At 40.1% G+C, this 70,286-nt stretch overlaps 1 protein-coding gene across 1 annotated transcript; it reads right to left on the reverse strand.

Moving 5' to 3' along the window:
• Window positions 1–25,356: 25,356 nt before the first annotated feature.
• CLEC19A (C-type lectin domain containing 19A) lies at window positions 25,357–60,748 on the reverse strand. The gene is made up of 5 exons (XM_063428853.1): window positions 60,496–60,748; window positions 52,232–52,397; window positions 47,654–47,747; window positions 42,133–42,265; window positions 25,357–26,230 (listed from the first exon to the last, which is right to left on the reverse strand). Exons 1-5 carry the CDS (start codon window positions 60,602–60,604, stop codon window positions 26,151–26,153), a joined length of 582 nt encoding a protein of 193 aa, XP_063284923.1. The 5' UTR covers window positions 60,605–60,748; the 3' UTR covers window positions 25,357–26,150.
• Window positions 60,749–70,286: the final 9,538 nt, after the last annotated feature.

Below are 70,286 nucleotides of genomic sequence, written 5' to 3' on the forward strand. Positions count from 1 at the left end.
AAGGGGGGTGAAAGAGACATACAGAGGTTCTGGGGCAGAAGAAACATACAAGAGGCGCTCTGGAAGGGGAAATAAAGAAACACAGGGGGCTCGGCACAGAGGGGCTCGGCAGGGAAGAGACACACAAAAGTGGCTTGGGGGAGAAAGACACGCAAAATGGGCTGGGGAAAAGAAACATACAGAGGGGCGGGAGAAGGGTAAAAAGAGACATACAAAGGGACTTGGAGGAAGTAAAATATACACAAAGGGGGGCTGTAAGAAACACACAAGGGGAAATGGGGATAAGATACACTAAAGTGAGTAAGACAATAAAAAATGAGGATAGGAAACACAAAGGGGCAAGACATTCAAAATGGAGGTTAAGAGAAACACAGGTAAAAAGGCTTTATATGTGGGGGTGTATCTCCTGCTCTCCCTGTAACTAATTTCTTCAGCACAGGAGCCTATGCCGAAGAGTTGACGGACATTTCATTAACATATAACATGTATGTAATGGGCATGTATTGGCCTAGTCTTGTTGCTAGGTGCACACTCCAGCACAAGAACATATTCAAAGCGAAGAGCACATAGGACTTCGAATAAACAAGATAACTTACACTCAACATTTCAGTCCCATTACCAAATTTTCCTTAATATGTCAAGGTTGGAGTGAAACATTGATTATATGCAAATGCACGTCTGCTAAAAAGAAATCTGGTCCATTGTTGATTTCTTTCACGTTGGAGTAATGATACCGGAGAAACTGACGGAAGCCAAGCACAGAGAGATGGACACAGGTTTCTTCAGGAAGGAAGAGATTCTTTATTCGGTTCACCGATCGGGACTCAAAGGGACTAATGTCACCAAAATACAGCAAGTTCTGAGCCCCGGACAATAGTGCAGGCTCCTTATATAGGCACATAACTCCTCCCATATTAAGCTACACCCGCACATTCTCTTAACCAATCAAAACAAATAAGAATTAACTTCCTGCTTGACCGCATGGCCTGTCCAGCACAATGGAGGAGGGGAATACTACATCCTGTATTCTCGCACATGCTCCGTACACTACTGATCGTATCTTGCCACGTGCAACCACCCGACCGATACGTCAGTATATGCACGTACGCATGCCACGTGGTAATCTCGGCCTACTAAATTTATTTCTACCGAGATTCCACCACATTCCCCCCTTTGATGCCTCTGATATTTCACAATTACTTGAGGCATCACTTAACCTTGGTTTGCATACACCTCAGGTTACCATGAACCAGACCAGACTTTTCTTATGATGTGAATCTCTCAACACTCCTCTTCCTGCATTGGTTCTCCCTGATCTAGAGCCTCATATTTATATATGGCCATTATCTGTGCTGCAGCCTTCCTTTCTGCTATATTTTCTATCAGGCTCTGCACAGACCTAACTACTAAGGGAATAAGACAAGGCAGGAGCAGACACAACATTAAAATCAGTATGACTCCGCCTACCAATGCCTTAAGCCCTCCAAACTGCTCATACCAGTTACCAAACCAACTACTTGGATTGTACCCTTTCCATACCTGAGTAGGCACATGCGCTAGTTTAACCATATGGCTAGTAAGCTCAGCTATTGCTTGCCCTTCGTCATCTATTTGAAGACAGCAATTGCTCAGGTTAAACTTCCCACATACACCTCCCTCTACTGCCAATAGGTAATCCAAGGCTAATCTATTTTGGTACACTGCTGTCCTCATCCTGGTATTATGCTTCGCTAGAAGATTGAGCGCTTGTGAGGTCTCATTAGTAATTATCTCAACCACCACCTGTAACCTTATAATGCGGTTGAGCATATAAATTGGGGTTCTATATCCGAAAGTACCATCCTCTGCCCACGTGGCTGGCCCATAATAATCTATAATACGCTGGGGAGGCCATTCATCATCTTCCCAGGCGCCTATCTCTATGGGTCCCCTTTTCTTCCTATGATTCACATCATACACTTTAACACCCAAAGTCTCACCTGTTTCAATAGGTAACAAGAAGAAATATGGTTTGAGCATACCCAACACACATGCCCCTTCCCAGTCCTGTGGCAACTCCGAATAGGCCTTCTTACCACAGATCCAGTACAAATTTGCTGGGGCTTTCCAACTAGATGTGATAGATAAATCAAACCATACGTCCTTTAAATTGGCATATCTTGCAAACGGGTTAGATGGTTCTGAGACATTTGAAGCCGACCACCAAGTTGTATTCTTTGTATCATCATCATAAGCTTTTTGCCCTAGACAAGTTAACTCTCCTACAGAAGTATTAAACATCATTCCTTTCCTTGCTATGCAAACATAACCTATGATGGAGGTCTTTAATCTCCACTCAGATTTACCTCTAACACTCATCTGATAATCGGCTTGTGAGGATATTAATTGTTCAACTGCCTCAGAACCGGACATTACCTCCTTTGCTTCCCAAGGCCATTGGTCTCCCATGTTAGTACCTCCACACACATAGCAGTTGGTTACATTAAGACTACCAGCAATACTCTCAGCTAAATCTATGAACAGGTTTTTAGCGTTATGGGGGATCTTATTATCTATACTCATCTCTTCATAAAACGAATGGAATACCTGATGAGTTTGGGAGGTTACCGTATCGGTCTCTATCCCTATAAACAATACTGTCCCAGGGTCTAAACCCGTCCCATATATTTGAAACCCAAATAAGTTACCATATCTATCTAAGAATTGGTCAGGATTATGTATAAGAATATGGACTGGATTGCATTCCATAGACTTACAGTATGGATTGGTAGGCAACTTAGTCACAATCATGTCCTTGTCTGCTGTCTGTCCCCAAGTTGCCCACCCCACACAAGACCAATATGGGCAAAAATTATAATCCTTATTTGGGCATCTAGGACTCACATACTTATTTTTACTACTGGGACAAATATATTTATCATTAGACCCATACGTTCTCTCCAATCTAAGATCCCCACATACATTCCACGGCTTTCTACCACTTGATATTGCTTTACATGCATCAAATAGCAGAACACCCGAAGAATGTACGGATTCTAACACTGTTTTATTTATTAGGGTCCCCTGAGGATCTCCATTCCTGAGAGTCAACCAAATTGTACGGGGTTGATACTCTGGATTGAAGCACTTAGGTTCTCCTATCCCTAAATGGCATACACTATACTCTACATTTAAGTATCTACACCTAGACACATCACCTTTACACTCATATTGCGAATGCCAAATTAGGGTCTGGGAAATATGGTTACCTGTTCTTGTAGTCTTAATGCATACCTCACAGCTAGGAGTGTCGGTACCTCTACCTTCCTGAATATAAAAACACATATAAATGAACATTATCACAAATACATCTTTCGTCGGCTGCATCCTCAATCTTCGTCCGTGCGATGGCACCTCAGCTTCCAGGATGTAAGGGCTGCAGGGAATGGAGTTATGCTCGTCTTCACAGGGGTCCCTTCGAGACTTTCCTGACTTTTAAATTACACGTTGGTGAGCGGACAGGCTTTATTATGGCCGTCTAAAAACACTCACTTACCAATCTCTGAAACAATAAAATTTGTAATCCACAAGGTTCCTCGTCACTCCGACTGAGTCGTGCGCTTTAACCGAATCTTGCAGGGATTCTCTGGATCTGTTGAAGCTTGCCAAGAATCTACCGCTGCTGGTTTAACCCTGGAGTGATGAATCCACGGAGTCACTTCGGCCACTTTTATCGCTGTAGGGGTAGACAAAAGAACAACATAAGGACCTCTCCACTTGGGCCCTAACGGTACATTATTCCACTCTTTAATCCACACTTGGTCTCCTGGGTGGTAACTATGAACAGGGGGATAAATATTCACAGGTAATCTATCCTGTACCCATTTCTGTACCTCCTCCATAGTCTTACCCAACTCTACAACCTGCTGCCAGGTAATTCCTTCTCCCAACTGACTCAAATCCCCCCTTAAATTACCAAGTACGGGAGGTGGACGCCCATATATGATTTCAAAAGGGGAGAGACCCATCCTTCTGGTAGGTGTACTGCGAATTCGCAACAGAGCTATGGGCAAAAGGACGTTCCACTTAAGCTGGGTTTCCTGACACATCTTTGCCAACTGATTCTTAATAGTTCTATTCATTCTCTCTACTTTACCAGAACTCTGAGGTCTATATGCCGTATGAAGTCTCCACTTTATACCAAGCATATGAGTCAGTTGTTGTAGGCACTGATGAACAAAAGCTGGACCATTGTCCGATCCTATAGAGCAGGGTAGTCCATATCGGGGTATTATTTCTCGTAGCAGGAATCGCACAACTTCTCCTGCTTTCTCTGTACGAGTAGGACATGCTTCTACCCAGCCTGAATAGGTGCACACAACTACTAGTAGGTAACGATGTCCACCAGATTTAGGCATTACTGTATAGTCAATTTGTAGATCGGACATAGGGAGTCCCCCCATATACTGAACTCCTGGTGGCTTTACTGGTCCTTGCCTTGCATTATTTCTAGCACACGTTACACATCTTCGTACAATGGCTTGAGTTAAGTTGGACAATCTTGGTATGTAGAAATGTTTTCTGAGAGATTCTTCTGTACTATCTCTTCCAGAATGCGTCCCGGTATGATAGTTTTGGACGATGTCTACCGCTAGTGATGCTGGAATAACTATTCTCCCATCTTCTAACTGATACCATTTGTTCTCCAGGTACTTTCCAGGTTCAGTCTTTAACCACTCCTCTTCTTGAGCTGTATAAACTGGAGTCCATTGAGACAGTGGAGTTGGAATAAGAGCAGCTATATGTTCCACATATTCCTGTCTTCCTGATTCAGCGGCACGCTTTGCTGCGCTATCTGCCATCCGATTTCCTTTGGTTACATCACCATCTCCTCTCAGATGCGCTCGACAATGTATAATACCGACTTCTTTCGGTTCCCATACTGCTTCCAATAGTTGTAGTATTTCAGCTGCGTACTTGATTTCTTTGCCCTCTGAATTCAATAGTCCTCTTTCTTTATACAAAGCTCCGTGGGCATGAGTGGTTAAAAACGCATACTTGGAGTCTGTGTAGATGTTTACTCTCAAACCTTCAGCCAATTGTAACGCTCGTGTCAGTGCTATCAATTCTGCTTTTTGTGCTGATGTTCCTTTTGACAGTGGGCGAGCTTCTATCACCTTATCTATCGTCGTTACTGCATATCCTGCATAGCGAATCCCTTCTTTCACATAACTACTGCCGTCTGTATAATATTGGACATCGGGGTTCTGGATGGGAAAATCACGAAGATCTGGTCTACTTGAAAATACTTCATCCATCACTTCCAAACAATCATGTTGACTTTCAGTAGGTTGCGGCAGAATGGTAGCTAGATTTAAGGTATTTACAGTCTCTAAATGCACTCTTGGGTTTTCACACAACATTGCTTGATACTTGGTCATACGGCTATTACTAAACCAATGATTTCCTTTGTAATCCAACAACGTCTGTACTGCATGTGGAACTCGTACATAAAGTTCTTGACCCAGAGTGAGTTTATCGGCTTCAGCTACCAGCAGGGCAGCTGCAGCTACGGCTCTTAGACAAGGTGGAAGACCGCTGGCCACTGCATCCAGTTGCTTAGACATATAGGCAACAGGTCTTTGCCATGATCCCAAGTACTGTGTCAATACTCCCACAGCCATTCTTCTTTGCTCGTGTACATACAGGTAGAATGGTCGTGTGTGATCAGGTAGACCTAATGCTGGGGCACTCATCAAAGCCCTCTTCACATCTTCAAATGCCGTTTGCTGTTCTTGAGTCCATAGGAAGGGGTCGTGTTCTGTACCCTTGATAGCTGCATACAGAGGTTTCGCCAATATCGCATAACTGGGAATCCATATCCTACAGAAGACTGCTGCCCCCAAGAACTCTCGCACTTGTCTTCTATTCTTGGGTGTTGGTATTTGGCACACAGCTTCTTTTCTCTCTGGCCCCATTATTCTTTGACCTTCAGAGATATGGAATCCCAGATATTTGACAGTTGGCAGACACAACTGAGCCTTCTTCCTAGACACCTTGTATCCTGCCTTCCAGAGAATGTGTAGTAGATCGTGTGTTGCTTGCTGACATATTTCTCTTGTGACTGCTGCTATCAACAAGTCGTCTACATATTGTAATAATACACATTCTCCTGGGATGGACTTGAAATCCAGTAGATCTTGACTCAGAGCTGAACCAAATAGGGTAGGTGAGTTTTTAAACCCTTGGGGCAGTCTTGTCCAAGTCATCTGGCGTTTCGAGCCCGTTACAGCATTTTCCCATTGGAAAGCGAAGATACATTGGCTTTCTGCAGCAATTCGGAGGCAAAAGAAGGCATCTTTGAGGTCTAAGACTGTAAAATAGGTAGCCCCGCCCGGAATTAAAGCAAGCAGGTTATACGGATTGGGCACAACTGGGTGTATACTAACGACCGCATCATTGACTGCTCTCAAGTCCTGCACAGGACGATACTCATCTGTACCGGGCTTTTGAACAGGCAGCAATGGGGTGTTCCAGGGGGAAGTACAGAATTTTAGGATACCATACCGTATGAACTTATCCAGATAAGATTGAATATTTTTCTTAGCCTTCTGCGGGATGTGATATTGCCGTAGGCTCACTGGATAAACCCCAAGCTTTAGTTCAATTCGAATGGGTGGAATATTGCAGGCCAGTCCTGGTGGGTTGTTCTCTGCCCAAACTCCTGGTATGTTGAATAAGGATTCATCACTCTTAGGGTTTTGGCTAGTCAACGCTGTATAAAGTCGCCACTCTTCTTCCTTTGGTACGGATAATGTCATAATACCTGAAGGTCCATTAAACTTTAAGGATGTTGTTCCGTTTGGTAGGAACGTAATCTGCGCTTGTAATTTGGATAGCATATCACGTCCCAACAATTGGACTGGACATTCAGGCATGTAAAGGAATTGATGTTTAACTACATGGCCTCCCAATGTACAGAGTCGACTTTTAAGAACCGGTTTTGCAGCACTTCTTCCAGTTGCTCCTATTACGGTAATAGTTCTTCCAGATGGAGGAGCAACTAGGTCAGTCACCACCGAATGTTCAGCACCAGTGTCAATTATGAATGCACTCCTTTTTCCCCCTATTGATACATCGACCATAGGCTCCGCTCGACCAAGGGGGATGGAGCCCGTTCGGTATCAATAGTTCTCCATGACCGTGTCAGCCAATCCTACAAAGTCCCTATCTTCTCTATCGCGGGACCTTTGCGCTGCGGGATAGTATCTGTCTTCTCTTACACTTCCTCTGTTATTACTATTACTCCCTCCGGGACCTCCTCTACCTCTCGCTCTGCCTCTAAAGTTTCCATAACCTGCCCTGGGTGGGTCTCTCTCGTATTGCTCTCTTTTTGGACACTCGCTTCTCCAATGCCCTTCTTCCCTACAATACGCGCACTGATTCCTACTCAGGGGTTCCCTTTTCCACCTACTATCGCCTCTATCTGGGCCCCGTCTATCTACGCCTGCGATCGCTACCGCTAGCATATCCGCCTTTTTACACATCTTGCGCTCTTCCTCTTTCTTACTTTCTGATTCCCTATTCATGTACACCTTATTTGCTACCTCCATTAGTTGGGTGATGGACATTCCTGCAAACCCTTCTAACTTCTGTAGCTTGCGCTTAATATCTCCGTAAGCTTGGCTGACAAAGGCAGAGTTTACCATTCGGGAATTCTCAGTGTCTTCCGGATTAAAGGGGGTATACAAGCGGTATGCCTCCAATAATCGGTCATAAAAGACACTAGGCGCTTCATCACTTTTCTGAATCACCTCAACTGTCTTCGACATATTTATGGCTTTTCTCCCTCCGGCTTTCATGCCAGCAATTATAGCGTCTCTATAGGCTTTTAGTTGAACCATATCTGCGCCATTAACATCCCATTCGGGATCAGCATTAGGATAATGAGTTGCGGCCCATGCTGCTGGATTTGCTTGGTTTAAAGTACAAGCTTCTTCCTCCAGCGCTTTAATAGCCGCTTGGTTTATCCTAGTCCTCTCCTCGTTGTTAAACAATGTCATTAATAATTGCTGGCAATCAGCCCAAGTTGGGTTATGTGTCTAGACTATCGAGGTGAACAGGTCGGTCATGGCTTGTGGCTTTTCAGTATACGAGGAATTGTGGGTCTTCCAATTCAAGAGATCGGTAGTCGTGAACGGGACATATACGAAGACTGGGTCAGCATACACCATTTGACCTAAATCATTAAGGTAAGCTGACCCGGGATTGAAACGAAGAGGCATCTGGTAATGTTTAGGTTTTTGGGTTCCAGTCAGTTGTCGGGTTAGTATAGGGCTTCGTGGAGGGGCGTCAGTTAGGGGTTCCGGTCGGGGGGTAATAAGACGTGCGGATAGAGAAGCTTTATCATGGGGAAGACCAGTGAATAAAATATTCCAAGCCGGGCTAGAGGAAGCCTGACCGGAAGCTTGAAGTGGCGCCACATCGGGATAGATGGACTTAACGGGGGCTGGTGTCGGAAGGGGAGGTTTAGTATGGCGTGGGGTGGATTCTGAGCTGGAGGAGGAAGTGGAAGTGGAAGTAGGTGGGGACAACGGGGGAGGGGGTGTGGAACTTCCTGTACTTGTATCACCTCCCCTTGCAGAGAAATAAGGGGGCGGCATAGGGATCTCGGACTCAGGGGGCGTGTCCAAAATGGGCTTAACCGTGGTCCTAGTGGACAAACAAGTCCTGGCCACCATGAGGCGTCACTGCTCCTCGTGGCATATTCGGATCCATCTTGGCGAGTCGTTTACGGCCTGCCTCCAACAATCAATGTATGGAAACTGTCCGTAAAGTTCAGGCCTACCTGATACAGCCACGTGTACACGCTGTACCAGATTTGGATCCAAACTGCCACGTGGCGGCCATGCCGCAACCAAAGTAGGCCATTCCCTAGTGCACAAAGTGATCAAACGTGCAGGAGACATTTTAACCCCAAAATCACAAACTGTAAATCCCTTCTTAAAATTCTTTACCATACATCCTAAGGGATCCAAAATCGTTGACTCCGACGCGCCCATACTTATCAATGGAGCGACGTTGACAACGAATGCTATACACACACTCTATTCAACAGTCACACCCGTTTCTTCGGCAACAGCACCACGTGGTACAGTTGCCAAGTGAAACGTACACAGTAACACAATAAAAACACTCAGGGAATTCCCGTACACACACAGCTGTTACACCAGTCACTAAGTAATCGATATTATGCCCTTTGGCGAAACTATACCGTCACCCACGCTATAATTCCCTATATATGAATTACCCGTCTATAACACACCCCAGTAACATCGTCTTTACAAACAGCAGTTACAGTATGGTTAGCATAGGTCAAAGTACAATTTAAGGTCACAATACAATTATTAGTGATTATGGTGTTAGACATGCAATAGACGACAATTATTAGTACTTATATACAGTGTCAGTAAATATACAGGGTTATGGTACCGTGCACTATAATACAGCAACACACTATTAACACTCTTGCTAGACGGCAGAGCTCACGCTATCTAACAAGATATACACGTTACTAAACAATCTTTATCATATATACAATCCCAACTAATCTATTGGCCAGTACCTTGATGGACTACCTAAAACTATCTACATCCGTTTTTGTTAGCCACACTGCCCAAGCACCACATATAGCGAACTAGAGGGCGGAATTTACAACAGAACCCTTTTAGTCTTTCTACTCTATCAATAGTCTAGTGGGTTCCAAATTTACACGCCTTCCCACTTAGCCAAGATAGGTTGAGAGCTAGCGGACCGAATTTACACAGACGCCGCTTAGTCTCCCGGTCCCTCCGACCTAGCGAACAAATTGTACACCCTAGAACGCTAGTCTAGACAAGACACCGGTGTCCGGCTAGGGCTATTTACACAGAACCCCGCCTGACTCCAAACCAAATCAAACGGTCTTACTAAAGAGCGTTCGATTGAGCGGTGCGCCTTCGCTCCTTCCCTCCGACAGAGGGGGCAGATTCCATACACAGATTAACCCCTTATGGGCCTACCGCACAATCGGTATACCCCGAGTGGGTCCGCCGTCTAAAACAGCGGTCGTCTTACCTCCTCGTTCCTGAACCTGAGTTCACACTCATCGACGGGGACACCCCAGCACTTACTACGTAGAGGCCGATGATCTCCTGGACAACAGACCAGTGGCGCCGAGACGAAGGGAGGTCCACGCAGAAGTTCAGGGGTGCAGCCGTAGAGAACGTGGGCAAAGATAGACCGTCTCACGCCTCTGCTTCTCAGCTACCGTTGAACGATGAGTTTCCCGGCCAATGCACCAAATGATACCGGAGAAACTGACGGAAGCCAAGCACAGAGAGATGGACACAGGTTTCTTCAGGAAGGAAGAGATTCTTTATTCGGTTCACCGATCGGGACTCAGAGGGACTAATGTCACCAAAATACAGCAAGTTCTGAGCCCCGGACAATAGTGCAGGCTCCTTATATAGGCACATAACTCCTCCCATATTAAGCTCCACCCGCACATTCTCTTAACCAATCAAAACAAATAAGAATTAACTTCCTGCTTGACCGCATGGCCTGTCCAGCACAATGGAGGAGGGGAATACTACATCCTGTATTCTCGCACATGCTCCGTTCACTACTGATCGTATCTTGCCACGTGCAACCACCCGACTGATACGTCAGTATATGCACGTACGCATGCCACGTGGTAATCTCGGCCTACTAAATTTATTTCTACCGAGATTCCACCACAGTAATACTTTTCAATTTTAAGTTTTCTTTTCCACCTCCATGTCTGTACAGTATGCTGGCACGACATATTATTGAGTTGGTATAGATTTTTTTTTACCCAAGGCTGCTCTTTGTTCCCAGTCTGGTTTTGGGTGAAGGGCATTGTGGCCTGAACTGATATCGTGTTCAGATCATTTTAATTAATTTAAAAAAAAAAATTAAATGAAGGTTGTGTGAGTCACAACAACAAGAGGTGTGTCTAGACCGGCATGAAAAAAAATAAAACTGATTTAACTCCTAAATGGCTTCATTATGCTAAAGTTGGTTTTGCGCTTAAAGTGGCCCTTTAAGTGCCCAAAAAAATATGGAGCTTGGCAAGTGCTATTGCTTGAGACTCCAGAGTGTCTAATTTTGATATGTATGGAAAAATGCAATCTATCGTGCTTTCTTCTGATTTACTCGAATTACTATAAGAGCATACAGTTCATAAAATTGCAGTGTTGAAAAGAATGCCTTGAAGTAAAAGTTATGTTTGAAGGGGGAGGCAGGGGTTATGGCTGAGGTGGATTCTTAGTTTTTAGGGATTAAGCTTTGGGAAATTTTAGGGTGACTTAAAGGGACACTCCAGGCAGCTTTAAATTATATCTAATAATCTTGTATACCTGTGGTTAGTTTATTTTCTTTCCATTCTGTGTAGTTTTCCTGCAGTGCTGTAATAAAATTTCTGTTTTCAGCAGTGTTACCCAACCTCCTTAGCCACCCCCTCTCAAATGTCATCATGTTCCTTTTTCTCAGTCTCTGAAAGATATATAATTTTGCAGCCAATGAAAATAGAGGCATGTCTTCTGTAGTGTAAGGAATATTTACAGCACAGACAGCACCACAGAGACAGGGCTAGAGCCTTTTCCTCCATCCCTGTAATGCAAGTAATACATTCTCCTCCAGCCCCTGCAGCCAACCTCACTAGTCACTGTTAACCCCTTCCATGCCAGTCATCCTCACTACCTACTGTTAACCGCTTCCCTGTCAGCCCATCTCACTACCCACTGTTAATCCCTCGTTGCCAGTCCCGGTCACCCAACCTCACTACCCACTGTTAACCCATTCCCTGTCAGCCAACCTCACTACCCCTGTTAACCACTTCACTGCCATCCAACCTCACTACCCACTGTAAACCCATTCTCTGCCCATCAACCCCACCTAACCCCCCACTTAACCCCTTCCCTGCCAGTCCCTGTTAATAAACCTTGGTAGATAGATAGATAGATAGATAGACAGAGCTATAAATAGATAAACAGATAGAGAGAGAGATAACACAAAGCTCTATAGGTATTTATGAGTTTGTCTGTCTCTTTATATTTATTTATAATACACATATGAAACAATATGATACCTAATGTGGTGAGGAAATGTGTGTGTGAGATGTGGCATGAATGCTGTATTTGTAATGTAACTTAAGTTGAGTAGGCATTGTGGGCGTGTCATTACGGATTCTATAGAGAATCAATGGAACATGGACATTGGTGCGTACTTAATATAGTTGCTCTAATGAGTATAATCATTGCCTTCAGGCATGTTTATGCAAACACTGCCTTTTTAGAGAAGGCAGTGTTTACATTGCCCCTAGGGACACCTCAAAGTGGCCACTCCTCAGATGACCACTGGAGGTGCTTCCTGGTGCAGTGCTGCACAGTAGGCAGCAGTGCCATTCAGCGTCTCCACGCTCTGCATGAGGACGCTGAATTTTGATTCAATGTATCTCTATGAGGAGGTGCTGATTGGCCAAAACAGTGTTTGGCCCCATCCCCTTGCCCATTTCAGCCAATTGGCTAAAAATCTGCAATTCTGATTATGTCACCAAGGGGGCGGAGGTAGCGCCGGCGGACCCGCGCGGTGCTGGAATTAAGGTGAGTTTTAATTACTTTTAAGGGGGCTGGGGGGGGGGGAGGCAAGCCACCTAAATGGTGGGCTAAGCACTATAGGGTCAGGAATACATGTTTGTGTTCCTGACCCTATAGTGTTCCTTTAAGGTAATGCTGACTTTGGTCTCGCTAACACTGTGGCATGTTCCCTTTCTTCTACACTCACTGCATACAGCTTTTCTCTGTCCCAGACTATATACCAGGAGCTTCTTCTTACTGCTAGTAAGAAGGTAAGGTGACAAGTGGACCAGCGAGTGCTAGGGGACAGTTCTTAGAAATCATTAAGCGAGCACATCATTAGACGCATTTATGCCAAGCTCAGGGTGCTGCCTGCATAGTATGTCCTTAGTTGGCCAGCTTGCATTCATGCCAGGCTGGCTTTCCAATTCTTTGGGCAGACATGCCCCCTTTTTGGGCATGTTCACCCCTTTCGTCAGGTTACGTGATTTGCATCAGTGGCACAAAGTTTTACCCTGTCCATAGACTTCCTGCATCACTGGACACTGCTGTTAGGGGTTATGGATTTACTTGAAAGATGAAAACATAAATTAGAGAGAGATTAGCCTAGGGTATGTGTTTTCTTATAACTGCTATTTTCTTTCCCTCCATCACCTTCTCAATCAGATACACGACGCTTGGGAGTGTTTTCGTGTTTTCTGTCCATAAGATTCTGTAATTAGGCCCATCATAATTGTCAGCACCAGGCCCACTGGGCTCTTAATCTGGCCCTGTAAAACAGGTACTACTAAAGCTCATTGTTACACTATTTAGTGAAAAAAAAGCATCTAGTGACGGTAAGTTTGCTGTTGGGGAAAAAAAAGGATATACATTTTTTTAATGATACAGTTTCTTTAAGGCTAGCGTAAGCGGGGACATAAGGTTTGTGGGTTTATTTTAAGGGGGCTCTCTGTGTGCCATTCCTTACCTTAATTCCCTTCTAATCCTACATAGTACTGTCACTGACATTATAAACTGCTTATAACACTGCAGGACTCTTATGTATGAAAGAACATTTGTGAGTCAAGATTTTTAAAGAGAATATGAGCATCTGTATGATACCATAAGATATATTCATCATATTGAAAAAAAATCTTTATAAAAACAAATCCAAAGCAAAAACGATAAAAGCCGAGGCAAAAATCTTCGTAATGAAGATATTTGCCAGCGAAAGGGCATTCCCAGAATATAGAAATAGAATAAATCACAGCTCTCTAGAGCATTCTGCTTTCTAAGAACCGCACCATAGAGACTACATAGTAGTAAACTACGTGTTTAGCTTGCTACACTACCCATCCATCTTTCTTGTCAAAGGTTATGAAGATGTGTCCATGACCCCATAAGGCATAATTAAAATATTTTTCCAGTATTATTTCTACAGTGTTTATTAATTTATTTCATATATATATATATATCATAAAACATATTTCCAATAGCTTACCATGACATACACACACACACACACACACATATATAGCAAGATAGTTCAAGCCGTGATTTGTCATAAGTGCGATGATTATGGCTTACAGCTCATGAAAACCCCAAATCCACAATCTCAGTAAATTAGAATATTGTGAATAGGTGCAATATTCTAGGCTCACGGTGTCCCACTCTAATCAGCTAAGTAAGCCATAACACCTGCAAAGGGTTTCTGAGCCTTTAAATGGTCTCTCAGTCTGGTTCAGTAGGAATCACAATCATGGGGAAGACTGCTGACCTGACAGTTGTGCAGAAAACCATCATTGACACCCTCCATAAGGAGGAAAATAAGGAGGAAAAACCTCAAAAGGTAATTGCGAAGGAAGTTGGATGTTCCCAAATTGCTGTATCAAAGCACAGGGATGACCACAGTCTGGAGAGGATTGTCAGAAAAAGGCCATTCAAAAGTGGCATTATAACCACTACAGCCAGGTGTAGTGGTTATGATGCTATAGATCTATAGGCACCGACGCATGTTTTCTGTTGTTACTATTGCAGTTTATTTTATTTTATTTTTTTAAACCCTTTTAGCCTTTTGCTGCCATCCATGTTGAATGGAATTGCTATGGACGATGTAGAGGTAGACATTTTGCATTACCAAGTAAACTTGAGAGCCAGTTTCTAGGTGCCATGGAGAGCCCCATGGGGACAGCATTCAAGGACTCCTAGCGGCATAATCATTACGATACAGTGCCCTTTTAACACAATATGCATGTATTGTACATGTAACTGATTCTAAAGTATCAAAGACAAATGGAAGGGCATGGAAGTAAATAACAGTGTTATCTAAATAACCAAAAAATAACTCAACTGGAAACATGGCCGATTAGCAGAAAACTATTTTGTTTTTCCACCTGAAAAAACATACAGGAAACAATACAATATTTATTCCACTTGATTTATGTTACAAATATAGATCTCTACAACCTGAACCTTATTATTTAAATGATGGTCACCGGGTGACCTGTTAGATATCTCGTTTGTGCTTGATTCAGGTGTGGGAACCCATTTGGACTTCCCAATGTTTTATCTTTATCATGGTATTAATGTTTAGCATACACTATTGGTCATTGCCTACACTATTGGTTGTTGCGCCTTTTTTTTTTCATTTTTCATAGATCGACAGATAAATAGATGCCGCTGTCACGCTTTCCTTGAACTGAAAACCTGAGTAAATATCTCTGTAGTTCTGAACGGAACACGTGCATAGTAAGGGAGGCGTCACAATTCAAGGTTGTTGGCAAAGAAACCGGCTTCTATTCAAATGTATCGAGATCAGCCCAAAACACTGCATTTAACATTTCTGTCCTGGTGATTGCATAATAGAAACATTAAACATTTAGAGTAACATTGAAATGTGGGGTTTAATTCTCCCATTGGTATTTCTGTTGTTTGGTTTTATTTTTTCCTAAACTGATGGAAATGTTCCGTTTATTACATAGCATAGAGGTGCACTTTCTGCATTCTGTATCCTTATTGTTTATCTGCAATGTGACTTGAAAGGCTTTGGAAGTGCCCACGCTTGCATTGCTCTGGATTCACGTCTTGTTTCCTTTATCTACTCCCTCTCAGCTCCACACACACACACACACACTATCTCATACACTATTGTGACACCCACGCTCTCTTATATACAATTGCTAAATGGTTCACCTCCAACACCCCTGCTACACAACTGCTTTAGGCGTAACATACAAGTGATGGAGAAAATAAACGAAATTCTACTTATATGACAGAAAAAATCCAGGTGAGTGCAGCTCTTTTGTATGTAAATATATTTGGCAGTCTAGACTAACTCCCCAATTTTGCACCCCTCCCTGTCACAGGTTCCTCATTCATGGGCCCTATTTAACCTTGTACTGCAGTCCCAGGCGAAAGGATTTCCCAAGTAAGTGGATTCAGCTCATAGGAGCAGGCATTAGGCTTCTAGAGTAGGACCTGCCAAGAATGGGGTACATTGACGTTGTGGTAGGCGTATGCAATGTATGACTATATACTGTAACTAAACCCCCATTATTTTTGTCAGTTGTTTTAAAAAAAAAATTAAAAAATGAAACTGTTAGATTTTGTGGGCTTTGAAGTTGGTATTTTGTGAGTGAGTGAATGCGCTGGACTTTGTATGTTATATAATTTGGTCCCGGCAGCACCCTTATAATATATGCATGTTCAGGTGAGTGCACTCCATCTGCATGTATATAGATACAGACAGGGACGGATTTACCCTCTTTGCTGTCCCAAGGCCAGTTTCTTCAGTGCACTCCCATATATATATGTGTGTATATATATATATATATGTATATATATATGTGTATATATATATGTATATATATGTATATGTATATATATATGTATATATATGTGTATATATATATATATATATATATTTATATATATAGTTAATACATTGGAGGCTTGGCGTTACTTGTAAAGTATATTCCAAGAGAGTTGTGGTGGGGAAAAAAGTGTGGATGAAAACCCCTTCCGCCTGAAGTAAGTGGATAGTTAATACATTGCTAAACATAAATACACACACCAGTCAAGCCATAACACTTGCTTTTCCCACAGAAATCTTACTTTAACAGTGCTCTCACTACTGCAAGGGATTCTGGGTAGGCGTATGCAAATGAGTTCAACAAAGAACCATGTTTTTGCATACGCCTACCCAGAATTCCTTGCAGTAGTGAGAGCACTGTTAAAGTGAGAGTTCTCTGGGAAAAGCAAGTCTTATGGCTTGACCGGTGTGTGTATTTGTGTTTAGCAATGTATTAACTATCCACTTACTTCAGGCAGAAGGGGTTTTCATCCACACTTTTTTCCCCACCTCAAAAATATATATATATAGACACATACCACTGATCAGCCAGATGCCCTGTAGGATTTGGCACCAAGACATTAGCAGCAGATCTTTTTAGTCCTGCAAGTTGTGAAGTAAGACCTCTATGGATCGGATTGTAAGGCCTCTATGGATCGGATTTGTTGTTCCAGCACATCCCATAGATGCTTAATCGGATTAAGAACTGGGGTATTTGGAGGCCAAGGCAACAGCTTGAACTCTTCGTCATGTTCCTCAAACCATTCCTAAACATTTTTTTGCATTGTGGCAAGGTGCATTACCCTGCTGAAAGAAGCCACTGCCACAAGGGTGTACATGGTCTGCAACAAGCTCTAGATTGGTGGTACATGTCAAAGTAACATCCACATGAATGCCAGGACCCAAAGTTCCCCAAAGCCTAACACTGCCTCAGTTGACCTGCCTTCTTCTCATAGGTCATCCTGCTATAATTTGTTCCCAGGTAAATGACGCACACGCACCCAACCATCCACCTGATCTAAAAGCAAACTTGATTCATCAGACCAGACAACCTGGTAATCCGCATCAATGCTATGATACAATAGAATCTCCTCTGTACTTGAGCTCTCCCCTGTCGGCAAGTGAGGGAGATCTTTGATCCTCATTCAGTGTTAAACTGCTCTAAAAAAGGAGGAACAGTGCCAGAGGACCCCAAGCACTATACTGGGAACTATGATGTAAAGAAATACTATATATCAAAATGTATTACCACAAATTACACTCAGAAAACACACACAACTGATGCATAATATATTTAAGCCACGTGATATTTATTAATATATGTTAAGTAAATATACAACTGTTGTCAGAAAATAATTTTGGGTATATATTTATATAAATAAACAATAAAAAAGTTTTTTTGGGGCTATTTTACTCAAATACGTTGCATAGCATTTAGTTATTTTTACATTTGTTTTGTTATTTAGTGAGACTGAACCAAGATCCTTAATTTGACAAGGCTCTTTAACAGCTTGGGACAGGCAATGTTAAATGAACACTTCAAGCACCATAACCACTACAGCTTGCTATATTGGCACATCCCACTGTTTTTGATCAGTTTGACCTATTACTGGGGGTCTGCTGGGTGCCCCTTCCCACCTCCTATTCTTACGACAGAGAGCCAGAAGCTCCTAAGCATGAGGTTCTGTTGGCTTTCCTGAGATAATCATTGGCTGAGAGTGCCAGTAGGAGCATGGGAGCTACACTCAGCAGACTGTAGGCAAGAAGTCAAACCATTCTAAAAAGGTTTAGATTCATAACAGGGAGGAGCCAGTTCACTTCTGGCACCATAACCACTACAGCAAGGCTTTGGTTCCATCAAACTTTATAGGTGGACGACCTTGCATACCTTTAATGATGTGCTTGCTCTGTACTTGCTGTGAGCAAGTCTTTGGTATTTCCAGATATGGAATAACTGAGAACCAGTCTGGAACATTGGGACATGAGCTTGACATTAGGATGGTCCCCCAGTGGCTGCCTGTGCCCCAGGATTTTTTGTGAATATCCAAGGAATACTTTCACTAGAGAGATCACCACCTCTCATACAGTGCCATAGTTACCGGTAGGCAGAATATACAGCCGAGTACTGGCAATTGTCTTTTGATTGCGCCTACCCTAACTTCAAATGTACATTTATTACTTTTCAAATCTATACGGATACATGATTGCCTTTTGTGTTTACTTATGTAGGCTGAGAATGAGTTATGTATTTTCTGAACCTTTTGTGAATTCTCTAAATCAGGGTTTTCCAAACTCTGGCCCTCCAGATATTGCTGAACTACAACTCCCATGATTATCTGCTATCTATTTCATTTAAAGAATCATTGAAATTGTCAGGACTGTTTTTAACATGGAGCAAATGGGGCAGCTGCCCTCGGCCCTTAATCCTTGGCACAAATCGACTGCCCCATTTCCCTTCTGCCCGTAATAATTTATTTTGGGACTGCACACTCAGGGGGCCCATCGGGTGATTCATACACTTAGGGACACTTAGGGACATTGTATCCTCAGAGGCCGGGTCAGCACTGTGGCCCTTTGATAGCATGACCGGGCCCCTCTGATGATGTCAGCACTGGGAGGAAGTGACAGCTGGTCACTTCCTCCCAGCTAACACAGAGCGCTGTGTGGGAAGAGAGGAGTGGAGTAAAGAATGAGAGCCTCTGACTCCCAACTGCATCAGCCAGCCACTGGACCCAAAGGAAGTCACCCACCTGCACCTAAAAGGTAGGAAACAGATTGTGACAAAAAAATTACTTTTTGCACGTATGTCTGTTTTTGTGTATGTGTATCTAACTGTGTGTCTGTGTATCTATCTATTTGTGTGCATGCATGTCTATATGTATTGAAAAGACCCACAAGTGGTGATGGTCCAAATATGTATGTCCTTTTTCTTAGGGACAGGATAATTTAATCTTTTAGCGTTCAGACATTTGACCCTATGTAATACTATTAAAGTCTGCAGCATTGTGGAGATATAGATTTTTGATAACTAGGATATTTGGAGGTGTAGCCATTAGGCTAGATTTTTATCACTCATGGGATTCTGACTATCTATGGGCATTTATGCTGTACTGCAATTTACTTCTTATTAACAATTACCATTACATAGATTTCACTTTAGATCATTCCAGAGCATACTCTAAGCTTCGGGACTTTCTATCCAGAGGCTGGAGTATTCTTTTATGTCTATATGTATGTATCTATGTATGTGTAGCCGTGTGTCTGTATGTGTATCTGTATGTAAATATGTGTGCATGTATGTGTATCTGTGTGTGTGTCTGTATGTGTATCTGTGTTTCTGCGTGAGAATATGTGTGTCTGTATATGTATCTGTATCTGTGTGTCTGTATGTGAATATGTGTGTCTGTATATGTTTTTATGTGAATATGTGTATATGTCTGTTTGTGTATCGGTGTATGCAAATGTGTGTCTGTATTTGTGTGCCTCTATGTGTATCTGTGTGTCTGTAAGTGAATATGTGTTTCTGCATGTGAATCTGTGTGTCTGTGTGTGTGTGTTTCTGTATGTTTAACACTGTGTCTGTATCTGTGTGTTTACATGTGAATGTGTGTCTGTATGTGTGTGTGTGTCTGTATGTGTATCAGTGTCTACATGTGAATATGTGTGTCTTTATGTGTATCTGTGTGTCTACATGTGAATGTGTCTGTAAGTGTATCTGTGTGTCTGTATGTGAATATGTGTGTCTGTTTGTTTATCTATGTGTCTGTATGTGTATCTGTGTTTCTATGTTTGAATATGTGTGTCTGTATGTAAATATCTGTCTGAATATGTAACTGTGTATCTGTATGTGAATATGTATGTCTGTATGTGTATCTTTGTGTCTGTAGGTAAATATGTGCCTGTATATGTATCTGTGTCTGTATGTGAATATGTGTGTCTGCATGTGTATCTGTGTGTATGTTTGTCTATTTGTGTGCCTGTATGTGTATATGTGTGTATGTGTGTGTATTTGTGTGCCTGCATGTGTATATGTGTCTATATGTGTATCTTTGTGTCTGTATGTGAATATGTGTATCAGTATGTGTATCTGTGTGTCTACATGTGAATATGTGTGCCTGTATGTGTATCTGTGTTAACAGACACACGGACACCCGTGAACAAATGTGAAAATATGTAAAATATATAAAAACACAAAAAACTTAACTTAACTTGTCACCATTAGGATTGAACAAATATCAAGTGTTCAATCAGTCATGCTATTAAATATGGTATTAGTTATGTCACTTTAATACAATATGGATTTGTAATTGAATATATAAATAAATATTCATGTCACTTTACACAAGATGATTTTGCAATTGACATGTTTTGTATGTCACTTTAATGGTTTGTTAAAATATGGTTATGAGTATGAGTATCTCTTAATCATCATTTATTATTATCATTATTATATTTTATTATGTTTTATTATTTCAGCAAAGTCACAAACACTCACTATGAATGACCAACTTAGATAGGAAGTTGTGTCTTTCATTTATTTATTATTTTGTTTCAATAATTGATTATTCGTTTTTTATTTATATAGAGGACACATCATTACCCTTTTTTATATACTTTGGATTAAAAGATGGTTTCTAACAGTCTTCTATCTTGCAGCTACGTATATATAAGTATCTGGTATAAGAAACACTCTCCCTTAGGCTGCTTTCTATGCTGTGGAACGCACAGCCATTTTTTTGGTCCGAGCATGGAACGCATGAGGATCACGTGATGACACACGTGACGCACGCGTCACAGATGACGAATGCGGAAGTAGCCGACAAGGGAAACGGACCCGGCTTTCTTCATCTCGGCAAAGTGAATACACCTGAAGGAGAATACCCTGACGAATTAGAACTGCAGGATTTGAAGACACCCACTATTCCACCAATGACTCCAAGGGACTAGCCCTATATAAGTTGTTTTATTGTTAGTATGTTTAGGATGCTGCTGTGATTTTATGTACCTGCTTGATTATTGATCATTGAAAGAGGTCCCTGAGGAAGTCCTTTTGTACAAGGACGAAACGCGTAGGACCAGCATTGTTATCTCAATTTGTTTTTATGATTTTTATCATACACCTTTCTACAAGTGAATAAATTGCCATTTAAGTACTCCGTTTGGTCTGCTGTCTGTGAATCTTCTAGCTGACCCGGATACCCCATTGGCTATCACTCGAGGAGGGAGCTTTTAAAGGAACACACCCCCCTTTTTCTCTTCCACCAAGGGGAGGCACCTATAACACGCTTTATTTATCCTGGAATATGTGAGTGCATTCTAATCATTGGAAGCTTCATTTTAATTTTAAAGCAATATTTGCACTATGTTTTGTCCTCTATTATAGGTACACTTACAGAATCCCAAAATATCCTATCTATCATACATACCATGTGTATCTGTGTGCCTGTATGCATATATTTGTGTTTGTATGTAAATAGGTGTGTCTGTATGTGCATCTGTGTGTCTGCATGTGAATCTGTGTGCCTGCATGTGTCTATATGTTTAACAGTGTGTCTGCATGTGAAACTGTGTGTCAGTGTATTTATCTGTGTGTTTGTGTATCTGCATATATGTCTGTACGTGTGCCTATATATCATGTTCAGGAGGCCCATCAGGTAGCCCATGCACTTAGGGCCACCAGATGGCATTGTGTCCTCAGCGGCCCAGTCAGCACTCTGGCCTAAAGTCAGGGGCCCAATCAGCACTCTGGGCCCCTCAAATAATGTCAGCACAGGGAGGAAGTTACAGCTGGTTACTTCCTCCTAGCCAACTAAAAGTGCCACGTGGGAGGAAGGAGGAGAGTGCAGAGTGAGAGACTTTGAATCCCAACAGCAGTCAGCAACTGGACCCCAGGGAAGTGACCCACCTGCATCTAATAGGTAAAAACAGGGGGGTGGCTACAAAAATATATCTTTGTGTCTGTATGTTTATCTGTGTGTCTGTATGCTTATCTGTGTGTCTGTATCTGAATATGTGTGTCTGTGTATGTATCTGTGTGTATGTGAATATGTGTGTCTGTGTATGCATTTGTGTGTATGTGAATATGTGTGTCTTTATGTGTCTGTGTATCTGCATGTGTCTGGTTATCTGCTTGTGCCTGTATATCTATCTGCATGTGTGTGTATCTGTTTGTATGTATATCTGTGTTTCTGTGTATCTCTTTGTTTGACTGTGTGTGTATATCTGTGTGTATATGTATCTATATATGTCTGCATGTGTGTCTGTGTTTCTGTGTGTGCCATTGTGTGCCCCTTTGTATCTGTGTGTCAGTGTATCTGTATGAATGGTATTCTGTGTATGAATGTGTTTAGTGGGTGGGAGCTTGGGGAAAGAGGGTGGGGTGGGTGGGGTGGTGTGGAGTGGTAGTGAGGAGGGTGTGCCTGGGAGTGTGGAGGTTGGAGGATTTTTTGGGGTGGTAGCAGGTGGGTATGTGAATTGTAAGTCTGACAAAAAATAATGAATTAATAAGAAGAATTGTTCGATTGTGGATTGTTTAAGTCTTTAAAATAAACGTAACCTATTAAGTTGTTTAGAAAGAAGTGCATTTAGTGCAAAAACTATTACCTGGATAATGTAAGGAATGTGCATGAGTCTGAATAAATCTGTACCTTGCCATTAAAAACATGGCTTAATAAAATATGTTCCAATAATGCTTTATTCATTCTCTCTTACACCACAGCAGGTTATTTTCTAAAATGTAAAAACAATTATCATATCTTAAAGCAAATACTCTGCTACATATTGTTTAAAAGATTTTGCTGAATGAATAGAACATTGCTACAGCATACTATTAGTAGTTGCATTTTTAGATTTCCTACAGTTTGTTGATCAGTCTAAGAAGGGAAATAGCAGGCAATTAATATATTAAAGTGATAAAGTAACCTTCATTTTTTTTTTTTAACCGTTCTTGATAAAAGACTCTCACAGGGCTATTCATTAAACCACTAACTGTTAGGAATTGACAAGGCCAAAACAAAGAATTATTCAGTCAAAAAATGAGCTGGAAAAGTTATTTTTCCAGCTCAGCTATTTGGCATATACCCAGCTGCAATTCCCTTATCAGCAATTCACCATTTAGTGAATAAAACCATCACAGTCCAAATAAATCTCAGTAACTTACTAGGAATTTTAGTAAGCTAATAAGTCAGATCTCACTTCAGAAACAGATAAAGATTGAAATGTGCTCATGAATATTGTGCAGGATTTTTCTTCTAAATGCAACAAACAAACAAATAATCCAAAATAAACATGCAAAAAACCTATGATGGGTATTTTAAAGGGCCAAAGGGTGAAATAATGAAAATCCCTGGCATATCATTAGTATGCATTTGTGTTTTCATTGGCACCTCTTTTATAATGATCATGTAACATTTACCCTGCTGCTGCAGGTCCACAGAGAACAATCACAGCTTCAGTCAAGTTTGTCTTTTAAAGGGACACTATTGTCACCAAAACTACTTTAGTTCAATGAAGCAGTTTTGCTGTGTAGATCATGCCCCTGAAGACTCACTGCTCAATTCTCAATGCAGCCCTGTCACACCTCCCTACATGTGACTGGCCCAGCCTTCGTAAACACTTCCTGAAAAAGGACCTAGATATTTTAGGTTCATTTATTGCACAGTTTGTTTAATCTAGAATTTCTTATCTCCTGCTTTTTTTTTTTTATATATATTTCCTATTATTTAAGTTAAATTTACAGAGCAGGAGATAATAACATCTAAAGCAAATGTGCATTTGATTGAAAATAAAACAATTTTTTAAGGCAGGCTGTATGAGGGACAGCCAGGGGAGGTGTGGCAAGGGGTGGTTAAACAGAAACAAAAGTGATTTAACTCCTATATGGCAGATGATTGAGCAGTGAGATAGCAGGGGAATGATATATACACTAAAACTGATTCATTAAGCTAAAGTTGTTTTGATGCCTATAGTGTCTCTTTACGTGGTTTGGGCTTCACATTATTGCCCATGACGTGCAATAAACAGCTGATACAGTTATAATTTTTTTCTGCTGCATTACTGCTAGGTGAAGCAACCCCTAACAAAATAAAGTTTACTGTGAAGAAAGGTAACATTTAATTGAAATTAGCAATCAGAAGACATACCAGAGACAAATTAGGAACAAATTAGGACCTGTTCTTGAAAACATGGGACAATAATAGGTGGACCTTTGTCACTCCACCCTGCCATTTCCCATAACCCATTGCTGTGTGAATGAATAATAGTGACGCAGCTCCTGGCAGATAAAACTGCCGAGAGCTACAGAACCTGGAAAAAGGAATCTGATAATAGCAGCAAGGAATGAGAGATACAGATATGTATATATCTCTCCCTTCCTCAAATGTCACCTTGTAGATAGACATGACGCTCTATCGGGGATCGGCACCTTCAACGTTCCAGATGTTGTGGACTATTATGGGAGATGTACCCCTGGGTCTTTAGGTCTTTTGAGGAAAATGTAAAGACCACAATATTCAAAGTGCTTTCTTAACAAATAGTAAAAGAAGCAAAGCAGTGGTTCTTGCACCTCTACCCTACATATAGACGGGGGAAGTGGAGGAAGTTAAAAGCAAACATGGGTCCAAGACCACTTTGCTCGCCTGTTTTATTCATTCAACTTACACTTAGAGTTGGTCATTTGTGGTAACTTTGATCCAGTCTTGTCTGGATTCAAGGATGTACTTGGGCCCAAGTCACTATTTTTGTAATTTTTTAATTCATATTTATTTTATTTGGGATTTTATATTCCAGGCATTGCTGATGTCATCACCATAACAATTAACTGCTTTGTAGTTTCCTATGATTAAACACAGATATATTTGTTTTAAGTTTACAGTGTTAGTGTTTAGATTACTGGAGAATAATCCATTTCAATTTTTATTTTATTTATAAATGCCAATAAAATCAATTCCACACAGTGCAGTTTGTCCCCTTCCCGTGAATTCATCAATAATAATGAACTATGTTCAATTCAATGTTTCTCGTAGAGAGGCACTGAGGACAGAGGGCACATGCGTGGTAATCTCTGCGCTCTGCCAATAAGATGTTTCTCATAGAGAAGCACTGAATCCAATGTTTAGCTAGAAGAAGCATTAAGAGAGTTCACTATCATCGTGCTGGACGTGATGAATCTGAATATAAAGACCTTGTATTTTGCAGGAACCTCATAAAGGGAAATTTGTTGTCTGTGTGACAGCCATTAGAGGCTTAATATCATATAATTGTAAACATTGCTGTTTCACTAAAACGGCAATGTTTTCCGTTCTCTAAAAGAAAAGGCAGCATTTGTGTATCGCAATCACGTCATAAAGATTAAGTTCTTTTGGTGCCTAAAATGTCCCTTTAAAAATAGTAGTAGTTCAGGATTTCGATGAATGCTTATTGTGCTGCTGAAATCACCATTGCCACAGTAACTCCATCAATCAGTTGTGCAGACCTGTACATTTTATCTTGGAGTTTCACATGGTGTCCTATGTGTTTTCAGTTCTGGGCAGGGCAATATATATATATATATATATATATACATAAATGCATAGGCTAGCAACACTCATAAGCTAAACATTTAACTAGCCAACAACATTTTTCATGGTATGTAGACAAAGTAGATTTTGAATTATATAATTCTGTAAGGTTTACATGTTATGATCTATACACGAACAATCGCATTATCACATGTTTGTGGGAAAGGATATCTTGCAGACAAAAGGGAATTCACGACTGCAACTGTTGTCATTCCAAGAACGCAAGGCTGGGGAGGAAAAAATAAAAAAAAAATATTTTAGATAATATACATTACAATATTGTATAAACTGTTGAGAACATTTTGCACAATTACAATCTCAGACTTTATTCTATAAACCACAATCTGACATGAAAGAATTTAGGACAGAATGCTAAACTTGTTAATTTCACAACTTGACAACTTCCTGTCTAATGTAAAATTACCATAAAAATGTTTGAAAGACAATAAACAAAAAAATAAAAAGAGGTGTCAGTGTACATGATTCAACAATATGAGAAAGACTGGGGAAAAATTGCAAGGTGAAAACCATTCCTAAGAGAAATTCATGCTCATCTTTTGTAAAACAGAACATGACTCCCAAGATTGCCTACGAGTAGAGAAGATTTGACATTATTGAAAGAATGCGGAATTATTCTCTCTATCAAAAATTCTAAAGTAGAATATCTTGCTTGTGGAGCACGACAAAGAGTAAGCTCTACACAAAACAACTGAAAACAAACATGTTTTTGGAATGGCCAAGTCAATGTCCTGTCTTGATCCCCGTTGAGATACTGTGGTATGTCTGTAAACAAGCAGTGCATGCTCGGAAATCCTCTAATGTCAATGAATTACAGCAATTTGTGCAAAGAAGAGTTGGCCATAATGCATCCACAGCGATGTTAAAAACTGCCCTCCAATGATCGGAAATACTAGTTGGTGTTAGATATCTTTTGTCTTTTGTACAGACCTAAAACCACACAGTGTGACAAATATGTAAAAAGAAAGGAATTCAGAAGGGGGCATGTACAATTCCACATTAATAATGAAGTATGGTACATAGTTCTTACCTTCACATAACCCGATAACATGTCTACATCTACAAAAAGTGATTTCAAGTAAAGGATCAAATAATATCGCACTGTAGTTTTAAAATTTACTTGGTGACTCATTTGCAACACAAAATACAAATTGCTTACCACCCAATAAAGGCCTATCCAAGAAGAGCTAACATCAAATCATAGCATAAGAACCCAAAAATATTTTGCCCAGTCTAATTTAGATTTTAGTACATTTCAGTTTCAAGTATCTGAGCTAATTATTAATCCTCCAGAGAGAAGGTAAATGGACAATACATCTCTTTCATATATAGACTGCAGGAAAACCTGCATAATATAGCTTGGATATGGACGTTAACGTATTGTTCTAATATTTTATATCATCGGGTTAATATTCTTTTTCTTGGAAACAACATACTCTTTATGTTCCCAATACGAATTTATATATCTTTTTAGTTACAAAAGTGAATTAATTACATTTTCTATCAACGTTCAGATTTGATTTGATAAAATCTGATGTTTTTTTAAAAGATAGTCATGCGTTTCAGGCCAAACAGGAGGATTTAAAAAATAATTCCCTTTGTCAGGTTTCCCCCCCCCCCCCCCCAGCTTTACCTGCATTGACCGAGACTTTTCTGTGATCCACTATTCCCAGTTAAGTGAATTAACACCTTGATTTGCACTTCTTGTCTATGCAGGAACATGTTTTTAGAATAGCACAAGAGCACTTACATATCCATCATATGCCTAATATTGGATTCGAGTCATATTTGGCATCAAAATATCGATTTATCTGATTCCATATGATGCATCATTGACAATAGTAGTTTTGTCAATTGTATTATCATTGCAATTGCACATTGGATATGTATTGGGCTATGCATAGAACAATGATGGCCAACAAATGTCTACGTGTTTCGTATTAAAACTGTATCCTTTATCAGGGATCGTTTTAATACGAAACACGTAGCCTTATATTGAGTGCATTGAGATGGTACTGATATTTGGGATGCAGTGATATCTGTACTTTTTAAATGTTAAAATTCCTATAACTGTGAATATAGCTTTTGGATTTTTGGATTTTAACACTGTTGGTTCGTCCTCTAATGTTTTCAATAGAGCAAATTTGGGATTGACTGTCCAATGGAGCCTGACAGTTGTGAGTACAAGATTTAATGGCTGCTATATCATATATAAAAGTGTTATATTGGACATTGTGCCCAATATCTGCTCAGGAGTGGGGTAGATTTGTGTTGGTGTTGGTGTTTGATTCATTTGTAATATGCTAATATTATTGCAAGGCGATAGTACATACTTTTCGTACGTTATGTTATGAGATGTTGGGATCTGAAGCCTAGGACATTAAAATATGAAATAAACCATGATTTGCATAGTGAGGAAATGTGATGGAACCATTGTCTCTCTTTCACTGTTATCTCGTATAAGCATGTTATCCATCTACCTTAAAAAGAGAATGACTAAAAAAAGAAAAATATGAGAAAAACAAATTAGCCCTGCACACTTTCAGGTAGTCGGCCATTTTAAATGTATTTTTGTTTATTTATTTGTTTATTTAATATGTTTGTTTTTGTTCAGGCATTTAAAATGGAACAGAGAAAATATGGAGCAAATTAGGGGATCATGGGCTAAAATATGGAATGATATATGAGGTCATAGAATCCTAGGGAAATTACAGAACATACAATGAAATACTGTATAGCAAAATACAGATTGATACATGATATCATATGATCAAATATGACAAAGATCACTGGATGAAATATGGCAAGATATAGATTTAACTGTGGCAAATTTGACAGGAGATTAGACACAGTGAATGCAATATAGTAGATATAGAAACAATTCATTACAGCACATGAGACTGATTGTATGAAATATGGTTAAAAAAAAATAAAAATAATGTGGGTCGTGGTTCATTAAGTAAAATTTTGACAATAAGCCTGTGACATTTTAGGGATATAACAATATCCATGATTAACACAATTGTGTAGATCAGAGTTAGGAAATTTGCATGCCACATCAAGTTAAAGGGACACTATAGTCACCTGAACAACTTTAGCTTAATGAAGCAGTTTTGGTGTATAGAACATGCCCCTGCAGTCTCACTGCTCAATCCTCTGCCATTTAGGAGTGAAATCCCTTTGTTTATGAACCCTAGTCACACCTCCCTGCATGTGACTTGCACAGCCTTCCATAAACACTTCCTGTAAAGAGAGCCCTATTTAGGCTTTCTTTATTGCAAGTACTGTTTAATTAAGATTTTCTTATCCCCTGCTATGTTAATAGCTTGCTAGACCCTGCAAGAGCCTCCTGTATGTGATTACAGTTCAATTTAGAGATTGAGATAAAATTATTTAAGGTAAATGTTGTTTGAAAGTGAAACCAGTTTTTTTTTTCCATGCAGGCTCTGTCAATCATAGCCAGGGGAGGTGTGGCTAGGGCTGCATAAACAGAAACAAAGTGATTTAACTCCTAAATGACAGTGAATAGAGCAGTGAAATTGCAGGGGAATGATCTATACACTAAAACTGCTTTATTTAGCTAAAGTAATTTAGGTGACTATAGTGTTCCTTTAATAGGTTTCAAGTCCTATCACCCTCAGCACCGAAGGAGTTGCTCGAAGGCTATAGGAGTTGCAAAACATCAACAGCTGGTTTAATACAGGTTTTCACTCTATGATCTGGATTGCTGCAGAAAACAAGAGAGAATATGATTTGAGGCAGAATTGAATTATCAGGGCTATAACGTAAAATCTCTACCATGTTTCTGCATGTCTGGTGCATGATGTCTCTGGAATGCAAATAAGATCCCTTCAGATGTAATATGCTAATAGAGAGATGACAACTATCCACCCTCAGCTACAGATTGCACTGGCAGAGATACATAATGTCACACGCTGCAACAATGAGCTCAAAAATGAGAAGGTAGAAAACTGGAATAATACATTCTGTTGCCAGACAAAGCAGATGGATCTGACAACATTAAGAAAACATAATAAGCCAGTGTCCGCCTCTGTGCTGTACCTGCATCGCTGAAATGTAACCCCTTCACCCCATTATCTTCAAATGTCATTTTTAATAATGAATTTTAAGGAGCATCAAAATGAATGACGTATAAATAAAAAAACTATTCTTCCCTCATTAAACTGTCCTAGAGCAAATAAAAACAGGCCATTAGGAAAAGGTATGTACCTGGTTATGGCTGGGATATTAAGGAAAGATCAATGCATTGGCCTGTTTAGAGTAAAATTGTGATTTAGAATTTTTCAACTGCCCTGATAGACAGGGGGACACACAGATAGGGTTGGTTACGTGCTTTACGTTTCAGTGCTGTATATGGATATAGTAAAATTGCTCTCACTTTTCCACAACTTGTTCCCATCCTTTTTTACGTCTTTTAAAAAAAAATCTATTTTTTTCAGTGCAATGCTTACATTTTTTTTTTACAAATTAGCAAGAGTATAATATACAGATATGAAGGTTCCAAGCGTGGCTTGACTGGGGTCCTCCTGGAGACTCTGCGTACTGGAACAGGATAGGGAACAAGCTCTATTTCCTCCCAGGGACTGGACGACACACAGTCCTGGGAGCTAAAGTCCTTACATGGACTTTCCCCGCTGAATCCTCCATGAACTGGAACAAGATACTGAGCAGTGATTAGCCCTTTCCCCTCCCAGTAACTAGACAACACATAGTTCTGGGAGTACAATTGATTTTAATGAGCCAAACTCTGCCTTTTATGCACATATCCCAGGAGGGGGTCTCCAAACAATACAATACAAGCCCCTCCCAGTAGTATCTGTGTCTGGGAGATAATTGAGTTAACGACCAGAAAGTTAATTATCTCCCAGAAACAGAGAGCCAACCATAATAACATAAAAGTACCCCAAAACATAATAAAACACACAGTAACCCCACATGTCCTATATCCCCCTGATCCTCTTGAACAGCCCTGATCTGAGAACCCAAGTTGTCCAAATAGCGCTCAGATCCATGCAGTATAGAGGAAACACCACCGGCCGCACACATGGTCCTATGTCCAAAATTGTTCCAGAGAAATGTGTGCTTTGACTGTTCAAATTTCAGGAGCTCCTGCGGCCGAAATACGTATGCCACTCAGGGAATATTTGTTCTTCTTAATCTCAGGCACCTTCCCTCCACAAAACGCTCTCCTGGTGGTACTGGTCAGTACTGCTGACGACCGTTCGTGGGTTTGCTCGCACAAATGATGCAAGGTGACTGGGAACCACGAAGTCCTCATGCTGAAAATAGTTCCATAATAGCCATGGCTAAGTACCGCTGAGGATCGTTTGTGGGTTTGTTCACGCGATCGGCCGCCAAGGAGCGAGCATTCGCTTAAATTATTAGAAGGGAAAGTGCCGAACCCGCGGCACCGAGGATAAGGGTGGCTGGGCAGGGTAACTCCCTCTCAGTCTCAGACCTGGACCATAGTCGGTGGGCAGGAGGTCAGCTTCCACACTCCTCCAGGAGTTTGTGGCAAACGTTTATGGAAAGGAGTGTTTGTCACACATGGTGATAACAAAGCACTTTTTTTTTTTTAAATAACAAAGTGCCAAGCTAGGTACAAATTAATAATATATAACTAGTGAGAAATCATCAAAGGAAAGGTAAACATTTGCCCCAGGGGCTGGACTTGATATATGCTCCCAGGGATGGCGGCTTAGAATGAAATAGTATGGATAACAGCATATATGTGTTTACATAAGCATGCCAGGTCTTCGTAAATATATGGCGAATGAGATATGTAACATCCATTCTGGGGTCAAGAAGGATTTTTTTTCCTAGTTTGTTGCAATTTTGGAATAGTTTTTGCCTTCTTTTGGATCAACAGCAAAAACAAATGTGAGAAAGACTGAACTATATGTACGCATGTCTCTTTTCAGCCTATGTAACCATGTACTATGTAAGTATACATACAATGCCACACATACACAACACTACACATGCAGTCAGACATACTACACACATTGTAAGTAGTTTATTAGTGGTTTAGGGAATTTTCACTTCCATCATTTTTCTCTTATGTCACTCCCTGAGTGCTAAAATTAGCATGGCCGGTACTTTCTCCAAAAAAAGGTGGCAACTCAAATTTGGCTAGAAGTATACATCTGTTTTCAAGCTGAAGTGCTTTTGGGGAGTGTTCATTTAATGTGTTTTTTTTTTTTTTATTACTTTCCACGAGCTGCTGACATCTTTCCTCTGATAACATTCATAAAGAAATGAATAGACAGTGTTAATGTCAGGTGTGTCTGCCAAACAGACTTAGTCGATTTATTAAGCAATTAACATTTTAAACAGGTATTCTATAAAACAGCAAATCACATTCTAAATGTGGTGTTTCCTCTTGGATTAACAATGTGTAGAGATGCTGCAACAATGCTCCACATGTCTCAGAATAAGGCATATTATTTCATCTAAAAGTAAGTGTGAGTTTTAGTGCATGGCAAAATTGAGACTAAAACAGGTGATTTGGAGGAAATTCTCCAATTTTGCTATACTCACAGCTTGGATATTTAAGCCCTAGTATCGCAATTTGGATTGAATTAGTCAAAATGCAGAGTGGATTGGATTATACTAAATGCGTTCACCAAATTAAAGATTAACGTTTATTTCCGTATTTATTTTCTAGCATACACCTGTGTGCAACCAATTATGAGATGCCACATACATTTTAAAGCAATGGCTATTTTTAAATGTCACCTTACAGATGGCGTCATGCTAATAAAATTGTGCAAACCACTAAACAATTGGCAGTCACCATGGAAACTAGGGTGCAATCCATTGTTGACACCTCTACGTTTACATATTTGGTCCACATTTCCAAATTCTGTAAAATAGTCTCTAAAATAAATCAGTGACATCCTTCTTTTGACAGATTTGAGGTATGTACTTAAGATGTAATTTTAAAGTGGTACTATCAGCACAATAACCCCTACAGTTCACTTTTTAAATCAAATGCCACCTTGATGCACATTCTATTGGTGCAGGGCTGGAAACTAGAGATGCACACGGAAATACATTTTGTTCATTCATTTGTTCCAAAAATCTTTCAGTTTGTCCAAAATTTGTTCACACAACTCCTCGGTACATCTGAAATTTATTTAAAAATTTTGAATTTCAGTCAACCATTAATGTCTGTGGAAAGGCATGAATTCTGTTTGTAAAATAAGATTAATGCAAATTGAAAGCAAAAAAAAGGGAAATAAATTAATGAAATAAAATAATAAAAACATTACTTTTAAAGAAAGGCGATGCAATGGGGAGTTAAAGACGTTCGAGCTATTAACAAGGACATTTCTCCTCCCGAATAGAGAGGTCTTCTCTTATTTGAGAGTTAGGAATTATCTGAAACATAAAATTTTTATAAATAGCGGAGAATTATATAATATGTTAAAAGTGATATTCACCAAAAAAGACTCAAAAAACCTTTTTGCTAAATGTACAAAATTATGCAATACAATAAAAACGGAGAACCGCCCAACGGCAATAAAAAGCTGGGAAAAAATTCTGAAATGCTCTATAGACTGCTATATCTAAAACAAACAAATATGTACATTGTCTCTCCTTGATAGAAACTCACTTTAAAGTGATTAATAACTGGTATCTGGTCCCTTCAAAAATATCGAAAATGTTTAATAATAATAACGATCTCTGCTGGAGGTGCGGCAAAGAGAAAGGAGATTATCTCCACATTTGGTGGAGCTGCAAAAGAGTAACTCCCCTATGGTTTATGACCAACTCACTATTATATAGTTTAAATGGAATAGGAATAAAAGTCACTCCAGACATGATGTTATTACATATAAGGTGGCCTGCTCTTAGCAGAATGAACCAAATTTTGACAACACATTGCCTAATAGCAGCAAAGATCATTATTGCTAGGAACTGGAAAAAGACACAAATTTTCCCAAAGATACAGCTTATTCGGCAACTAAAATATCAGATTCAAATGGAAATAGGGATGAATAAAATCAAAAACCAATATAAAGAGCGTGACAAATGGGAAAATTGGCTCATAAATTTGGAGAAATTGGAGACCGAATTGATGCCATAGAAAGATAGAAAAAAGAAAGGAGGAAGAAAAGGGGAGAGAGGAGGGAAAAGGGAAAGGAAAAAAAAAATAGAAAAGAGCTTCCTCAAAAAGAAAAAAAAAAGTAGCTGCAAAGTACTGTGTGAATGTGGGTATGAATGTAGTTAAGATGTTTTTTCTTTCGTTTTTGGTAGTTTTTCCCTTTTCTTTTCTTGCCTTTCTTTCTTTTCACCCCAATGAACAACAATGGGCAACAGAAAAATATGAGAAATAGGACAGAGAGAGGTAAAGGGAAGGAGAGAGGGGATGAAAGAGAAAAGGGACATTTTCAAAGGGGTTCATATAGCTAACTTATTTTTAATGGAGGACTAAGTAGTTAGAGATGAGCCAGCAAATGTTCATGATGACTAATATACCTGGCCATATATGACGATAAATCTGAATTTATAAAGAGGCGGGTACAGTCTGAAACGAAAAGGAAAAAAAAAAAAAAAAAAAAGAAAGGCAATGCAATTTATGCATATGCAATTACATGCACACATTCATAGCCGGAACAAAAAACTGAATTGGAAGGTTTACTCAGAACGGTGACAGAACAGTCTTTGGATATGAGCCCGGGAAAAAGGGTGGTAATCATTTTACTAAAATTATTTACCGTACTTGCAAAATTTAAAGCCTTAAATTAGAAATTTACTTTATGCATTTTCCCGTCAGTGGTAAAAAAAAACCTGGAAATTTTATATTTGTGTCATGCAGAAACTATGTAAACATATACATATACAAGGAAAGGAAAAATAAAAGGACAGAGCGTAAACCGGACCTTAGAATGGCCGGACTAATACGCTAGAGACAGAGAATGGTCAAAGGGAAAGCCGAGGTCAAGGAAGCCAGAAAATACACAATACCGTAAACACAAGCCAAGTCAGGGAAACCAGAATTCAGAATAACCATGGAAAAGCCAAGATCAGGATACCAGGAAATCAGATTCACAAATATAAAGCACTCTCAGGAAACCAGGAAACGGAAACCACGACAGGGCAAGGTACTGGGGTGAGTTAGGGATTTAAATATCCCTCTCTATGCTCTGATTGGTCAGAGGGCGACCTCTGACCCCAAAACGTGCGTGTGCGTTGACGTCGTGACGTCACGCACACGTTAGTATAATTTTCGGTGGCAGGGCTAGAGATGGACTCGACCACGCGGTCGGCGCCATCTTGGATTTGGGAGCGATGCCCAGAAGACCTGGGGGAGCGGTTGCCGGCTCGCCGACGAGCAGGTAAGCTTGTGTTGTCGGCGAGGCTGTGCCGGTCGGACACGGCCGTGTGACTCGGCGGGCCGGCGACCGCAACAATTTGAATATGTGGTTAAATGTTAATATAGTTTAAAAATGTTTTTCCCGTGTAATACTGAGAAGATTTTTGAACATTCAGAGACCACATTAGCGTTGAATTAGGAAAGATGTAGCCAGATATATGATATAGTCTGTAAGGTCGAATGTGCATTGATAAACTGGAAATATTAACAGCGTCTGTTCTGTTGAGAAGAGATATCAGGCATCTGGCAGGCAGCTGTATACATAAGAAGAGGGTGTATTTAAGAAATGAGATATACAGAATGAGGTCATAGCTTCATTAAAAAATCATTTCCGTTTCTGGCAATATTTCTCTTTTAATTTCACAGAACTGTATATTAATTTTCAGTGTATCTGTGTCATCAGGTTAGCCCTGTTTGGTTAATCTTTTTATATTTTAAACTCCTACCAAAGAGACATATTGTTGGAAAAAATGACACATGGATGTTTCTCCCAAACAGTTACTATCCTAAAGAGGGACACTTGGAGAGCTGTTCATGTGACATGCTAATGTCACGTCCTGCCCATGGGGAGAGATGTGATGGCAAAATATGAAACCATTTTTCAAAACATTACATGTTTCATTATTCATTTTGAAAGTTTAGCTAAAAATATTAACTAATTTGCAAAGCTTATCCAGAAAATATTAAACCCAGGACTTTATTAGATCAGAGCACTTTTCACAAAGAACCTTTCTGTACTCTGGCCAAAGACGGCAGCATAGAACAGGTGACAATGATGAGATGAAAGAAGGGATGGCACTATAAATGTTGGATGAAAAGTTGGACCGTTGTGTAGGGGCCATTCCAATTTTAAGTAAGTTTTCAACTCATGTCACTCACTTTAAGATAAGTGATATTTTTTTTACATACACCGCATTCCCGACTCACGCTCATTTGTGTCACAACTGCTTCTGTCCATATATCTATTTCATGTTATACACACAGATGAAAAAATGCTTGCACACAAATACCTCATTGTACTCTGCTGTTATAATGTACCAAATAATAATTAGGCAAGGAGGTATAAGGAGGATGTTGCTTAGGTAATGGAAACATGTAATCACCACTTCATATACCATAAGAAATATTTAAAAAACGTGAGGTAATCTATTTTTTCTAGGGTTTATTCACTAAACTTGCATTAAGTCACATCCAACTCCTGATGTCCATTCACAATATCCTACATGAGACCACCTTGATTAAAGTTAAGGGAAACACCCAAAAATAGGGAAAAACAAATCTATTCACTAAAAGAAAGAACTGCAGGGGCAACTATTACATCTAACTTTCACTGCTCAAGTCAGGTACGGATAAACAATGTATAAGTATGGCAAGTAATGTACAAATCTCTGACTTGAGTCGAATTAGTTAGTAAAGTGTTAGAGAGTGGCATTTCAGGTTAGGATCTACTGATGTTTCAACTTGAATACCCACGTAATAAGCCAATAATATGAGCATTCAAAATTCATCGTAGCTCTAAGAAAGTATTGCTCTGATTGCACTAAAACAATATACTTTATTATTTTTCTTAAACAATGCTAAACATTCTTGGTTGGAGATGGAGACAGGGCCAGATTAGGATAGGGGCTACCGGAGCAGCTGCTACAGATCCATTTTTTTTAAATAGGACTAGGGATGCATCAATCCAGCATAAAAGCCAGATATTTAACTTTCTAATAGCACAGGAGGAAGAATTAATAGTTTAAGTGGACCACTGTTAGGTTTGCTACGTGTCATACATAATTCATAATAGCTAGCGTAACAATTGATATATAAATTCAAATTCTCTCAATACGCCTATCAAACTTTCAGCTCCAGGCTTATGAAGCTCCAATTCAGCCAATGGATGGGAATTAAATAATAAGAAGAAATACATATGGGTGATATTGGTGAGCTTCATACGTTTCAGAAGGCTCCACAATTTAAAATGTTTACTTGAGATTTGAGAAGACCAGTATATGGACAAGTCTGATGTCTTCCCATTGCATAGTGAGATTCGCAGGTAATATTCAATTTAGGAAGATTTAATGCCCTCTAGCAAAGCTAATATAAAAACCTATCTATGGCCTCGATTTAATGTTCTTGGATAAGCTTTCCAAAAGATTTAATATTTTTGGCTAAATTTTCCAAATAATTTTTCAAAACATTAAAATACAAAAAATATAATCTATAAGAATATCTCAAAATATAAAAATATTTTTCATAATTAATTTTCCATTATTCATTATATTAAATAGCTTGAAAAGATGATCCAAGAATATTAAATCGATGCCGATGTAACATCAGAGCACTTTTTTTGCATCTTTCTGTGATGTGACCTTCAACTTTTCAGCTCATGTACCTTACTGTATGATGTGATATTTTTGATGCAGACCACAATAAGGTGCGATCCAAGTGTAATAATTAGATGATAGTTGTGTCATTTTCGAAGTCACACTTACTTGTCATTTCTATATCATACCATACATAGGTGTGACCTAAGTTCTGCGTGTTGGGTCGGATCAGGACCGGTCTGGCCCACCGGGATACCGGGAAATGTCCCTGGGGCCAGGCAGACAGCCCTAATCATCATGCTAAAGTAATTTAAATGATTTTCACCTCGGACTGCGCCAGCCTCTGTCAGTCCGAGAGGAGTAATGAGGGAGGAGCTGGTGTGGCTACAATTAGGCTGCTCTGCCTCCGCACACAAGCCCTGCCGCCTGAACATAGCCCCACCGTCTGCATACAGGTCCCGCCCCCACACACATTGCTGACCTCACTGGAAGGAAGAGGCCACAAAATGGCAACTTCACACACCAGTGCCAGGTAAACTTCAGCCATGACAGTGATTGTATGTGTGTGTGTGTGTGCCTGCTTTTGAGCTTGCATGCGTGTCTGTGTGTGCCTGATAGTGAGTGAGCTTGTCTGTGTGTGTGTGTGTGTGTGTGCCTAATAGTGAGTGAGTCTGTGTGTGTGTGTGTGTGTGTGTGCCTGCTAGAGAGTGAGCTTGTGTGTGTGTGCCTGCTAATGAGTGAGCTTGTCTGTGTTTGTGTGTGTGTGTGTGTCTGATAGTGAGTGAGCTTGTGTGTGTGTGTGTGTGTGTGCCTGCTAGTGAGTGAGTCTGTGTGTGTGCCTGCTAGTGAGTGAGCGTGTGTGTGCCTGCTAGTCAGTCTGTGTGTATGTGTGTGTGCGCCTGCTAGTGAGTGAGCGTGTGTGTGCCTGCTAGTGAGTGAGCGTGTGTGTTCCTGCTAGTGAGTGAGCATGTGTGTGTGTGTCTGCTAGTGAGTGAGCTTGTGTGTGTGCCTGCTAGCGAGTGGGTTTGTGTGTGTGTGTGGCTGTTATTGAGTGAGCTTGTATGTGTGTGTCAGTGAGCATCTGTGTGTGTGAGTGGGCTTGTCTGTTGGAAGCATGTGTGTGTGTCAACGAGCTTTTCTGTAGGGAGCATGTGTGTGTCACTGAACTTGTTTGTGGTGAGCATGTGTGTGTCAGTGAGCTTTTCTCTAGGGAACGTGTGTGTGTCAGTGAACCTGCTAGTGAGTGAGTCTGTGTGTGTGCCTGCTAGTGAGTGAGCGTGTGTGTGCCTGCTAGTCAGTCTGTGTGTATGTGTGTGTGCGCCTGCTAGTGAGTGAGCGTGTGTGTGCCTGCTAGTGAGTGAGCGTGTGTGTTCCTGCTAGTGAGTGAGCATGTGTGTGTGTGTCTGCTAGTGAGTGAGCTTGTGTGTGTGCCTGCTAGCGAGTGGGTTTGTGTGTGTGTGTGGCTGTTATTGAGTGAGCTTGTATGTGTGTGTCAGTGAGCATCTGTGTGTGTGAGTGGGCTTGTCTGTTGGAAGCATGTGTGTGTGTCAACGAGCTTTTCTGTAGGGAGCATGTGTGTGTCACTGAACTTGTTTGTGGTGAGCATGTGTGTGTCAGTGAGCTTTTCTCTAGGGAACGTGTGTGTGTCAGTGAACCTGCTAGTGAGTGAGTCTGTGTGTGTGCCTGCTAGTGAGTGAGCGTGTGTGTGCCTGCTAGTCAGTCTGTGTGTATGTGTGTGTGCGCCTGCTAGTGAGTGAGCGTGTGTGTGCCTGCTAGTGAGTGAGCGTGTGTGTTCCTGCTAGTGAGTGAGCATGTGTGTGTGTGTCTGCTAGTGAGTGAGCTTGTGTGTGTGCCTGCTAGCGAGTGGGTTTGTGTGTGTGTGTGGCTGTTATTGAGTGAGCTTGTATGTGTGTGTCAGTGAGCATCTGTGTGTGTGAGTGGGCTTGTCTGTTGGAAGCATGTGTGTGTGTCAACGAGCTTTTCTGTAGGGAGCATGTGTGTGTCACTGAACTTGTTTGTGGTGAGCATGTGTGTGTCAGTGAGCTTTTCTCTAGGGAACGTGTGTGTGTCAGTGAACTTGTCTATGAGCATGTGTGTGCTAGTGAGCTTTTCTGTAGGGAACATGTGTGTCAATGAGCTTTTCTATAGGGAGCATGTTTGTGTCAGTGAACTTTTCTGTAGTGAACATTTGTGCATTAGTGAGCTTGTCCGTAATGAACTTGTGTTTGTCAGTGAGCTTGTCTGAAGGAATCATGTGTGTATCAGTGAGCTTTTCTGTAGTGAGTATGTATGTGTGAGATTGTCTGTAGTGAGCATGTGTGTGTCAGTGAGAGTGTGTTTGTGTGTGTGTGACAGTGAGCTTGTCTGTAGTAAGCTTGTGTGTGTCAGAGTTTGTCTGTGCTACGTTTGTGTGGATACCAATAAGCTTGCGTGTGTGTCAGTGGGATTGTCTGTCAGTGAGCCTATTTGTGTGCATCTGTGAGCTTTTGTTCTTATGTCAATGAGCTTATGTATATCAGTGAGATTGTTTGTCTATCAGGCTGTGTATCAATGAGCATGTGTGTGTCAGTGAGATTGTCTGTGTCTGCATGTGAGTATGCTTACTGTAAAATTAAATGTTTTACTCTAAAAGGACCAATATTTTATCTTAGAAATTATATATATATATATATATATATATATATATATATATATATATATATATATATATATCAAATTTTTTTTCCCCCAATATAAAATATTGGTCCTTTCAGAGTAAACCATTTAAACAATAACCGATAATCTGGCACTCGGCCCAAAAGTAAATATAAAGAAAACAATATTCTTTGGTATATATATATATATATATATATATTCCAAAGAATATTGTTTCTTTATATTTACTTTTGGGCCGAGTGCCAGATTATCGGTTATTGTTTAAATGTTTTTCTCTGAAAGGACCAATAATATATATATATATATATATATATATATATTTTTTTTTTTTTTTTATGTGTTTATATATTATTCAATCATCTGGGCTGGCAAGACATAGCCCTACATATTACATGTGACAAGGGCGCAATAACTTCTGAGGCTGGCATAGATTTTTTTTCTGCTTTGCTGCTTTGTATCCCCAGTCCGACCCTGGGTCTAATGTTATAGTGACACTCTAACAATGTAAAAAGTGTTTAATAAACAAGTGACAGTCCAGAAATAACAGTTTCAGTAATTTTGGAGTTTTTGAAAGAATGCAACCTTAGGCAGACTAGAAGAAAACAGTTTGACCAGTGAACTGTCTTTTTTTTTTTTTTTTTATCACAAATTCATATACGTATAAAATCACAAACACTAGTGTAGAATATCTATATGTTTATTAACAATCTGTTACTCCATATATATATTCCTTATATAATATTAACAGACATATCAAAACAAACACAAATATATACAGTGCAAAACAATCCCCCCACTCAACAGCCCTATTCCCTGTATTATCTTCCATAGTTGTTCTCTCTTGTATATCTTTTTTAATTCCTATCTCCTTTTTACTGCTAAACTATAGTTGGTATCATTTATTAAAGTATAATGTTTGTTCTTATTTTTCAGCCTTTTTTCTTTTTCCTTCTTTCTTATTAAAGATTCTAGTTATTGTTTTTTTGTTTTGTTTTTTTACCCATTTCTTTGTATCTTTTCCATGGTGCTCATCTTTTGATATGTTCTGGTCTCTTTGCTTTATTCAGATATATTATTTGTTCCATATTACATATCTCATCAACACTAAGTACCCATTCTTCTATTTGGGGTATTTGTATCTGCCTCCAGTATTTAGCTATTAATACCTTGGCCGAATTAATTAGTCTAATTGTAAGAGGTTTCAAGTAGTGTTTAACTGAATAGTTTGTATTATGTAGTAAAATTTGAGATGGGTTCATATCAAGCTCTCAATCATCTATTGATTTTATTATTTTCACTATTTTTTCCCAGAATGGTCTTATACGAGAGCAAGAGAGCAAGACCACCAAATGTGTATAAAGGTACCCACGTCTTTCATACAACGCCAGCACTTTTCTGAGTTGTTTTGTTTTATCTTATGCGAGACGTACGGGACCCTATACCATCTGGTTAATATCTTGTATGTATTGCCTGTATTTTTTTTTATAGATAATGAGCACTTGTGTGTTATTATGACTGTTGAACTTTCTACCATTTTCTGTTTCTAATATATCTAATCAGAATTTTTCATACAGATGTAGTCTTCAAACCAGTCTCTGTCTGTTGTAATTTTTCAGCCATCTTGGTTTGTGTAATATAAGAAACCAGCTGAAATCAATTGACCTATGGTAGTCATTTGCATATGGCCATGGTGCATTTTTTTTTCCTTATCAATGAGGTAATATTCAAATGTTGTACTCACCACTATAATATCTGTACCACATCTGGACGCAGTCTTCATCCTCAGACTTACTGTTGGTTCCGTCATCTGGCTGATTTCCATCCCAGTAATTGTAGTCGTGATGTGTCCCATCTGTCCATTCGAACTCACCTTCCTGTCAGTAAAAAGCAAAACCTTAGAGAAAAGAAAATGTCTGAAATTGCGCTAATAAACATGACAAAATGCAGCTCTGAAGTACTTCAACTGCATTGAAACCTTCATTACAGTCACTCTTCTCTTTGCTTCTATCAAAGTTTTAAGCATGAGCACACAAGTATCCAGACAGTGTTGGTGTTGGTTTAGAATCTTCTCACATAAGCATAGCTGACCAACTTACTAGCACCAGTTGAAATAATAATATACCTTTGGTCATGTGAGGAATCTTATCACAGGATGCCTAATGACCCAAACATCAATACAGGCATTAATGAATTAAATGAAACCTGTAGCACCATAAATTATCAATACAACTATCATTAATCAATTCTGGTCATATCTGGTCTTCAAAATGCACTTGTTGAGTCCAGCCACATGAATAAAGATTATTTGTTAAAATTCTGGATCCTTAAACCAATGTATTGAAGCAACGATGGGAAAATACAAAGAAAGCAGGCTCTATTTTATGATTTCTAAGAAACGAGTTGTGTTCTATTAGGAAAACTGAATGTAACGGATCGCCTGGCACCCCGACTGGGTACCTCCGTTAAAGGATGCTCCTAGCATTTCCTGAGGACTCCAAGCACTCTGGCAGACACCACAATCACCGAATCTGAGAAGCATATGAATGCTCTCAAGCCTCTGAATGCTGTAGACAGTTGAATAGGAACCATACGAATAGGCTCACACTCCTAGCAGTCAACTGGAACAGCATGCAATAAATCCTTCCCCCAATAATGAGACGACACTTCACTTTGAGGGTTAAACAGGAACTCTGGACTGGCTCATCCAGCCTGGCTTTTATTTCCATCTCACACATACAGGCCACACCCAGGGGGAGGCATAAAATAACCAATCCGAGATATGGTACAACCCACACATCCCCTCCCCTTAGCCTGAGAGATAATCCACTTATTATACAGTTTAAAACATAACTTTTACACAATATCTATAACTTCAAAACCATAGATCACATTCACATACAAATCACATATTCAGACTCAGCATACTTTAAACATAAACACTTCCAAAATTCAGACAAATCCCTCCAGTGGATCAAAAGTTACACAGAAGTCCTTTTATGACCGACCGCAAGCACCAAAAGTAGTTCTTAATGGGTCAGTACATTATGGTAGCAGTCCATAAGCCCCAATTCAGTCCCTTAAAGGGCAATACCTCCCAGGGACCATAATCACTGGGCAGGAGGCTAGCAACCAGGCTTCTCCAGTTCTCAGTGGTGAGGTTGGTTCCGCCACACTGAACTTAATTTATTAAAAATAATTTAATGACGCATATATAATTTTTTCTAGAAGAACACATTGAAATTTTCAAGTATGTCTTGTGTATATATTGATATTATCACTCATCATTTCAACCCTGATGGTGTTCATTGAGGTGGTGAACAATGAAGTTTGAATAACGTTTGACGTCAATTGATGGACCTTTTCTAAGAACAGCCAACATAAGGTGATAATCATGATGGTACAATGCAATTTACCAGTCATAATGTTCACTTGCCACCTGAGATCAGTTTACATCTATGTACGGAGCATAGAAACCTGCCCACAAAAGTTGCATTAGTTCATTTTAAATGTACGTAAAGACACCTCCCTGGACTGACAAGGAAGGGGGGACATGACTGCGGCTAGGCTAAGGAGTCTTGAAGGAGAGGGGAGGGGTATAGATGGATACATAGTGGCCAAGATGGAAGGGCAGTTATAATGACAGTTAGGGGAGGAGACTTACCAGTCAGCTCTTGGAAGTGCAGGGATCCTGACTTTCCCGCCCTCCCGCCCCTAGGACATTTGGGTACTGAAGGAATGTGTGTTTGTTTTTTCGGTGCTTGTTGTTGGTTTGTTCTTTTCTTGTTTCGTCACAGCACACGGGAGTCCTGGCCAGCCAGCGCAGGCAGAAGTGAAGAAGTTACCGAGGAGGCTTGAGGAGTCGCAGCCTGTTGGGAGCTGATGGCGGAGGCTCATGGTTTGTGGGGATAGACCTGTCTGTTGGGCAATCACCCCAACAGCTGACAGTATAGTTATGTTGCTGGCATGTAAGAATGAATAAAGCTGTGGCCGTTGCCCTTCCCCAACCTAATATGGTCTCTTGTGTGTCATTGGAAAAAGGGGCAACGGGTTGGTTGGGCATTACATCTGGACTGCAGTCATTCAATTTACTTTAGTTACTATTGACAATGTGGTCTTTATTTGGGATCCTGTTCTAGTATCCAGCGATTTTGTTAATGCATTTACTGAAACATTCTAGTCTGTACGTCCGTTTTAATGCATTATACAGAGAGTACATTTCACAATATAAAAAAAACAAACAATTTCAAAAGAATACAACTATTAATAAAAAAATATATTTACATTTAAATATGCAATAATTTATGTAAATGTCCAAGCTTTGTAGGATTTGTAATAAACCCTCACCAAAGTGACTACAGCTTAGTATACTTTATTTAACACTACTGAGCTTATCTGTGTGTGTCTGTGCTGAATAGGATTTGTAATGAGCTCTCACCAAACCAGAGAGTGACTGAGCATACTATACTTTCCTTAACATTGCTGAGCTTACCTAATGAGCAGTGCTCTGTGGACGAATGTCAGATTTATGTCAGGGAAGTCTAACATAACCATAACACCTAGACATTCCATGACGTGATGTATAGGAGATAAAAAAGAAACACTGTTGGATGCAAAGGACAAAGCAGGAAGGCTGCATTATATTGCAAAACTAATTACTGTATTTTTCTATGTATAAGACTATGTTTTTTGCTCATTTTTTCTAGTTTAAAATTCTGGGTCGTCTTATACATAAAATGTCACTGCAGGCGTAAAAAAAAAAAACCACTTGTGCACAGGGACTTATTTAAGATGGCGCCTGCCGCATTTCAGTTTGCTACGGCCCACACACATACTTGGCCTCCCTCTCGCCGATCCACTACTGAATGCTGTGACAAGGAGGAAAAGGTACCTATATGCGCGGGAGCTGCAGCAGACATCAGCACTTACACCAATGGAGCTCCAGAGACATGCCACACCGTAAAAGGAACAGCCATATTAAGGTTTGTTCCACCTCAGGTAGGTTTTGCTCTCTGATTTATATTTATGGGAGGAAATGGGGAATACTACTGTGATGTCCCAGCATGCCCTCACACCACATGCTGTATTGTGGGAGCTGTAGTCTCCCAGCATGCACTCACACCACCTGCTGTATTGTGGGAGCTGTAGTCTCCCAGCATGCACTCACACCACATGCTGTATTGTGGGAGCTGTAGTCTCCCAGCATGCACTCACACCACATGCTGTATTGTGGGAGCTGTAGTCTCCCAGCATGCACTCACACCACATGCTGTATTGTGGGAGCTGTAGTCTCCCAGCATGCACTCACACCACCTGCTGTATTGTGGGAGCTGTAGTCTCCCAGCATGCACTCACACCACCTGCTGTATTGTGGGAGCTGTAGTCTCCCAGCATGTACTATGCAGCCATTGCCTTCACAGAGTACTGTAGCACAGGGGAGGCATGAGAATCAGAAGTGTGTAGTTCTCCTCAGAAGTCACCTCTAAAATATCAAAGTTGTTCTAGTTTATGTTTAAAATATTAATCTGTTTTCCTGGCACTGCAGGATTCCTCCCTCCCACCACCCAATCCCCAGGTGCTGAAGGGGTGAAAACCACTTCAGTGACTTACCTGAGGCAGCGACATGTCCTACGTCGCTGCCTGCTCCTCCCCCTCCGCTCCACCTTCTGCCTACGTTGGCCGGTGGCGAGACTGATCCCGCCCACCGGCCGAGGAGACCTAATGCGCATGCGCGGCAATGCCGCGCATGTGCATTAGCACACCCCATAGGAAAGCATTGAAAACGATTTTCAATGCTTTCCTATGGGGAATTGAGCGACACTGGAGGTCCTCACACAGCGTGAGGACGTCCAGCGACGCTCTAGCACAGAAAACCTGTGCTATAGAGCAGGAAGTTCCCTCTAGTGGCTGTCTGGTAGACAGCCACTAGGGGAGGACTTAACCCTGCAATGTAATTATTGCAGTTTATAAAAAACTGCAATAATTACACTTGCAGGGTTAAGGGTAGTGGGAGTTGGCACCCAGACCACTCCAATGGGCAGAAGTGGTCTGGGTGCCTACAGTGTCCCTTTAATTTGTTAATTTTTGGCTCAAAAACTAGGGGTCGTCTTATACATGGGGGCATCTTATACACAGAAAAATACTGTACTTAGTATATATTATAAGAAAAACTAAAGAAGATGGAAAAAAAGAAAACTCTCTAGATAAGTCACTGATTCCAAACCTATACAAGTGATGGTTGCTGAAATGTTCCTTCAGTTGGTCATGTGTGGTACTTTATCACTGGATGACATTCTATGGCCAGTGATTATCTTTGAAAACTAGTTGCATCATTATTTGGTATTTTTAAGGATGTGAAGTTGCACTTTGTTTAATTTTAAACTGATATGATATACACTATTGTCACCTGAACAACTTTAGCTTAATGAAGCAGTTTTGGTGTATAGAACATGCCCCTGCAGCCTCACTGCTCAATCCTCTGCCATTTAGGAGTTAAATCCCTCTGTTTATGAACCCTAGTCACACCTCCCTGCATGTGACTTGCACAGCCTTCCATAAACACTTCCTGTAAAGAGAGCCTTATTTAGGCTTTCTTTATTGCAAGTTCTGTTTAATTAAGATTTTCTTATCCCCTGCTATGTTAATAGCCTCCTGTATGTGATTAAATTTCAATTTAGAGATTGAGATACAATTATTTAAGGTAAATTACATCTGTTTGAAAGTGAAACCAGTTTTTTTTTCATGCAGGCTCTGTCAATCATAGCCAGGGGAGGTGTGGCTAGGGCTGCATAAACAGAAACAAAGTGATTTAACTCCTAAATGACAGTGAATTGAGCAGTGAAATTGCAAGGGAATGATCTATACACTAAAACTGCTTTATTTAGCTAAAGTAATTTAGGTGACTATAGTGTTCCTTTAACTTCCCCTGGAAATGATAAGAATTCTGCATCCATCATATATTTCCAACACTACATTTCCTCCATCTTGGAAACACAAAAGCTCATCTCTTTTTTTTAGAAATACTGTAACTGTAGCTGATGGTTTAATGATTGTCTGCTCATCCTTAAAAACACCCAATAATGTCTTCTGTGCCTCAGATCAGAACTGCCCCCGTCTGTGTTCAAGACACAATGGAACTCAATGTTCGGGGGATAGAATATCAAAATTATCATGCAATTCCAAAATGGCCGCCTCCGTTAAATGAAAAATAACATCTGTTATTAAATATATATGGGAAATGCACATAGAAACATGCAAGACTTCACCTGCCGCCTGTCACTTAATCCAATCCAAATATCGGTGGGTGCTCCTGACACTTGGCTATTCACCAGGTCAAACACAAAAACATTTTCATCCCAGCTAAATGGAAGAAAGACAGACAAAAAAAATATGTCAAACGAGTGACAGTAAAATCAAATAGAGTCAATGTAATAAAAAATGAAGCATTTACAGAGACCTGATGGATGGAAGGTTACACATTTAAAGGTGGAAACACATCTTAACATAGTGGCTTTGGTGCATAGATACTGCCCCTTTGTATCTGACAATGTAAAACATGGTATTTGGCAGAGATCGTGCATCTAATGGTGTCACCCTGACAATCACTAGAGGCACTCAATCATTAAAGACCTTTAATTTGAAGCTCTATACGAGAAGTGACAGTTACATGCTCCTTCAACAGAGTAAATGCAATTTCAGCTCTTACAGGGGTGAAGAGACCAGCAGGGGTTGGTAAAAAAAAAACACTGCACTTCCACATTTCTTGGGCTTTTTGCCTCTATGAAGCCTTGCAAGCTTAGGTTTGCTTACAAGGATATACTGCATGTGTACATGAATGTACGGAATTCTCTGTAGCAGCCCCATACATGTGCAGGTTAATTAAAACCAATAGTTAATTTTAGTAGCTATATGTTTGTACTAAAAGTTTCATTTTAAGGAATACTCTAGATTAAAAATAAAGTTGTTTATTTTTAACATTGCTGCTTTCCTTTAATTGGCTAAGCTTGTCACTTAAACCTTTCAGCTACAGGTACAAATCTGTTCCACACTGTGCTTTTCTAGTGATACAAAATGTAGGAATAGAAAAATATTACACTATAGTTAAAGGGACACGTTAAGTACCAAAACAACTTTAACTTAATAAAGCAGTTATGGTGTGCAGATCAGTCTCACTGCTCGATTCTCTGCCATTTGGGAGTTAAATCACTTTGTTTATCCATAGCGTAGCCACACCTCCCCTGGCTGTGACTAACACAGCCTCCATGAAAAAAAAGATGTCATTTTTACAGCAGTGTATTTACTTTAGAATCTTATTTCTCCTGCTCTGTTACTTAATCCCTTAAGGACACTTGACATGTGTGACATGTCATGATTAAATTTTATTCCAGAAGTTTGGTCCTTAAGGGGTTAAACTTTAACTACACACAGGAGGCTGTATCAGGTTCTAGCAGGCCATTAAAGGGACACTCCAGGCACCCAGACCACTTCTGCTCATTGGAGTGGTCTGGGTGGCAACTCCCACTACTCTTAACCCTGCAAGTGTAATTATTGCAGTTTTTCATAAACTGCAATAATTACCTTGCAGGGTTAACTCCACCTCTAATGGCTGTCTACTAGACAGCCACTAGAGGTCACTTCCTGGTCCATAGCACAGGAAACCTGTGCTAGAGCGTCGCTGGACGTCCTCACGCTGTGTGAGGACCTCCAGCGTCGCTCAAAACCTCATAGGAAAGTATGATTTTGATTTTTCAATGCTTTCCTATGGGGAGACGTAATGCGCATGCGCGGCATTGCCGCGCATGCGCATTAGGTCTCCTCGGCCGGTGGGCGGGATCAGTCTCGCCCACTGGCCGACGCAATGGACAGGAGGAGCGTCGCGGAGGAGGAAACAGCGGCGAGGGACATCGCCGCTGACTCAGGTAAGTGACTGAAGGGGTTTTCACCCCTTCAGTAACCGGGGATTGGGGGGTGGGAGGGAGAGGGACCCTCCAGTGCCAGGAAAACGGATCGTTTTCCTGGCACTGAAGTTTCCCTTTAACCCCTTAAGGACCAAACGTCTGGAATAAAAGGGAATCATGACATGTCACACATGTCATGTGTCCTTAAGGGGTTAAGGAGGAAGGAAACAGGAAACAGGAGACAGGAAATTCTAAAATAAGCACTATTTGGTTTAAGCAGGGCTGGCCTTAGGTGTTCAGGCCCTTAGGTTTCCCCTTCCCTCACCCTCCCTTACCCTCCCCCCCCACCCCCCCGCACCTGCGAGGGACAGATCCAGCTAACTAAATCTCACCTTAACTACCCCTACCCAGCCACCAGACTCCCATCAGCGATGTAACCGTCGGGGGTCTTCAGCAAAAAAAGTGGTGATAGCAACACTACTGCTTTAACCTCTTAAGGACACATGACATGTGTGACATGTCATGATTCCCTTTTATTCCAGAAGTTTGGTCCTTAAGGGGTTAAAAGTATAATCCCTTGCCACCTCTATCTACAAAACTCTCTGCTCCCCTTCTACAAACTCCTTCCATGCCCTTCCTTCTACAAAACCTTTGCCACCCCTTCTAAAAATAAAACTTCCCCCCTTTTACAAAAAACCCTGCCCTCCCCTTTACAAATCCCTTCCCTCCCCTTTACAAATCCCTCCCCTCCCCTTTACAAATCCCTGCCCTCCCCTTTACAAACCCCTGCCCTCTCCTTTTCAAGCCGCAGCCCCCCTTTTACAAGCCCCTGCCCCCCTGTTATAAACCCCCACTCCCCCTTTTATAAGCCCCCTTCCAAACGCCCCTGCACCCTTCTTTTACAAGCCATTGCCCCCGATGACAGACCCCTCTGCCCTCATTTTAAACTCTCCCTCTTTTACAACCCTCCTTCCTTTACAAACCCCCCTTTTTACAAACCCCTTCCAACCCTTTTACAATCCCCCCTCCCTTTACAAACCCCCAGCCCCCCTTCTACAAAACCCAATCTATTTAAAAATAAAAAAATACAAGAAGCAGACACTACTCACATTTAAACAAATATTTCCAGCACCCAAGCGCCTGCTGCTTTCTGGACATAGCTGACAGACTGTGTCCTCCTGTCCGACTCCGGTGCTGCCAGCACGTTTAGAGCAGAGGCCCACAGTCACAGTCACAGTGGATCCTTCCGCGACTGTGAGAAACACAATGAAGGCGGAGGCGGGGCACGTCGACGCTGCATCAGTACGCGGCGTTGCGTGTCCCCTCCCCAGGGGTGTATCCTGGTTTTGTGCTGCCCTAGGCAGGACAAAACTCAGGCGCCCCCCTCACCCCCACCGCCTCCCCCCACCCGCCACCCCCACCCAACCCTTCCCCCGCCTTCTAAATACACACACACTGACAGATACGCATCCATTAGCTAACTGTTAGCTAATGGATGCGTATCTGTCAGTGTGTGTGTGTGAGTGTATGAGTGTGTCTGTGTGTGAGTGTGTCTGTTAGTGAGTGTGTCTGTTAGTGAGTGTGTCTGTTAGTGTGTGTGTCTGTTAGTGTGTGTGTCTGTTAGTGTGTGTGTATTTAGTGTGTGTGTGAGTGTCTGTTAGTGAGTGTGTGAGTGTGTCTGTTAGCTGCTAACAGACACACTCACACACTCACTAACAGACACACTCACACACACTGACATACACACACTAACAGACACACACAGTCAGACACACACACACACTCTAACAGACACACTCTCACACACACACACTCTAACAGACAAACAGACACACTCACACTCACTAACAGACACACACTAACAGACACACTCACACACACTAACAGACACACTCACACACACTAACAGACACACACAGTCAGACACACTCACACACACTCTCACACTCACTAACAGACACACACACTAACAGACACACTCACACACACTAACAGACACACTCACACACACTAACAGACACACACAGTCAGACACACTCACACACACTAACAGACACACACACACACACTAACAGACACACTCACTAACAGACACACACTAACAGACACACTCACTCACATTAACTCATTTTTTTTTTTTAATTTACCCCCCCAGCCTCCTTACCTTTGGGAATGCTGGGGGGGTTCTCCCTCTCCCTGGGGTCTAGTGGGGCTGCCGGTCGGGCTGCTGGGCTGGTTGCTGGGCGGGCGGCTGGCGAGGGAGCACTTCCTCTGAGCTGTCTGCTCAGCTCCCTCGCGCGCCGCAGAGTGAGGCTGGGAGGCGGAGCCGGATTATGACATCATATTCCGGCTCCCAGCCTCACTCTGCGGCGCGCGAGGGAGCTGAGCAGACAGCTCAGAGGAAGTGCTCCCTCGCCAGCCGCCCGCCCGCACAGCAACCAGCCCAGCAGCCACCAGCCCAGGATGTCTGTTAGCCGCAAGGCTAACAAGGCATTTGCCCTGGGCGTTTGGGGGCGGCTTTTTTTGCCGCCCCCTGGAAAATGCCGCCCAAGGCAAATGCCTTGTTTGCCTCGCGGCAAATACGCCCCTGCCCCTCCCTCCTCCTTCGCGCTTCAGTCCTCCTCCACACTATGAAATAGTGGAGCCGGCTGAGACCCGCTTTAATAATTTGCAAGTAACTTGACTTGCACCTACACATACATTGTATAACTTGTGCCGGCCTGTCAGTAACTGACAGCTCGCACACCCCAAATGCCAGCCCTGGGTCTAAGTCCTAAACAGCGGATAATTGATCAATGAGACTAAATGGGCATGATCTGCACACCAATCCCAGTTCATGAAGTTAAAGTGGTTTCGGTACTTAGAGTGTCCCTTAAATTATTGAAGAGACCTGACGTGCAGCGTAGAAGGGGCAGCAACTTTAGGGTTTAACAACACGCAGCGTACCTGTGTATAGAAACTAATTTCCCGGTTGTCCTGCCAAGCGAAAACTCTGCACAGTAAAAGTCTGCTTCGGCCCAAGTTTTATTCATCGGGAAGAATCTGTAGCAATTACCGTTGTATTCTGTCCAAAACAGTGGGCAGGATAATGGCTGGCTAAAATCTGTGAATGCTTAAATGTGGAGAAACATGATATTTAAACATTAGATTTTTTTCATTGTACTGATAAAGTCAGTAGAGCATGATTTACACAGGCTAGTCAACAGAGTTTTTCCCTGGCAGATTTCCTCAATATGACAAATACCTTGCTGAAATCAGACCACCATTCATTTTACTCCACCACCTTCAAACGCATATACGGAGGGCACTAAAGTGAATGTCACTAAGTTTACTGGTGGCCTTGAGGACTATTCAATTCTTTTATCCAGCCCTCTATTCCCTACTTTTTAAATTGGCAATGAAAGGGGACTTTTTGACTTTGCTTTAGCGCCCTATAGTTTTATGGGCATCCCAGAGATTGCAATTTTATTTTTTAAAAATAATAAAAAATGTTTTAAAGAAATGTATAAAATATAAGCTGTTTTATTGTATATTCTAGTGGGCAAGGCAATTACAAACAGCAGTATGAAATGTTAAGCTTTCACTAATTGATTGAATTCAATGCACATCTTAAAATATTTATTCAGATGCACACATGCATATATTTGTATATTATTGCACACGTAGGAGAAAGCCGTACTATGCACATATTAAAATCTAGCTTTACTGGCAGTCATTTAGGGTTAAATCGCAGGCGAGTGATGACCTTTGATCATATAAATTATATTATGTAGACGGTAGACCCATGCAGGCCGGTGATTCATCAAACCCCATTATGAGATGTGCTGCAGGTTGTCCAAGCTTTAATTCCTCCCGATGCATAATTTTCCTGGAGTGGTTTTATGACTCAAAACAGAACACAGCACTGGAAAGATTGGATCTGTGATATTATAAGTACTACTGGTAATAAACAGGTCGTAAAACTGACCTCAGTCATCTTTTTTTTTTTTTTAAACGAAAAAAAAAAAGAAAAAGAAAAGAAAAACAAAGTTCTCATAATTTATGTAAGCACAAGTCATTTTAAGAATGTTGCAATAAGTGGCATACATCTGTTAACCATACATTGAATTTATACTAATGTTTAAAAAAAAAAAAAGTACACCCACAGTATGTGAATTGTGTATGAGAATGCTGCCTCTCCCATTTCTGGCAAAGGCGTCTTTCTATAACAAGTTTCCAGTTCGAAGTTTTCCAAGTAGTAGGCACCCTGGGAGATCCAACTGGCTGCGGTCTGACTTTTATGTCAACCCAGGCAACTAGAAACAGCCCACCAGCTGTAACTCCCCCCCTACCTTGCAGACAGCATTCACAATTACATAAGAAAGTTGTATCCGCAAAAAAAGACTCATTCATAGTCTTACACTGTAACCCCTCGCAATTACATTGTTATTTACCAAGGTGAGAATTCAAAGTGAGTTTAATGCCAGAGCTAAACTGTAAAAATCCTGCAAGTCAACTATGCTTTCACTCAGACTATTTTGACATTTAATTTGAAATTCTCTCTGAATTCTCGACAATGCTCACTTGATAAATAAGTGTAAATAAAATCCTAATTTGGAAAATGGCAGCAAAATTAAATTTCGCTTGTCGATATTGCACCGCTATCCTGGTAACTCAAAAGTACCGGTAATAGATGAATTAGAATTACATGAATTTTGACTTATTTCAAAACTAGTTTCCTAGTGTCTCGAGAGTTTCTCAGAGTGCATGGCAGGTTCGAGAGGAGTTAACAGGCTGCTACTTATATTGAATTTTTTTAGCCTGCACTCCTTCTTAATATTTACCCGAGCTGCTTGCATTCTTTTCTGCATGTAGCGGTACTCTCTGCAAGTACCTCTAGGACTAATAGCGATCTCTTTAAACTCTACAGTTGTACTTTCATTAGGTTCCCCAGATTGTGGCACTTACCAACAGCAGAGATACTATGAGATGATAGCCTGGCTGGCATTCGATACTATTATACTTCTTTTAGATTCTCATTAGCAGATTCCGTACCTGAGTGCCTTCGTACTATCTGTTAGTGTCAGTGGTTATCTGTTTGTATACCCCTAGGTTACTCTTATTAGGGTAACAGTTTTAGCACCTATTTTAGGTTCAACCTTTGTACAGAAGCATGTTTGTTTTTTTTCTGTATCATATTTACTTATAATAAAATGTATTTATTTTTCTTTATGTGTACCAGTCAGTTCTCCTTATATATTTAGATACTTAGTCTTGAATTTAGAGTGGACTATCTATACTCCCTAGGCACACTACCTTTGCTCTCTTACATTACATTTGGAGTTACCCCCCTTCTCTCAGTGTACCTAATATTTTGGCTCTACTCTTGCTCTTTTGTTTTCAATTTTTATTTCAAAACTATATTTAAAGGGGAACGACCACCTCCCACTATTAAAAATAGAGGAGATTCCTACACATCAATTCTATGTAGGTGTCTCCTAAATTGGTCACTTAAGTAATCTCAACAGACAAAGAAAGAAAGTTTGAGAAAGTGGTAATTTCCCAAGAGATTACCACTAATTGAAGCCACTATATCAAGGTAAAATGCAAACTGTATTAATTGAAATAAAACCTATATAAACAACCCACCAAAAATAGTGTGCTCTACAAACGTTATTACTGTGGTTAGTAGACTATTCCTATTGGATTAAGATATGATTTAGAGAGATATATAGAGTGTAGCTGTATTATAATTACTAAAAGTATTCCTATATTGGAAGTAAACGAGGAACAAAAGGAGGAAGACGAGAATATGAATAAATCTCCTCTTTTAACTAAACCTCCTATAGGAGAATGAGACAGATACACTGTATCCAAGTAGTAGCCACCAAGTATGATTGATTAGATGTTACAAAAATATGATGTTATGTAACCAAGCTCAATCAGTGAAATTAGAAATACCACTTAGAACTCCCATTATATTGCAAGAAGGGTCAATTAACTGGGTATACAGATTGCTAGAAGGTAGCATTTGGTAAGAAAGCAATGTTTTAATACAGTACAATACAGGAAGTAGTATAGGAGTAAGAATTAAAGTTTAGGAAAAGGCAACGTTAAAGTGTAGTTAATACAGGTATGAAGTATTCCCTGCCTCTAAATTCTAAAGATAAACTCTATACCCCTGATAATAATATCCTACCCCCCTACTGCTTCAAGGCAGTGCCTCAGGTATTTAAATATAAAGCAGCGAGTGGTAAATGAGTTAGGATTAGAGTTTAGAACAAAGGCAACATTGAATTGCATTTCACATAATTATGAAGAATAACCTGCCTCTAAATTCTAAAGGCAGATACTATACTCCTATTAATAATCTGCTAACCCCCTACTGCTTCGAGGCAGTCCCCAGTATAGGTAACAAGCCCTTTGCCTTAAAGTAAAAAGGTAGCCAAAGGTCCTAACCACAGAGCAAAGTGAACTAAAAACAGATGCACGTTAGTGCATACCATCCAAAAGCACATGTACAGGTCCGTCTGATGTTTGCCAATGAACATCTAAATGATTGGGTAAAAGTGTTGTGGTCAGATGAGACCAAAATTGAGCTCTTTGGCAATGCTGCCTATGACCCCAAGAACACCATCCCCACTGTCAAACATGGAGGTGGAAACATTATGCTTTGGGGGTGTTTTTCTGCTAAGGGGACTGGACCGCATCAAAGGGACGATGAGCAGGGCCATGTACTGTCAAATCTTGGGTGAGAATCTCCTTCCCTCAGCCAGGGCATTGAAAATGGGTCGTGGATGCGTATTCAAGCATGACATGGACCCAAAACACACAGCCAAGGCAACAAAGGAGTGGCTCATGAAGAAGCACATTAAGATCCTGGAGTGGCAAAGCCAGTCTCCAGACCTTAATCCCATATAAAATCCGTGGATGGAGCTGAAGGTTCGAGTTGCCAATCATCAGCCTTGAAACATTAATGACTTGGAGAGGATCTGCAAAGAGGAGTGGGTCAAAATCCCTCCTGAGATGTGTGCAAACCTGGTGGCCAACTACAAGAAACATCTGGCCTCTATGATTGCCAACAAGGGTTTTGCCACCAAGTACTAAGTCGAAGTGGTCAAATACTTATTTCACTCATTGACATGCAAATCAATTTATAACTTTGTTGACATGCGCTTTTCTGGATTTCTTTTTTGTTCTTCTGTCTCTCACTGTTAAAATATACCTACCATTAAAATTATAGACTGATCATTTCTTTGTCAGTGGGCAAATGTTCAAAATCAGCAGGGGATCAAATACTGCTGCTGTATGTACACTGCCTGGCCAAAAAAAAGTTGCCACCAAAAAAAAAGGTCATACACTCTAATATTTTGTTGGACCGCCTTTAGCTTTGATTACGGCACGCAGTCGCCTTGGCATTGTTTCGATAAGCTTCTGCAATATCACAAGAATTATTTCCATCCAGTGTTGCATTAATTTTTCACCAAGATCTTGTATTGATGATGGGAGAGTCGGACCACTGCACAAAGCCTTCTCCAGCACATCCCAAAGATTCTCCATGGGGTTAAAGTCTGGAATCCTTGGTGGTCCATCCATGTGTGAAAATGATGCCTCATGCTCCCTGAACTACTCTTTCACAATTTGAGCCCGATGAATCCTGGCATTGTCATCTTGGAATATGCCCGTGCATCAATAGATGCCATGCATTTTATATACATTAATGTTGCATTATCTTTCTAAATGATAAGATATTTTTATTTTTTAAATGGGAATTCAACGTGAATTTCACATTTTAGGCCAAAATTGTTAAAATAAACACAGTTGATTGTTAATTTTTTTTATTTTGTTTAATGCTTGCAATTTCCTTATTAATTCACTTGGAATTCCCAGCACTTCAAACTTTAGTGCACAACTATATGGAATTGCTGATTTTTTTTTAAATTTGTACTATGTGTAATTTGTCTAAACATACTCTCCTGGCCGGTGGGACTTGGGTGCTATGCAGAGCAGAAGAAAAGTGGTACATTTTCTCTTATGCAATTCAGTTTTTCACTGCTACGACCGACCTGACAAATTTAATTGACTCTCATATAGTCTTGTGACACCCTGGTGCACAGTCTTATGCCACTCAAGCAGCACTTTTTTTCTAAGTGCACTCTTAATCCTTTAAAGGTTTACCTATGATCAAGGCATGGGAGAGGCGGCCACTCCCCTGCATCCTGAACTGGCTTGTCTCTCCATCAAGAGTCCCTCTTTCCCCCTTCTGGACCGGTGGGGGTTATCCTGGTCCTCCCTGGAACAACTTCCCCAGCTGCTACAACAGGCTGCTCGGTTGGCCTGCTAAGTGCTACGAGCGGATCCAAGATGGCTGCTGTTAGCTTCTCGAGAAGGGCCTGCAACTTTTACAGGTGGACTCCATGCTCAGTGCCTTTGATGACATCTTCCCAAGATTCTGGCCAAAGCTAGAACATAAGGCTTCCCTAATGGTGGGTCCCCAGCTCTTCAATGTGGAATGCCAGATTTTACACATACCGATGTTCCACCGCAACTCACCTGGGTCATGGACATGTGGCGACCTTCATGCTGTAGTTTGTGTCTCCTTTTTTGATGCTGACTTAATCACTGGAAAGGAATAGGTTGGTGGGCCCAGGGCGCAGCTACAGGGGAAAGTTGACCTAAGGAGGTGTAGTGATGCACCTAACCCCACAAGCCTACTTATGGGGCATGAGTGCGGTCTCCTACAGACAGAATCAGATGACATACCTTATAACGGCCTGAATTGATGGGGACTCTCTGTATACCATGAAGGCTATGCTTTCTTGAGGGATTCTAGGCATTTTCTAATACTGCCCTTCCCCTCCGCTTCTGTGGCTTTACTTGTTTTCTTTTAATATATTTCAGCTGATTGGTGGGGCATTTTTAAAATGTAAACCGGTGCAAAACTCTTCACATGTATCGCATACACTTGATGACACTATTGCCATGCTTTCGGATGTCATGTCTTTACCTGCCTGTAATAATGTTACTGCAACTGCAAAAATAAAATTAAATAAAAAACATCATCCTCCTCATGAATAAGAGGTCAATCATTTCAAACATTTTAGGTCATAGACAGTTATGTAACCTGATTTCCCTTGAATGGAGGCCAGCTATGAAAAACACTGAGCTGCATCGAAAGCTAATGTATACAATGCCTTTGTGTTATTTATATACATCCCCTGGAACAAGGAGATAGAGTCAGATACAGTATGGGGTCTGTTCCATATTTATTTATATCAGAAGATGCTCTTTAAAATGGAATGATTCTACAGATTCCACTGAAATGGCAAATTATGTGTGAATGAGAAGGGATTTTATGTACTGTGTGAACAAGTAATAGCCAGATTTGTAATGTAATTCATTTTTATTTAAGTGTAACTGTCACTTCTTTCGTTATCTCACCATTGAATAAAACATGGAAAATCACCTATAAATTGTGTTAACTTTTTTTTCTTGTAATGGGCCATTTAAATTTTTTTTATTTTTTTTTTTTAAATGTATATTGATGTTTTAGCAAGTGACATCACAATCCAGTTCCATTCAGGCACAGCCAAGGCACATAATGCAAATGAAGAGAAGAACAGAAACATTATTTAGATTTCTCCACTTACACAACTATGTTCAAGGGCAGAAAAAAGATAATATTTATAACAGCGGTTTACAGGCAGCCAACATGGAGGTGCCCAGTTTCAACATAGATATATAGATTTCTACATTTAATTGTATTTTTAGACCTCAGAAAAACAAATGTCCTTTTTATACAGGATAAGTAAACAGGATATTAACATTTTGGGAGGTATTTGTTCACCTTTAAATATGTTTATTTTATTTAGTGCAAATAAGAATTTCTAGTACTACTGTAGGTGACGTTTGAAGGTATGAACAATACATACAGTAGTCATACAAACATTATAATAAGATGTTACATATAGATTAATTAGAATAGTATTAGAATAGGTTTTACAAGATTGTAAACCGAGTGGGCATAGAAGGCATACAGATTACAGTAGTGCATGTTAAGTGATTTTAACATTCTGTTTTGATGTAGGTTTAAATACTTGAATGGTGAATTTTGGTGAATGATGGATATAATGGTATAGCATTCTACAGACTGATGGCCACAGAGGAGAAAACCTCTCAGTAAAAGAGGTCACAGGGGCTATTTCCCAGTCTTTATGGACAGTGTTAGCATGCAATAAAGAATACAATGGCCTTAATTAAATAGCTTTAATATTATTCATTAAGGAATCCTAAAAAAAATATGATAACAATTATTTTATATTGATATTATGTATGTAGCTATTTTAGCACCATTTAAGCAGTCCATCATTGGATGCTTGGAGACTCTACGAGATTGATTTGAGAACCGGTGAGGCCAATAATCGCCTCAATTTAATAAGCTTCTAAAATAATTCAACACTATTTGAAAAACATTCCAGATGACTTATCTACAGAAATCACAATTAAAGCCCATGGGAATTTTTGTAGACAAATCTTTGTAAAGTTTTTTTTTAAGAGTACTGAATAATTTGAAAGCTTATTGAAGCAAGGACATAGATAGCACATTTTTAAACACTGTATTTATTTTAGCTCCATATTATTCAGGATAACTTTGCAAACATATCAAGCATTCTTTAATTCCTTTACCGTGTTAGTTTTACTTCATCTGCTAGAAGACAACTCCATGTATCTACTACCTTGAACTCCCAAGAAGGTCACCATTATCCATCTGGAATCCATCCAGTCCTGTTATATCACCCATGTTTTGTATTATACGTATTTCTTTTTGCTCCTGATATGTTTGAAGGTACATACCATGTGATTGGAATTTGTCCTACGTACGATGTTAACTTGTGATGATTTAGAAGTAAGTATTGTAACATTGGAAGCAATTGCTGGAGAATACTTTCAATTTTTTTAAATTAAAATGATGACATTTGGACACTTAGTTCACAAGCTATGATATATTATTTGTTTATATGACAGATTCAACATTATTAGCAAAAACAAAATCAAAACAAAAAAAAGAACAACAACAACAAAACAGAACAAAACAAAAAACAAAAAAAGAACAACAACAACAAAACAGAACAAAACAAAAAAAGAACAACAACAACAACAAAACAGAACAAAACAAAAAACAAAAAAAGTATAGAATCTACATTTGTTCTAACATTTGCAAATGCACTCACCTTGGCTGAGTTTTAGCTCTGTCTGGGGAAAGGCTTCTACAGTAAAAACGATAAATGCGAGGATTTTACACACATCCCATTGGAGCGATGTTATTACACAGTGTCTCATTTTCAAGTTGCAAGACAGCTACGATGTCAAATGCTCCTTGAGGCAAACTTGGATGTCTTTTCTCTGAATGTTTCCTGCAACAGATGTAAAAATCCTAAAGAACACTCCCTCTTTAACTAACTGTCAATGACTTGTGAGATAGGCTGTCCAAATTTCTGCATGAGTTTATCAGCTCTTAAACAGTAACAGCTCATGTCGCTATTCGTCGACGCCATAGTTTGAAGCTATGACCTTTTAACCCACACTACTTGTGGAAGTGAACATAATCCCATCTTTTTTGCTTTCAGTTTAACTAGAGTGAAGGCAAAATACAGATTAGGGAAGAGCGCGCACACAATAAAAAACACAGTTTTGAATTTTACAAGGCTATTTAAGATCATCTATCTTAGCAAACAAATATTGGGTAACTGGTTTGCTTTAGTACGTAATATAACATCATGGTGGGAGTGGAGACTGAATTTAAAAAGGATCAGACGCATGCTGAGCAAGCTCTTGTGTTCAGCGTGGGTTTTATATACATAACTACAGTCATTTTGCTGATCTTGCCCCCAAAAATGCACTCACCTAAGAGATTGTACCTCGACGAATCTAAGGATACCACTCCTGATGCTGTATTCACATGCATTGTCTGAATCGAGACAGGCGCGGCTGGTGTGGCAGAGTTGGCTGCTCTCCAACACATCTATCCTCCCTTCCCTTTGGACCAGTGGAGGTTATCCCAGATCCAGGAGTCCAGCATACACTGCCAGATGCCTACCATTCTGACAGGTCCTCATGGGTTCCAAGATGGCAAAGAACAGAACCGGAGACCCGAGTATGACACCCATTGCGACTACACTGTTCAGACTGGACCACATTTCTGCAGAATTCCTGTACTGTATAATGGCAAAGCAAAGGAGAGAACAGTCCCCTCCACAGAGTCACCGAAAGATGGAGAAACAACTTACCTATACAGTCGTGAGCGCTATTATTGTGTGGACTGTTGAAAAACTGATTAGTAAGCTCGATTCTCTCTCTTACTTGTGGATACAGGTGGATTCCACTTATGCACATATCTCTGGAGCAGAAAAACTTGGGACTGAGCCTGTGGGGGTTTGGAGCCAGGCTTGGAATCAATGTCTTTGTGAGGCCTTTCACATAGCCACCCAAGATGGCCGCTACTGCTTTTGGGAGACCTCATGGAACTTGGGAGAAGTGTCACAGCAAGCTTTCTTGAGCTACAGGTCTCAAGTAGTTTGGGACTAGCCACCAAAGGACAGGTTCCTTTCAGGGTGTACTCCTGTCTTATATTTACTTATTCAATTGCAAATTTGTTTATTCGGCTCAACACTTTACCTATTATAATATGAGATGTTTCCCTACGCCAGTTAAACTTATAGCATATAATGTGTATTACTTGTCTAAATAATTTGTCCCATGCTGGTACTATCTATCATGTATTACATGCTATCATCTCAATAAAAATTGGATTGGAATTTTTATTTTTTTTAAATAACATTTTTGTAGGTAAAATGGACATGGTACATCTGATTTAAAAAGTGGACAAGTCATTTATTTTAAATAAACCCTTATAGAGTAAAATTTGCATGATCATATATTTTGCGCTTCAGTAGTTTTATAAACCCATATAATGCTGCTTATAGATTAAAGCACCATATTCATCATGTCATATCAGTGTAAGCCTGGCCAGTAAAAGGACTTTGGCTACACAGACGGAGATGCATTTTCCTCTCTCTCCGCCCCTGCAAAAAAATACATCTTACAACCCCACTTCGTGTATCTCTTATTTCCTCCCAGTTCCTCTGTGTGTCTCTCCCCCCAAGCCCCTTTGTGTGTTTCTTTCTGCACTCAGCCCCTTGGTGTGTCTCTCCCCCAATCCCCTCTGTGTGTCTCTCCCCCTCCTTCATGCTCCTTTGTGTGTCTCCCTCCCCAAGCCCCTCTGTTTTTCTCTTATTTCCTGTTAGCCCCTCTCAGTGTTTAACACCCTCTGAAAGCCCCTCTATGTGTCTCTTTCCGCCAGCTCTTTTTGTGGGGCTCTCTTCCACCACCCTTACTTTTTGATCTCCACCACACTTCCCCTCCCTTGGTGATTTCTCTCCCCTTCCCTTTGTGGTCTCTCTCCCCCTTTCCCCTCCTGTGCCTGCTCATCTCCCTCCATGTAGCGTAGCCAAGTGGAGTATGGTAGAGGATCTGCTGTATCCTCTATTCGGTCTGACAGGAAGCTGTTTGTTGCTCCCAGCGAGCACTTCCTGTCAGACCAGGTAGAGGATACAGAAGATCCTACTTTGGTCTGCTCGGCCAGCTACATGGTATGACTGGCAGGAGGGGGGAGTGCTGAGCACTCCCCTCCTGTTGATCACCTGGTAATTGCATCCCCGGGCTGGTGCGCCTGAGGTGGCCACCTGTGCCACCTTATGGTTGCGCTGCCCCTGAGTGTAAGGAAAACCCACTTGTCCCAATATGAACCTGCTTGTCCCACCCCATTAATGGAACAAAACAAACATGTATTCCTAAGGCTATAGTTCTCCTGTTCCTAGTTATATACAAGTCCCTAATTGTGTGCAATAAAAATGAATACAATACGTTTTATTTACCTTTTTAGACTGCTGAGGTTACCTCAGGAGAGAAATGCCACAGGAGACATGGAGACATGCCACAATGTTAGAGGCATACCACAGTGTTAGAGAGACTGAAGGAGATTTCTCAATCTTGTTTTTTTCAGATGCATGTCTAATCTGAGTAACATTCCATTTCCTCTCTCAGATTTCCACCTCTTGTATTTTGTTCTTGAGAACCCAACATTCTCAGTCTAACTCTTTTCAACTCAGGAGAAACCTGAACCCTCTTGACTTCCAGGAACTGTCAGCTGATGTATGTTCTCAACTCTCATTCATCCATACCTTCTGCTGTCTATCTCCTGATACAATGCTACCCTCACCTCTGACCTGGAGACTACATGAGACTCCTGTGTGTGATTAAAGTTCAATGTACAGGGCAGGAGATAAAAACTTCTAAAGTAAGTTAACATTTAATTGAAAATTTTATATTTTTTTATCATGCAGGCTGTGTCAGTCACAGCCAGCGGAAGTGTGGTTAGGGCTGATTTAACTCCTAAATGGCAGATAATTGAGCAGTGAGACTTCATTGAGGCATGATCTGTATGCTAAAACTGCTACATCACGCTAAAGTTGTTTTGTTTTGGTGACTATAGTGTCCATTTAACAAATACCATCTAATCAAATTTTAGTACACATTTCCTCTGAATTTATTGTAAGCAATTTTACCTGTATTTACCCAAAGTAACCCATTGTATGATAAAAAAGATATAACCTTTAAAAAAAAAAATAATAATAATGTATGTATATATATAATACACAAGATCCTGGCACTTATCCACTAAACAGCAACTTCAAAGCTCACAGGCTTTATCCGTTTTTTAAAAAACACCTTATTTAGGCAAAAATAATAATAATAAATATAATAATATTAATAAAAATAATAATAATAAAATAATGGGGGTTTAGTTACAGTATACGATCATACATTCCATAAGCCTGCAACAACGTCAATGTACCCCATTCTTGGCAGGTCCTACTCTAGCAGCCTAATGTCTGAGATACATTGGCGTTGTGGCAGGCTTATGCATTGTATGATCATATACTGTTACTAAGTCCCCATTATTTTTGCCTAGATTAAGTGTTTTTTTTTTTAAAAACTGATCAACTCTGTGATCTTTGAAGTTGCTGTTTAGTGAATGAGTGCACTGGATCTTGTGTATTGTATAAGTTGGCCCTAGCAGCACCCAATGTATGCATGTTCAGGTGAGTGCAGCCCCCTGGTATTTTATATATATTTATATAAATAACCCACCAAATGTGGGATACTTTTACAATATTGTCAGGGTAAGCATTTTATAGTCGTAATGTATGGCCATAATCAGCTAGACTGATTGCAATATAACAGAAATCATACACATTTTATCTGACCAATATATATCAATATCTCTGTAAATAATGAACGAATAAATAAAATTGTGTACATTTACAAAATTGTACTCCTCTTCGGTATCCCTGAACAGCAATCTATACAATAAACTGCTGGTTTATCCGAGGTTTAAGTGGTAACTAGTTATCAGCTATTTCAAATAAATGTTATTCCAGATTTTTATTTAATAAAAGCACTCAGCGGTGAATCTTAAACACTTACATTTTGGCAATACGGTGTTTGAAAATGTGTTTAGAATATCTTTGTTTGTTTGAAGCTGGTTTTGGATGACTACAAATGTTCTCTTCGTGGAGTAGAATACACGAACAGCTTCTAGGAAGTTTGACAGATAAGAACTGGCTTGCTTTGGATTTGTCCATGTGTTAGTGAAATTTAAAGTATTTATTTCAAGAAAATAGTGGGAAGGCGACACTGAAGGACAGCATATCTGAACCTAAATGTGACCTTATACAACGCAATTAAAAGGACATATAAAGATAAAATATGCAGCTGGTAAAAATGGATCAAGAAAAAAAGGAAACAGTCATTTTCAAACTGAACTCAAATTGAATTCAAAATTTCTTTAAGTTAGTGTTTTCAATTTGACTATTTCCTCCTAATTTTTTTTTTATTTATTTTGAATTCCTGACGATTCACACTTTTGTGAATAACCTTGAAACTGTTGATTATAATTAGTGTTCGTTCTCGATAACAAATGCAGGATTGCGGTATAGTTTTCAATGTAAAAAAAACAAAAGAGTTCATAAATGACATACATTATAATATAAATGCTAATAATAATAAATATTATAATTTATAATATTTATTCTAATAATAAATGTCACAAATGACTGTAAAATCGTATCCCAAGACACAGCATGGAAACAATCGTAATCAATGTTTCCCCATTTTCCATTTTTCTCTTTTGTACCCTTTTCATTTTCTTTCCAAATTTTATAAAAATTCAATAATAATATTTTGAAAATAAACAATCTTAATGACATTTTACAGGCTGATATGCAATTCTGGGATGCATTTTTGCACATGCAATGACTTGACTCCCACTACTAGATCTGTTGTCCATCCTTCATACTTCCTTTTATAGCCAAAAAGAACACACAGGACCACAGGGATCATAATACTGTGTCTGGTAGTTGCTTTAGTGTTTAAAGAATAAAACCAAGTTTTTATTGTAACACAAATAATAGAAATTAAAACCCTGGCATGTTTAGAAAAAATAATATTGACTCGAAAATCAACAATGTAGCCATATTTTCTCAGTTATTATGAACATTGTAAGGGTTCCTAGAGTCCCAGGATAATGTCAAACTGCACTAGAAATGCCCCACACTTGTGTTAGCCTATTATCCAGATTCAAGAGAATTTGATTGTCATGGTATTCAGGGCTCAAAATTTAAGTTTCTACCCCCCTAGCCAGGTTTAAATGTTACTTGCCACTGCAAGCATGGAGAGCAAATGAAATACTGAAAGGAGTGAATTTTTATTGCCAGGGCTGAATTTTCATTTGCTTTGTGGTCAATGGGAACTTCAAGCCTTGCTAACATTTTGTGCAGTACTTATCTGTAGCTGTGTTGCCTGAGTTGTAAAATGCCAAATATACTTTGCACTCATTCGGCACTGGTGATCCATTCCTCCTACAGGTTCGTGCAGGCTGAATGCTCCACACTGATGCGCGAACCAAAGAGTAACCCTGTGAATATACTCACTAGTTTAGCACCAACGAACTGTTCCTTCTACAGGTTTGAATGGGCCGAATTCTCCATGCGGCAGCTTCTTCCCTTCTTCCCCGTGTGCAGTGTCCTTATGTAGTTTGAATAAATGTGCCGTCACACTCGCCCTTAAAGTGACATGGACCAATCAGAATGCTGTAAGCCTATCTAATGCTTATTGGGCCCTTACTCAGTTCCTTATCATGGTTGCTGCCTTGATACACCTTTAGTGCTCATAGTGAGTCTCACTTGATATTCTGATATAGACCTTGGTTTGTATTTGACTTTGTGTATTTCTGGTATCCTGTTCGTATTTCTGTATTTCTATAATCCTGACCTTGGCTATTCTTAACTTAGTCTCTATCTTTGTTAACGTTAAGTCCGGCCACTCTATGGCCAGGTAATATGTCTATTTAGTATGTGTATTTGTGGGATTTGTCATTTCCTTTACTATGAACTCGTTACACTTACATTTTGATATATGGGTTCATGTGTTTTATTTAGTATCTATTGCTTTAACATTTTAGGTTATTTTTGTGCTGTCTTTTTTATATTAGCGTCGCCAAGGGTAAACAACCTGGCATGTTGCGTTTAAAGCCTGTGCTCAAATCGTATCAAGTTGTCTAGTCACCTTCCTTTTTCCTTCACAACATGGCATTGTTATACCTTGGGCACAATAGAAACTTGTTCAGTTGAAATTCAGATCAGATACAGGCTACTTTGCTGGTGTTCCCCACTTCGTAGATAGACATTTCTTTTGCTGCTGTTGAAAAGTATCATTTTAGAAATTCTTAACTCTATAAGCTAATAATGTACTTCATGCATAGTTTTCATTTATTTACAAGGAAACTGTCACTTCTCTGGAATTTATATGACTGAAAAGAACTATAATTTGTTTTAAGCTTTTTTTCATAAGATGCTCTGTTTTCTTTTAAATTTATATTAAAGATTTAGCAAATTACATCATAATCCAGTTCAAACTAGGCAAAGCCACTGCAGAAGCTGCAAATGAGCAGGAGACATAGAAACATTGTTTCAGTTCTCTTCTTTACTGCATCTTATCTTCATGCTGACTGCCAGGTGTAGAGGACAGAGCTTATAACAATGACTGCCAGAAAACCAACATGGAGGCGCCCAGTGGCAGGATAAATAGGTATGGTTTTCTACAGTACATTTAAATGTATTTTCTTTTCTCATCTCAAAACTGCACATTTGTTAAATACAGAGGATAAGAAAACATAATAATTAAAAAAAATCCTGGGAAGTGCAAGTTCCCCTTTAAGGTTTTTTACAATCCCAGTAAACCAATAGAGGGCACTCATTGTAAATTTTAGTTCTGAAATGCATTCTCAGTCATGTTCCACTGGACAACCTGAATTAATTTATACAGCTAGAGGGATTCTATAGTGTAAGGAATGCAAAGCTGTATTCCTAACACTATAGATTCATCTGCATCCCCCGGCCCCCGGCCAATAAAGGTTTAAAAACCCTTTTAAATGTTTCCCAATTTCAGCTTTGATGTCCCTCGGCGCTGAATTGATGCTCCACCTCCTCCGACGTCATCCGACAGGGAGCTAATGCGCATTCGCGGCGAGCGCATTTGCCCCCCCCCCCCCTTAGGAAAGCATTAACTCAATGCTTTCCTATTGGGATTTAACTGATGCTGGATGTCCTCATGCAGAGCGTGAGGACATCCAGTGTCAGTTAGGCGACCTAAAGTCCGGTCAAATCTCGGAAGCGACTCTAGTTCCTGTCTGGTAAAAGTGGTCTGGGTGCCTATAGTGTCCCTTTAAGCATGGTCCCACTGTACAATTTACAAAACAATTTTTTTTTTTTTTTTTTTATGTGTGAATCTGTAACACCATTGGGTTAATCAGTGACTCGTGTTTATACAATATATGTGCAATGTGATTTCCATAGATCTCACTAATCAGAATGGGTAAATAAAATCTGTATTCATATCTACAAAGTCACAAAATGCAATTTGCCTTTCCATAAAGGAATAAAAGGTTTATATATGTCCGAAGATTTTCTTTTAGCATGCTAGCTCTTCTTTCTTGTAATAGCTGAAAGTAACATCTGGTTTTCAGAGGAATCTAGCAACTCCTAGAGTAATGAAAGTATCAGTGTTGCCAAATTAGGTTTCTGCACAGAAAATGCAGCACTTAAATTGACCTATTTCTTTCATTTTTTTTTCCTGTGAAATGTCACCCACATTGATGAAAAGATTGTGTCGTCAATTACTTCTCTCCCTCAGCTGATGGATGTGGTGACTATATCCGGGTTAAACATGCAATCAGTTCTCAAGGGAGTGTGTCTCTATTCTAGTTAATAGCTATCTCCAGGAACTGTGACTCTTCGCCTGATTGTCCCAGTTTTATTTTTTTTTCCCCCTGTAATAAAATAAATGGCATCCAATTGACGCAATCAGAACAAAGAGGCACTTTCTCATTTCTCGTAGTCTCATTATATCGAGATAACCAATATACATTTTTCGAGCTTTCAATATATGATTGCCCGATTTGGCATTGGTTTAAAAAAAAAAAAACATCATGTGACATCTTGATCATGATTCTATTTACAATTTGATCATTGATTCTATTTTTTTGCATGTGAGACAACCTTTGAGAACAAAACTAGTCATAGATCTACAGGGAGAATTAACAGCATCGCAGTCTCTGTTATATTTCTTTCTGCATGGTTTTCGCTTCGACCCTTGGCAATGATTGATAAATGAATGCATATCTCATGAGTGTATCTTTTCTGAGTAAATGGATCTTCCATTTAGGTCAAATTTGCATACTTCCCTCTGGACTCTAGAGATTTATAAAAGTTTTGTCAATTAAAAAGTGGGTCAAGGTTGAAACGTGGAGCAAGTCACCATGGAAAACAGTGGAATGTACCTGCAGATCCCACCAAGTTCCATGACAATTGTTCAATTTTTAGAATGTTTTTCCATTTTTCTATCTGTAACTTCCAGGTTTATAGATGGCTGCAGCCAAGCACGCTGGCCATCATAAAAAATAAGAAAGAAAAAAAGAGCATGGCAGATTGCCCCCTTCACTGGTTTGGGCCATTGAGCATTGCCTTAGAGGCTGAACGGTCAGTCCGCACCTGGTCTGAAGTTCAATTCTATATGTATGATATATCAAACTAGGCCAGGTCATGTCTACTTAAAACAAGTCAATTAAGAAAAATGAAAAAGCATTTGCTTCGTACATATACACAACATTTTTCCTTTACCTATAACACTCAAACCTACCTGGCACCTGCAGGAATTTACATTACATAATTACATATGTAAACATAATAACCAGTGCCACCCAGATCAATCATTTCACAATACAGTCATCCTATACAATCACCCTGTGTCCCAAACAGGCATCACTTTGCTGTAATAACGTGAAGCCAGGATTATGAAATCCTGTACCCTGTGTATCCCAAAACTGTCAGTCATGCTAACAGTAACACACACACACTCCGTGTCATCCCTGTGTGCATGTGTGCATGTTATAAGATGCACCACAATCTTGCACACAGTCTTTCCATCAATATTGTGATATTAGCCCATACAGATTAAGCTGTCCATCTACCCCCTGTCATCTTCCAGCTATAAAACACTGCACATTTGTTACAAATATCTAGCCCGTATCCACACCCATTATCTCTGTTACCTGACTCTGAATATTTACTGTCATCACAATTCTCTGGGTACATCCACCAACCCTGAATCCTTGCTGCCTGTCCCTTGGCTATGACTGTAGATTATATATCCGGTCCTGCTCCTTTTAGTTTACTACTCTACCTGTATTGGTTATGGGCAATGATAAATGTTCTATTATTGTGTTCCCATTCATGTGCAATAACGTATGATACCTATAGGGGGTGTAGTGAGCACTGTGACGTCGAGTGAATAAAGATGGCTGCCGCATAGTCAATGAGACATGTGCTTTAGGGAGGAAGTGACC

Source organism: Pelobates fuscus, chromosome 8 (genome assembly GCF_036172605.1).
Source record: "Pelobates fuscus isolate aPelFus1 chromosome 8, aPelFus1.pri, whole genome shotgun sequence".
Classification (NCBI taxonomy): domain Eukaryota; kingdom Metazoa; phylum Chordata; class Amphibia; order Anura; family Pelobatidae; genus Pelobates; species Pelobates fuscus.

Bases quoted from the DNA above. Each gene is read 5' to 3' on its own strand.
- CLEC19A (XM_063428853.1), bottom strand. From the start codon at position 60,604: ATGAGACACTGTGTAATAACATCGCTCCAATGGGATGTGTGTAAAATC. The intron at 52,398-60,495 runs GTGAGTGCATTT...TCCACATTTAAG, and splicing joins AGAGCTAAAACTCAGCCAAG to CATTCACAGATTTTAGCCAG. The intron at 47,748-52,231 runs GTACGCTGCGTG...TCTTCCATTTAG, and splicing joins AAATTAGTTTCTATACACAG to CTGGGATGAAAATGTTTTTG.